Source organism: Nicotiana sylvestris, chromosome 10 (genome assembly GCF_000393655.2).
Source record: "Nicotiana sylvestris chromosome 10, ASM39365v2, whole genome shotgun sequence".
Lineage (NCBI taxonomy): Eukaryota > Viridiplantae > Streptophyta > Magnoliopsida > Solanales > Solanaceae > Nicotiana > Nicotiana sylvestris.
Genome location: NC_091066.1, coordinates 166,305,096 through 166,377,184, shown reverse-complemented (window position 1 = coordinate 166,377,184; position 72,089 = coordinate 166,305,096). Strand labels below are relative to the sequence as shown.

General features: G+C 36.9%; 3 protein-coding genes and 1 pseudogene across 13 annotated transcripts; 3 read left to right on the top strand and 1 right to left on the bottom strand.

Moving 5' to 3' along the window:
- The first annotated feature begins 6,656 nt into the window (after positions 1–6,656).
- Positions 6,657–6,902, top strand: LOC104221272 (large ribosomal subunit protein eL38 pseudogene; annotated as a pseudogene).
- A 19,871-nt stretch (positions 6,903–26,773) lies between these two features.
- On the top strand, positions 26,774–46,340 carry LOC104221271 (uncharacterized). 11 transcript variants are annotated; one of them, XR_011402849.1, is made up of 18 exons: positions 26,774–27,248; positions 28,122–29,293; positions 29,400–29,578; positions 30,093–30,295; positions 30,539–30,607; positions 31,359–31,431; positions 32,414–32,570; positions 32,650–32,941; positions 33,056–33,170; positions 33,313–33,476; positions 33,689–33,763; positions 33,877–34,057; positions 34,202–34,305; positions 34,739–35,204; positions 35,307–35,334; positions 45,156–45,230; positions 45,316–45,678; positions 46,051–46,340. XR_011402849.1 is itself a non-coding variant. In XM_009772297.2 (13 exons), the coding sequence occupies exons 1-13, from the start codon at positions 26,907–26,909 to the stop codon at positions 34,312–34,314; spliced, it is 3,135 nt and encodes a 1,044-aa protein (XP_009770599.1). In that variant the 5' UTR covers positions 26,774–26,906; the 3' UTR covers positions 34,315–34,542. The 11 variants fall into 11 exon arrangements, 2 of the variants coding, with proteins under 2 accessions (XP_009770599.1, XP_009770600.1); XR_011402851.1 differs by lacking the exons at positions 45,156–45,230; positions 45,316–45,678 and having other exon boundaries at positions 34,739–34,803; positions 35,153–35,204; XR_011402848.1 differs by lacking the exon at positions 45,316–45,678.
- Positions 46,341–50,863: 4,523 nt separating this feature from the next.
- Positions 50,864–53,305, top strand: LOC104221270 (uncharacterized). The gene is made up of 5 exons (XM_009772294.2): positions 50,864–51,270; positions 51,523–51,626; positions 51,725–51,896; positions 51,985–52,107; positions 52,287–53,305. The coding sequence occupies exons 1-5, from the start codon at positions 51,085–51,087 to the stop codon at positions 53,112–53,114; spliced, it is 1,413 nt and encodes a 470-aa protein (XP_009770596.1). The 5' UTR covers positions 50,864–51,084; the 3' UTR covers positions 53,115–53,305.
- A 557-nt stretch (positions 53,306–53,862) lies between these two features.
- Positions 53,863–56,100, bottom strand: LOC104221269 (homologous-pairing protein 2 homolog). Its single transcript, XM_009772293.2, has 6 exons — positions 55,984–56,100; positions 55,795–55,820; positions 54,644–54,911; positions 54,440–54,510; positions 54,160–54,348; positions 53,863–54,085 (listed from the first exon to the last, which is right to left on the bottom strand). Exons 1-6 carry the CDS (start codon positions 56,009–56,011, stop codon positions 53,990–53,992), a joined length of 678 nt encoding a protein of 225 aa, XP_009770595.1. The 5' UTR covers positions 56,012–56,100; the 3' UTR covers positions 53,863–53,989.
- Positions 56,101–72,089: the final 15,989 nt, after the last annotated feature.

Genomic DNA, 72,089 nt, shown 5'->3' with positions numbered 1-72,089 from the left:
AATTCAAACGGGTTAAGCAGCCTTCATCTAAAATCGTACCTCCGAGTCCCGTATATTTTTCCTTTTCAGGAAAAAGGACCGAATGAGGAGTAGTCAAGCGCTCGAGATTTCATACTTCAAAGCTCAAACACTTGGGGGGAGGGGGGGACTATACAATATACATAGGACATATGTATAAAGAAGGAAAAGAAGACTGAGAATAGTCAAAGTTCAAGTCAAAGCCCGAAAGTCTACTCATTGAATAAATTAAGTGCAGAGTAAAGTTATGAGCCAATAACACAAAGCCAATCAAAAAAACCCTTATGATACCTAGGTTAAAGGAAATGTATAGAAATGGGTTATTAAAAACACCTTGGATTTTATTTCCTTTTTTACAAATCTATTGTAAAGAAAACAGTTACGAAAAAGTTATAGAAGTTATTTAAATGCATGTAAGATGTTATTTAGACTTGACAAAGTTCAAATAAAAACTTTATCAAAGTTATTTCAAGAAACATGTGTGTTCCTATTTCTTTTATCGTACATTTACACCATTATGAAGTTGAGACGTCTTCTTCATTAAGTGTCGAATATAAAAGGCCTCTCTTTTATAAAATTCATGTTTGATTCAGGCATCCATGAAGTTAATAAAGCATTTTATGAAACAAAAATGCAAAAAGGGTAAAACATAAACCCACGAATTAACTAACAAGTCCTTGAGTATAAAGGCAAGAACGAGCAAAACCGAAGCTCAAGATAAGTAAGTTAAAACATAAAACTTCTTAATATTAAAAAGTTTAGACTAAGTGTGAACCTAGTCATAAACTGTTTGTCATTTATACAAAATGCCCCGAAAAGGTATGGGGACTTGTCATTTCCAAAAACTAAATCCCTAAATGGGACCGGGGGTTAAAACCACATTCCACCAAAAGAGAAAAAAAATTAAGTCACATTTCATAAACTTTTCACTGAGGGGTTGAAGAAGGATCTAAAGCAGTGTCACTAGCAGCAGAAGGTTCTAGTTGGCTTGAAGGAGTTGGAGCATTCACCGTACCCATAACATCTTCAACGTGCTCGGGAGTATCAGCCATGGTAAAAGGAGAGTCTTGGCCTTGCTGAGTCTTTTCAATAGTCTCTTTTATCTTAGCTAACTCAGCATCCAAGTTAAAGCCCTCTTGGCTAGCTTCCACAAGGGTATTGTGGCGTGTGTTCAAAATTTCCCAACTCACTTCAATTGCAGTCTTGTCCTCAAGAATCTCATAATCTTTCTCCCACTGATCAATCTCGTTTTTGAGCTTTTCATTCTCAGCTAAGGCAGAATCATAAAAAGCTTGAAGAGGAGCACATGAACTTTTTAAAAAACAGACCTTATCAGAAGACTCACGGGGATTTTCTTGGGTCTGAGTTAGAGTTTGCACAAGTTCACTGGCATAAACTTCTTTCTCACTTAGCAAATCCCTCAGTTCTCTGATCTCTTCACTGGCCTTGGAGAGTTGCTCAAAAAAAGATGTTTCAAGGAGATTCGTATCTTTGCCAGCTTGGTTTGAGGAAGCCTTTTCAACCGCCAACTCTGAAGCTAAAACCTTCAATTGCTGCTCTAAGGTGCACTTACTCTCATCTAACACATCCATATCACTTTGAAGGCTTTCATATTGTTCTCTCCAGTTGTCCGCTTCAATTTGGTAATCATGCATTAACTGATCCATGTGGGAAACCCTCTTCATCATCTATGTGCCAACAAGATTGATCTAACAAAAAAGAAGGGTAAGAACTTTAATAGAAGAAGGGAGTAATATAGTATGAAAAGGGATAGCTTTAATGATGATTGCACTATGTCATTCATCCAAGTCAAAGAGTTGTGACTCTCAAGCTTGGATTTCTCAACTGGACCAATCAGAGGTTTCAACCACACATCAGCCCGACCTGATTTTCTCAAAAGATTACCATCGGCAGGAACCTCGATGATAACTTGCTTCGTAGCTCCACTTCCACTTGAGGAACCAACCTCGGTATGATGGACAGTTGTAGGAGGAACTATGGAAGGAGTCAAAACAGCTTGGGGCGGAGCAGCAACGACAGCAGTCACAACTGGTAAAGAAGATATCACAGGAACAGGCATGGAAAATGAGGTAAGGGGCACTTCATCAGAAACTAAACTCAAATTGTCTCTATCAAACCCACGAGAAAAAAGTTGATCAACAAAGTCACCAGCGGCCGCAGGAGTATCATCATCAGAGACCACCAAGGTGGCTTCAGCAGGCTCGGTTAAGGGAACAGAACGGGGAGAAGTCACTTCATCATCTGAAAGAATGCGTCTTCTAGCCCGAGGCCTTATAACCAAGGAATTTTCATCATGTTCCTCTTCTTCTCCAGAATCTTGAGTTGCATCAGCTTTCCTTTTCGATGAAGAACCCAAGATTATTTCTTGAGCTCTTTCCAAAGAAACTCTGGAGGCCACAACTACATCAACACTAATATCACGAATGGGAAATCCTAATAAAAAGAAGGATCAAGACAAATTCCAAAGGATTACAAAGTGAATGAAAGTACGAATGATATAAGAGAAAAAACATTTACCATGAGTCTTTACTTTCCAACCAAACCGATGTGAAAGATTTTTCCAAGATCTACCTTAAATCGGAGCAACATTCAATAACATTCCTACCTAACCACGGAAATTGGTAATCTCATCAACAGTCCCATGGTTGCTGAAAAAGAAGAAAAAGTTAAATGGTACCAAGTAAAATAGAGAGAAAAGATAGAAGAAATTATAAAAAAAACTTACGTGCAAAATTCCACTTCTCAGGAAATGGAGCATTTTCTTGACTCACTAGACCAACAGTGGGGGTGGCAACAAACCTGGCATATCAGTCGCGGTCTTTATCATCCTCGGGGCTAACCAACACTCTCTTACTTCTCGCTACTAAAGTGAAAATCCCATAGCGAAAAAGTTTGGGAGAATAAAGGTGAATCAAATGGAAGAAAATAAAAGGCAAACCAGCCATGTTGGCCAAATGCCTTAAGCATGCAACAGCCCTCCACACAATTGGGCCAATCTGTCCTAAACAAACGTCGAAGAAACGACAAAACTCGATAATAATAGGATCAATATGGGGTTTGAAATCCAGTGTAAAAGGGTATATATATAAACGAAAGAAAACTCAGTCAAGTAAGAAGTAATCCTTTGGTTTACATTGGGAATTATAATGGGGAAATCATGACTCCAATGACAATCCCTACGAACAACAGAAATCAAACTTTCAGTGATTTGAGATGGGTAAATATCAGCACGATCTAAAGAAGGAACTTGGTTTTTGATGGATTCTCTATCAGTATAAAAAGATAGTTCAGCAGGAACAATTTCTTCTACCAAAGGCTCACGAAGAGGTTCATTAGAGTCTTTATTTCTAGATGAAGACCTCTGGGAAAGAGAACCTCTAGCTCTAGAAGGTGGAGTAGAACTAGTTGAAGGAAGAGAAGGGCCTCGTGATAATGAAGATCTTAAACTACAAAGTCTTCCTCCTCTCCTACTTCTAATAGGAGCAAGAGAAAGGTTATCAATAATGGGGACTCTTCGAGAGTTAGGGTTTGAAGAAGATATAGTAGTACGAGGAAGAAGAAAACGAGAACTGAATACTCTAAAACTTTTTATGAGAAAGACAAAGACGAAAAGTTATATTTATACTTATAAGCAACCGTCAAAGGAAAAGGCGTAATAATGGAAACGTCATGATGGAAGTTGTCGTTCGTAATTGATGGAGCCGTAAAAAAGCCCTAAAAGGCACTGAAAAGTCGCAGAAACAATCGGGGGATGCCATGTGTCACGAACATTAAATGGAAGTGACATATGAAGCGTGAGTTCCAGAGAAGAAATAATGGGGGCAAATATTCCCTCTTTAATGAGATCCACTTCCCAAATATTCTATTGAAGAATAAATGGCAAGTGGGGGACTATCTATATTGGGAAAAATTAAGTTCATGTACAGAATTAAGTATGAGGTGACATGTCATGATACATGGACTAGTAAAAATAGTGACAGTTGGCAAAGAATAGTTGAAGAGGCACGAGCTTCAACAGGCACGGGCAGAGATCCAAGGAAGTCAGAAAAGATAAGTGCTCGAACCTATTGATATTTGGGAGTCACATCAGAAGAATGAACCTAAATAGCAAAATGGGTACAAATACGTATTATTGGTAATTAATAGACATTAATTGCGAAAAACGTTATGGAATTTGTATTGAATCAGTTATGATTACCAATTATAACGTTACATTAAATGTCATTAATTGTCAAAAGACTCTATTATGAGAGGAGAAAAACGTATTACTTAGAGATAGCTATAAAAGGTGAAGATTGAATATTTGTAAGGACACGAAATACTATTGGAATATACTGATTTACTTTGATTTCTTCTGCTCATTTTGTTATTACTAAAGTCAATTTCTTTTATCTATTCTATATTTGATTATCAGTAACCCGAATTCTTCTAAAATAAAGCTTTAACCGAAATTCTTATTTTTGATTAAACACCATCAGAATCATCAATAATTTGAAGATAAATTCTAAATTATTAATCTACAACTCTAATTTACTTTTCAACAATTTGACAGATGAATCATATCAAAGAATTGGAATATCTTTCTTTTTAAATTTTTAAATTTATATGTTGCTTTGTTTCCAAGTAATTTGAATACTCAAACCTAAAAAAGGATTATTTAATGTAATATCATGATGCTGACATTTTCCCTTGGTGGGACATTGTTGTCTCCTTTCTTTGCAATAGAATCACGCAATTTCTTGGAAAAGCATTTCCAAATTTCCAAACTATAACCTATTCCCTCTTTCCACTTTGGCCAATTAAATCTTTACGCAACTTTCTTGGACCAAAGTATCAAATATTTTATGTAAACACGTCTTTTCCTTTTCTTTCTATAAATAAACAATTAAGATTTTCGTCCCGAAAATGGAGTGCTGAGTGTGATCAGATGGATAAGATCATTGTACCCTTAATTTAAGGTCTTGAATTTGAATCGTGAAAATAAAAATAATTTTCGTAGACAGCAATTCCCTCGTCAATAGGTCCTAGACGCGCGAATCTAAATTAAAGGAAGCATTAATTCTAAATATTGAAGGATTAAAAAGAAAAGTTTGTACTTCCATGGGTGATTCTTGACTTCCTCTAGTCAATATATGAAAACTAACAAACGCACATAGAGAATAATATATACAGTCAAATCTCTCTATAACAATTTTGTTTGTTTCAGATATTTTTGGATGTTATAGCGAATTGATGTTAAAGAAAACATATATTATAACAGAACATCAAATTTAGTTCCGGAAAAACTTGACTTTTATAGTGAAGTATTGTTAATATAACGATGGTGTTATAGATAGGTATGATTGTAGTAGGGGTGGCAATTTAAGCCCAAACTCATTTGATCCACTCAACTCGCTCAAAGTTGGGCTAGTCATTGACTCGCCCATTTATTGAACTCAATCCATTTTAAACCACCTATCTAAAGTTGGCTAATTTTTTAGCCCAAATTGATACATGAATAACTTGCTAAAATAACTTTAAAAAAATGCTTGATATGTTATATATGACTTTAACAAAAGAAAAAAGTATTATTTGATAATTAAATAATTAATAAGAGAACAATACACATTAATTAGAGTTTGGTAAGAAATGGGTGGGTTGGGTCATGACCCAAAATATATCCTAACTTGACACAGTTCATCTCAACACAAGTTTTTTTTGGCTAGTCATTAACCCGTCCATTTATTGAGGTGAAATTCAAAAATAATCATGTTTACAAGTGGTAATTAAAAAATAGCCACAATTTCAAAAGTATATACAAGTGGAAGTTCATATACATGTGTACCAATCTCAAGTATATTATGCTGGAACTTTCCGTGTTGCAGCAAAATAGTGGCTATTTTTCAATGACTTTGCAAACGCTAGCTATTTTCAATTATCAATCCGAAAACTGGCTAACCCGTACTATTTTCACCATTTATTGATTCAACTTATTTTGATCCGTCCAAAATCAGTCTAATCCTCCCATTTGACACACTTTTTCTTTCAATATAAACCAATACTTCCAATCCAATCGAGTGGAAAGTTGTCTAAATAGGTGAGTTTAAAACTTTTCTTTGTGGAAAGTTCCTTAATCATCTTTCTATTTCCGGTAAACTACTCCATGGACTTGTAGAACAATTTTGGTAGGTTCTACACTATCGAAACAAATAAGACCACAACTTTAGGATTAGGGTTGAATTTTCGTGGCCGGTGGAATAAAATTATCTATATTTATGCAACCGGTCGATTTTATATAATTTCAATTCAACTACTTTTGTATTAGTAAAGGAATTTTTACCTCCTATAACAAAGGTTAATACCTTATTTATTTTAAATAAATACCATTTTAAAAAAAATATATTCTATAGATACCTTTTAATGTTTATAGCAAAAAATTTAATTTTGGTTACCTCCTACCCCTAAGCCACTAAATATGTTATTTAGTTACACTATTTTATTTCTCTCTTTACTTTGATACATCCCATTCTCTTCCCCCATCCCATTAAAATTTCCGCTCTCCTCATCCTTCTAACGACATCTTCTATTTGATTCACTTTAATCAATCCTTCAAAATCCAGCGACTAGCAGCACAACAACAACAAACCCTAACTCGAAGACCCAATCATGCCGAAGCAAATCCACGAAATCAAGGATTTCTTTCTCATAGCAAGAAGGAAGGATGCACGATCTGTCAAGATCAAGAAGAATAAGGATATGGTCAAATTCAAGGTTCGCCGCTCCAAGTACCTCTACACGCTCTGTGTGTCCGACTTTGAGAAGGCCGACAAGTTGAAGCAGTCACTTCCTCCAAGTTTGAGCGTGCAAGATCTTTGAAGATGGAAGGACTATTTGGCTACAAGGCGGAAATTAGGGTTTGTTCTTGAGCAAAGACGATGGAGTTTGGGGTTGAGCAACTTGATTTTCTGTTAATATATTTCAATGTATTTTCAACATATCGCGTTGTATTTTCATGTATTTCATTGTATTCATTGCCTTTTTTTCATTGTAATTCAATGTATCTCGATGTATTATGTGTATTTCATTGTATTCACTATTTTTTTCATTGTATTTCAATGTATCCCACTGTATTCTATGTATTCATATATTTTTTTAATTAATACAATTTATATTTAGATGTATTATATAATTTCTCTGAAGATTGCTATGTTTTTGGGGTTTTTTCCAGTTGAGAATCTTTTTTATAACCAGAAATACGAAAATTTGTGTGTTATAATTGAGTTTGTTGAGTTATGTTAGGAGTCTATTATGTTAATTGATACACTTTCTATTTAAAAACAGTGTAATCCCTTGTTTCACGCTGTGAATACAGTCGAATACAATAATTTGTTCAACTGTAATCCCATGTTTCACGCCATGAATACAATCTAATACACTCGAATACAACAACTGATTAGCTGGACTACTGTGATTCACACCTATTTTTGTTACTGTATTCATGAATACAATAGCTTAAATACATCAAATAATATCTATAGATGACTAATTACTATTAAAAGATAGTGTTTTATGAAAATTTCTCATTAGTAAATACTTACACGTGCTCGATAAATACGTGGATATACTTTACAATATAATCCTCTCTATCCAAAAAAAATAATAGAGTATATATGAGGGTTAGCGCATCTAATTTTTCTTATGTGAATGCAAACGTTAAATTTTTAAATTGTTTGAGATGGGCCAGCACTTTTAGTTGAAAAAAGACGAGATATTCAGTAGGCGTTTGGACATAAAAATTGTATTTTTTGAAAAAAAAAGAAGTATTTGGAGTTAAGTTGAAAAATAGTATTTGAAATTTGAAATTATGTTTGGGACATACATTTCACTTGAAAAAATATTGCCGCAGGGAAACAAGTTTTTTTGAAAAACTTCTTTCGAAATATTTTCAAAAAACTTGCAAAATTTCATTGACAAACACATTTTTAAATATAAAAAATCAAAAAAAAAAAATTACGAACAAACGGCTCCAAGTAAACCATTAAAGTCGTTCTTTTGAAGTAAAAAAGAAAATGGATTCAATTGATCCCTTTGTTAGGGAATAAAAAGAAAATACGAAAAAAAAGATTATTTATTCTTAATTTAAATATATTAGGAACCACTCTCATCATACTTTACACATTTAAACACAAGTACACAACTACCTTTCAAGCAAAAAATTTTGATTTTTGGAAATGGATATGGGATAGAGTAAGCAAAGACGGATTCCTAATTTAAATTTATTGCATTTAACGTTTAGCACAAAAATAATTATATGTTGAATTTTTTTCAAAAATTCATGATTTTTTCAAATGCATATCTGTATTTCATATAAAAAAATAGTGATTCGGTTGAATCCGTAGCTATTAAGCTATACTTCTGCCGCTAATTATAAGAATGTTAACGCTTACAAAAAGAAAAAATGATACTACATAACCGTTGTAAAAATAATAGTCAAAAAAATATATAAAATTTGTATATTCCACTAATTAACCTTGTACCCAACAAGAGAAAGTGGGCCAATACTCTTAGACGACTTAGTTATAATTGGAGCATTTGCATCTATACGCGCTTCTTGTGTCATGTTTTAACTTGTGCCCGCTTTGCAAAAAGAAATTGCAAACGTACCCGCTTTTTCGCATAACCTCAGCGTACGGGGATGAAGTAGCAAAGGCAGTCACGCAAAACTTCAGTATTCTAGTAGCTGGGCCTGAAGTTCAGCTCTAGAGCTGAAGTTTTTGTTTGTAAGTTTTTGCTTTTGTAACTGGCGAACTTCAGCTCTAGGGCTGAAGTTTTTGTTTTGTAATTGGCGAACTTCAGCTCTAGAGCTGAAGTTTTTGTTTTGTAACTGGCGAACTTCAGCTCTAGAGCTGAAGTTATTTAGTTAATCTAGATACTAATAACTCCTTTGATTATCCTTCGTGTTGATGAGTACTGTCTTAAGCTCCGTCGTGGACATTCAAGCCTTTCTTTCCAAGGAGAGCAGAAGCACTATTTGTGTACCATCATCGAAAGAGATTATTTTCTTGTTGGAAGACATAGTAATTGATTTCTGGGTCAGTTGATATCACCACTGGTTGTCCAAGTATGCTTGTTTTAAATAATCCTCCGTACCTGACAAGTATCAACAAAGAGTTTAAGTTCATGTTATACTACTCTAATAGAGAAACGGACGATGATGTTCCATTTAGAAGGATATCCAGTTGTAATGGATCCAATATATTTTCTCCTTGGGTAAGATTCTCTTGTATATGATTCGAGAGAGTTGCAAAGAAAGGAGGTGGAGAAAAAGGGCTGAAGTTATTTAAAAAGAGGTTACAAGTTAAAAGGTTTTTTAAAAATGGGTAAGTTAAATGGGGGCGACCAAATAGGGCGCCCCGTGCAATTTTTACGGTAAAAATAGCACGGTATAGCCAGTTTTCGGACTGATCATTCAAAAATAGCCAGCATTTACGAAGTCAATAAAAAATAGCCACTATTTTGCTGCAACAGAGACCGATCCAGCATAATATACTGGAGTTTGATGCACCTGTGTATGAACTCCAACATATTATGCTGGACCGGTATACTTTGCTGACTCCAATATATATTGGAAACTGGAGCACCGGTGCTCCAAACTCCAGCACACTTATCCTGGAACTCCAGTATATTATGCTGGAGTTCTAGTGTACTTATGCTGGAACTCCATTATATTATGCTGGAGTTCCAGCACACTTATCCTGGCACTCCAGTATAATATGCTGGAGTTCAAGCATACTTATGTTGGAGTTCAAGCATACTTATGTTGGAACTCCAATATAATATACTGGCGTATTTTCCGGATTTTGAACAGTGTTTTCGCTCAAATTTATCTTTACATGAAAAGTGGCTAAATTTCGATTACTTTTGAAACTAGACTATTTTTGAACGACCAGTTGTAAATCTGGCTATTTTTGAATTTCTCCCATTTTTACGTTATAATTCCACATTCTGCTTGCTCGGCCCACTAGAAGAACGCTTAGATCAGGCATGGGCTTTGGCAATTTTGTCTTGGGTTTCAGATAATAGCCCAATATAACATGCGCGCTTTCACTTCATTAGAAGTTAGTTAAGAAATATTTAGGGGTATTATCATTTTTAGCCCGCACCATAAATTATTTATATTTAATAACCGAAAAATGTATAAAATTTATATATTTTTTGTATATAACTTATAGAATATGTGTACATACAAAAAATTATATAAATTTCATATTTTTTTTGGCTATTATTTTTGCAACGGCTATATAGTGTCATTCTTCCAATATGTAACGTGAAGAGAACATAGGTTATAGCATACATTGATGATCGACCATTTTACGATCTCCTTGATCAAGATGAGGTTTCTCCCTCCGTGCATATATGTCGATGTGTGCCTAACGGGTTTGGATGACGAGTATAATCCTGTTAATATTTCGCTGCCTAGATAAATCTAGTTGAGTAATCTTACTTGATATCTCTATTCACAAAAGATATAGTATTGTTCCTTCGGAGTCACGTGATCACCTGTGTTACATTGGGCCGTTCAGTACAGTGCAGTTTGATAAGAATTTGACTTATGAAAAAAAGTCTAATTATTTTAGATATGCAGGTTCAGAAGTGTTTATTATGTGTAGAATATATGTTATATGCTACTTCCTCTGTTTCAGTTTATGTGAACCTATTTTTTTTTGGTCCGTTTTAAAAAGAATGAACCCTTTCTAAATTTGGTAACAATTTAGCTTAAAGTTACAACTTTACCCTTAATGAGAAGTTTTTATAACCACACAAATACTCTGGACCCTATTTGGGCTTGTTTAGGAACACAAATTCCAAAAGTTTTCATTTTTTTTTTAAACTCCGTGCCCAATCAAACAGGTTCACATAAATTGGAACGGAGGAAATACTAATTTACTATTATGCATGCTAGATGTTTTATGGTATACACTTTATATTGCCGTCATATGCTTCTTTTCTATAGGAGTAATATTTATTCATTGCGTATCTTTACTTTACATTACGAGTTATTCGTATGCCTTATACCATTATCTCGCTTGCCATGCTTCTTATCTACTATTTATTATACGCGGAGTTAGAATTTATATTTTATCGATTCGCGATTAAATTTTTTTTAATACAATACAGAATTTGAACAAAAGTTATTGGGTCCTGCCAAATCCACATACTCCACCCCCTCTCTCTATATATATGCCCTTGTTAAGTTGTGCCTTGCTTCTTACGTACGCTCATAACTCTACGTTCAACTTAGAAGAAAGTTACTTATAAAAATTAATAGAACTTAGAAGAAACGGTGAAATAATTTTAAAAAATATTACCACCAAGACATGACTTGTTAGAAACAATTTCACTTCCTTTATGTTGTACTCGGGTTCTCCAATATATATATATAGAGAATTGCATTATATATCTAAAACACAAACTCTTGACATAATAAATTACAGTATAATTAATTTTATGTTATAATCTAATCATGAATAAATTTGTCAATGTACTCAAGCGTTCTAATGACCCAATAATATTCTTTGACGGCTCAAATCCAGAATTTGCATTTTGAAAATTCAAATTTAGAGTTCTACACATCCAATACCAAATTTTAAATCTTTTATTTGTACTTCATAAGTTTTTCAATACACATATACAAAGTTAAGCTAAAGATTATTGGATTCAAATTAACTCATAAGTTATACACTAAGAGGTCGTTTGGTAGAGTGTGTTAGAAAAAATAATGCATGCATTAGCTTTGTGTATTAGTAATGCTTTGTTTGGTACACTTTTTTAACCTATGTATAACTAATACAAGCATTAGTTATACACTCTATTTGGTATTATCCGATGTATAGCTAATGCATAGAAAACCATGACATTAGCTATACAAAGGCTATTAATGCATGCATTAACATGGTTAAAGACAAAATTATCTTTAAAGTCCCTTAAGTTAAAAAATTGGAGGGCATTTTTGTAAACAATTAAATTTCTTAAAAATCATGCAATGCATTTTAATTTTTAATACAACACACCAAATAATGCATAAAAAAATAATCTCTGTATAACTAATGCTTGCATTACTAACCCATGCATTACTAATGCACCTTATTTAGCATTATTCTTATACGCCCTACCAAACGACCACTAAGTAGGATGCATTAGAGAAAATAATGCATTGATTAACTTTTGGTATTACTAATCCCTTGTTTGGTATACTTTTTCAACCTATGTATTACTAACGCAAGTATTAGTCATACAATCTATTTGGTATTATCCTAATTCCTATGTATAACTAATACATAGCAAACCATGGTATTAGCAATACCAAGGCTTTTAATGCATGTATTAGTGTATTGGGAAAATCAAGTTAACATTTGAAATTAATTATGTGCTGACATGTCAAGACACGCGGATCAATGAAAGAATGACAGATAGCAAAGAGTATTCAAAAAGACATCAACCTTAATAGGCACGGGCAAAGATTTGAGAAAACAAGAAGGAGCGGTTGCTCGGATCTCTTGGTAATTTGAAGAGACATCTGAGGAATGAACCTAGATAGCAAAAAGTACAGATACATATTATCTGTAATTAATGAGCATCAATGATGGAAAATATTATAGAATCTTCACGAAACAGTTACGATTGCCAATTATAACGTTCATTAATGTCATTAATTGCTCATAATGGCTATATTATGAGAGGAAAGAAACGTAGTACTTAGAAATAGCTATAAAAGGAGAAGAATAATATTTGTAAAGGACACAGAATATTATTGGATACACTGATTTACTTTGCTTTGCTTACTTTGCTACCTTTCGATTTAATTCTTCCTTTTCATTACTTAGTCATTTCCTTATTTGATTATCAGTAACTCGAGTTTTTCTAAAATTAAGCTTTGACCGAAATTCTTATTTTCTGGTTAAATAAATTGGTTCCATTACCGAGAATCCAATAATCTTTTGCTTTTTAAATTGGTTCATTTGTCAAAACAATCATGTTGAATGTCAACAGCAACAACCAACAAAATTTACAACACCAAGAAAATCAGCAACATCAGCTGAACCAACAAGGCGAAAGAACTCCAGCTCCCTCACCACAACATTCTCCTCGACAATCACGAGAGGGGACTCCTAACGGATCTGAATCAAATAAAAATGAGCGGCATGCAAATGATCAAGCTATCCATGAAGCTTTGAAAAAATTAATCGCTCAGCGGGTCAGCAATGCTTTTCAAGATTTTACTAACCAGTTACCAGTTGTACCGCCAACACCAACTCCAAACGATAACACCTAGAAAATCCTCGCTCGGGACTCGTTAACTCAGGCAGTGGAGGAACTCCCAGCAAATCTCGAGATGGAGGGTCAGGTAACCCAGTTAATTCCGATTTACAAAATTTAGTACTAACTTTGCAGAAACAGCTCAAGGAGCAGAGCGACCGCATAGAACAAATACATGGAGTGTCGCCCATCATCAAGGGAATAAATATAGACAAATACTCACAAAAACCTTGGAAGCCAAGTGTTGCTCCTCTACCAATTCCAAAGAAATTCAAGATGCCCAATATTTCGAAATATGATGGAACAACTGATCCACGGGATCACGTAACTACATTCACAACCAATATAAAGGGCAATGACTTGACCAAGCAAGAAATTGAATCAGTATTGGTGAAAAAATTCGGAGAAACGCTCACGAAGGGAGCGTTAACATGGTACTCTCTTTTACTTGAAAATTTTATAGATTTTTTTGCTGAGCTTGCAAATTCATCTATCAAAGCACATTTGAGAGATCAAAAAGTTGAAAAACTAATGGAAGACATTTTCAAAATAAAACAAGGAGATACGAAACTGCTCAGAGAATTTTTAGGCAGATTCCAGCACGAGAGGATGATGTTGCCATGTCTGCCTGATAACTAGGCGGCTATGGCCTTTGCGAGTAATCTAATTGAAAAAAGATCAGAAGCCACGAGAAAACTCAAGGAAAGTTTACTAGAGTTTCCAGCAACAACTTAGAATGATGTCTATAACAGATACAACACGAAGTTGCGAATAGATGAAGATACTATCATTCTGTCTCGGAAAGATGAAAGGGTGAGTTCAATGCGAGCTGAAACTGAAAAAAGGTCCGGTAAAAACAGGTACGAGCCTTACATGGGACCAGCAGGAAGGGACTCGCGTTCAAAACAGGAAAACGCAAGGCATGATCATAGATCAAGAGATAGAGAGTCAGGTTCATCAACAAGGTTCAGAAAAGAACGAAACATGCGAGATACGCGAGATGACGACAGAAACTCGAAAGCAAAAATCGACAGTTATAGTTTTAATGTTAGCACATCTGAGTTGGTGGTTATTGTAAGAAGCATGAGAGACAATGTACGGTGGCCAAAGGAAATGAGATCAAACACAAATAGGCCAAATCCTAATTTTTAGTGCGAGTTTCACAACGATCACGGTCACAAAATGGCGAGCTGCAGATTGCTACAAGGTGAAGTAGAACATTTATTAAAACAAGGGTATCTAACTGAATTGTTTAGTGAAAAAGGAAAGCAAGCATATGTGAAGAATAGGCAGGAACCGCCAAAACCTCCTTCACTAAAAAGGACGGTCAATGTCATAAGTGGAGAGGAAGAGATCAATGGTGTGACATGTACAGCAACGAAGAAGGTGTCAAAAATTACAATTACCCGCGGGAAACGAGTTCGACAGGTTTTGGAAGAAGATAGTATTACATTTGATGATGCAGATGCAGATGGCATACTGATCCTGCATAATGATGCACTGGTAATTTCTTTACTTGTACATGACACTAACGCAAAGCGAGTTTAGATTGAACCGGGTAGTTTTGTGAATATCATCCTGTTGAGAGTGGTAAACGAGATGCAAGCCGATGATAAGCTGATACTCAAGGCACACACCTTGTCTGAATTTGACAACTCGAGCATCGTAACAAAAGGCGAGATAACACTCACCACATTCGTAGAAGGAGTAGTCAAAGACACCAAATTTCAGGTAGTAGAAATGAATATGGCTTACAACATGATTCTCGGTAGACCATGGATTCACAAAATGGATGTCGTTCTATCTACTTTACATCAAGTCATCAAGTTTCTATCACAATGGGAAATACGACAAATCCGTGGTGACCAACAAGCTTCTCGCAACATTAACTCCGTGGTAGATTCAAACACCAAAAGTGACGAAAAATAGCAATCACTAGAATTCAGTTGAGGACGCGGCAACATGAGCCTCAACTACAAATGGGCAAACAGATGTAGACTCGAGGTCCGATACTATTCAAGAACCAAAAGAAAATGAAAATATCAAAATAACGATCGACGAACTGCAAGCTATTGTGTTGTTTGTACATTGGACAGACAGAAAAGTTTACATTGGAACCAACCTCAGCTCAGAGATGAAACGTAAGTTGATTGAATTTTTAAAGGCTAGCGCAAATTGTTTTGCTTGGTCCCATTTAGATATGACAGGTATACCACCAGAGGTAATGGACCACAAATTAAATAAAGATCCATCATACCCACCTGTCAAACAAAAGAAAAGGAAGCAAGGCTCCTTCAAGAATCAAGTGATTCAAGATAGGGTGCAAAAACTTTTAAAAATCGGGTCTATCCGCGAGGTAAAGTATCCAGATTGGTTGGCTAATACTGTAGTAGTACCCAAAAAGAATGGTAAGGGGCGAGTTTGTGTAGACTATACTGATCTAAATAAAGCTTGCCCTAAAGATTCTTTTCCATTACCACACATAGATCAACTAATTGATGTTACTGTAGGACATGAATTATTAAGTTTTTCGATGTTTATTCAGGATATAATCAGATTAAAATGGATCCTCTAGATGAAGAAAAAACTTCATTTATCACAGACATGGGGACTTAATGTTAGAAAGTTATGTCGTTCGGTTTAAAGAACGTTGGAGCCACATACCAAAGGCTAGTGACCAATATGTTCCAAGAACACCTAGGAAAAACCATGAAAGTGTATATAGATGATATGCTGGTCAAATTACAACAAACAGGGGATCATATTCAACACTTGACTGATACATTTCAAATTCTTCGCAAATTTAACATGAAGTTAAATCCCGAGAAATGTGCATTTGGTGTGTCATCAGGTAAGTTCTTGGGATTCCTTGTTTCTAATCGTGACATTGAAGTAAATCCTGCGCAGATTAAAGCTATTAAAGAAATTCTGGATATACTCACGAGCAAAAAGGAAGTACAAAGGCTGACAGGAAGAATAGCAGCCTTAGGAAGGTTTATTTCCAAGTCATCAGAAAAGTGCTTCAAATTCTTTTCAGCTTTAAAAAAAACAAAATCAATTTGAATGGTTTGAAGAATGTCAAAAAGCGCTTAAAAATTTAAAGGCGTACCTGTCAAATCCACCATTGCTAGCCAAACCAAAAGATGAGGAGAAATTGTTTATCTACCTTGCAGTTTCAGAACTAACAGTAAGTGCCGTATTAGTTCAAGAAGACCAAGGTAAACAATCTCCAATTTATTATGTTAGCAAATCTTTGCTAGATGCTGAGACTCAATATCCTCATTTATAGAAACTTGCATTAGCCTTAATTATGGCATCTAGAAAATTAGGACCTTATTTTCAATGTCATCCTATCTCTGTGATCACCGCCTACCCCTTACATAATATATTGCATAAACAAGAGTTATCGGGTAGATTAGCCAAGTGGGCTATAGAACTAAGCGAATATGACATTATATATCAACCTAGAACTGCAATAAAGTCACAAGTAGCAGATTTTGTGGCAGATTTTAGCCAAGGGATACAATTGGAAGCAAAAAAAGAACTACAGGTATTTAACGGGTCTAATCCAGGTACTTGGACCTTATTTACTAGCGGTTCATCAAATGTAAAAGGAGCAGGTCTAGGTATTATCTTAGTACCACCTGCAGGTGAAACCATACGACAAGCAATAAAATGTCATCCTATCACCAACAATGAAGCGGAATATGAAGTTGTGATTGCAAGTTTGGCACGAGAGCTCGAAATAGAGCAGGTCATAATCAAAAGCGATTCGCAGCTCGTAGTTAACCAAATGTAGGGGACTTATACAACTAGAGAAGCAAGGATGCAACAATACCTGGAAAAGTTCACGAGATTTGGTCAGGCAATTTCAAACTTGGAAAGTCATGCAGATACCAAGGGAAGAAAATGCCGAGGCAGACGCTCTAGCTAACCTTGCATCCGCTGCGGAAGTAACAAATGAAGAAAATGCTTTTGTAATACATTTGTTTCATTCAGTGCTCGACCAAGACAAAAACGAGGTAAATTACAATATAACTTGGGATTGGAGAAACGAGATTATCAATTTTTTGCAGTATGGAATACTATCTGAAGACAAGAAAAAGGCTCAAGCACTTCGCCAAAAAACTGCTCGTTACTGTTTAAATCAAGTCAATCTATATCGAAAAATGTTGTGGGCCTCTAGCAAGATGTCTCGGGCCTTCTCAAATAGAATATGTGATGAAAGAAATGCACGAGGGACATTGTGGAAATCACGCTGGAGGGAGATCTTTAGTAAAACCATAATTAGAGTTGGCTATTACTGGCCAAAAATGGAAGAAGAGGCGGAACATTTTGTGGCTAAACGTGACAAGTTCCAAAGATATGGCAACAACATGCATCGACCAGCTGAATTATTACATCCGGTTATGGCGTCATGTCCTTTTATGAAGTGGGGGATGGATATCGTAGGTCCACTACACAAGCCAAAGGCAAGGTAATTTTTTTGTTAGTGCTCACTGACTATTTTACTAAGTGGGTAGAAGCGGGAGTTTTCAAATAGGTACGAGAAAATAAGGTCAGAGACTTCATCTGGCAAAACATCATATGCCGGTTTGGGGTGCCAAATGAGATCGTATGTGATAACGGCCCGCAATTTATAGGTGCACAAATCACAGAATTCTTCCAAAGTTGGCAAATTAAAAGGATTACCTTGACACCTTACCATTCGGCGGGCAATGAACAAGCTGAATCAACAAATAAAGTCATTATCAACAACTTGAAAAAAATACTGGAAAAATCAAAGGGCAATTGGCCAGAGGTACTACCTCGAGTCTTGTGGGCTTACCGAACAACAGAAAAAACAAGTACGGGAGAAACACCATTTTCACTTGTATACGGAGCTGAAGCCTTAATTCCAGTCGAGATAGGGGAACCAAGTACAAGATATACTCAAGCTACCGAAGAGTCGAACAAATAAGAGATGCAGGTAAACCTGGATTTACTTGAAGAAAGGAGGGAAACTGCATTAATAAGGATGGCACTGCAAAAATAAATTATTGAGCGGTATTACAATCGGAAAGCTCGTCTCAGATACTTCAAGATTGGGGACCACGTACTTAAGAAAATTTTCCAATCCACGAGGGCAGCCAACGTAGGAAAGTTAAGTTCAAATTGGGAAAGGCCTTACAAGATTCATGATATCGCACAAAAAGGTGCATACGAGCTTGAAACAGTGGATGACAAGATTCTACCTTCAAATTGGAATGTTGTTCATCTGAAGAAATACTACTTCCAAGGGAAGCAAATACCAACAGTCAGGTATCCCATTCACGATTTTTATTTTTGAATTGTTAAAATTTTACTAACGATTTTAGATGATAGGCAAAAAGCTAGCCCACACTAAATGATGAATTATGACCTGAAAGACACGTGGAAAGAGCATAATTCCCGGCCTAGGGTTACAACTTTTCTGATAGAAATATAAAGGGTTAAGCAGTCTTCATCTAAAATTATACCTCTGAGTCCCGTACATTTTTCCTTTTCAGGAAAAAGACCGTATGGAAGGAATAATCAAGTGCTCAAGATTTCATACTTCAAAGCTCAAACACTTGGGGGACTATATAATATGCATATGATTTATGCATAAGGAAGGCAGAAAAGGCAGAAAATGCAGAAATAATTAAATTTCAAGTCAGTCCGAAAGTCTATCAAACATCAAGTTTAGAGCAAATTCACGAGCCAAAAAATGCAAGCCTGATCCAAAAACTATGATGAATACACTCGTGGATACAAATTTCAAACTCCTACGAATGTTTATGTTAAATGCAATATTTGGCCATGGGTCATAAAGAAACCCTAGGATTTCTTTTACAAATTTGATGTAAAGAAAATAGTTACGGAAGAGTTATAAAAGATATTTAAATACATGTAAGATGTTATGTAAGCTCGACAAAGCTCGAATGAAAACTTTATCAAAGTTATTCCAAGAAACCTGTGTATTCCTATTTCTCCTTTCGTATGTTTACACCATTATGAAGTTGATACGTCTTCTTCATTAAGTGTCGTATATAAAAGGGTCCTCTTTTATAATTCATATTTGATTCAAAAATCCATGAAATGAACTAAGCATTTCTAAAAATGCAAAAAGTTAAAAGGGTAAAACAAAAACCCGCACATTGAAATTAAATAGAAGCAATACCCTGAACTTATAAAGAAAAAAAGCAAGGGCAAATCATTAAAAGAGTATAACAGAAACTCAATGCTAATGTGTTATAAGTTGAAACAAAAAACTTTATAATATTTAGTTAAAACTAAGTATACACTTAGTTCTAACTTAATTGTCATTACAAAATCTCCGAAAAGACCTGGGGATATGTTGTTACCAAAAACATTACCCCTAAATGGACCAGGGATAAAACCACCAAACATTCCACCAACATAAAAGAAAAAGATAGAAGTTAAACTTCACAAACAAACTTTCACTATGGAGCAGGATTCACGATGGCATCATCAGCAGCAGAAAGCTCAATTTGATCAGAAGGAGCTGGGACATCCACCGCACCAGGATCGACTTCAACATTTTCAAGAGTATCAGCCATAGGTGAAGAAAAGATTTGGCTTTGTTGAGTTTTTTCTATTGTTTCCTTAATCTTTGCTAACTCAGCATCTAAGTTAAAACCTTCATGGCTTACCTCCATAAGAGTATCATGGCGCATGTTCAAAATTGCCCAACTTACTTCAACAGCAGCCTTGTCCTCAAGAGTCTCGTAGTCTCTTTCCCAATGGTCAATTTCACTTTCGAGCTCCTCCTTATCATCCAAAGCAGCATCGCAAGAAGATTGTAAAGGGGAAAGTGAACTCTCTAAAAACTTGACATTGTCAGAAGAAACTCCAAGATCTTCTTAGGTCTGGGTGAGTGTTTGAACAAGCTCACCGGCATAAACCTCTTTCTCATTCAGTAAAGCCTTAAGGCCTTTGATCTCTTCAGTAGCTTTGGAGAGTTGTTCAACAAAAGATGACTCGATGAGGTTTTTATCCTTGCCCGCCTGGTTAGAAGAAGTTTTCTCAACTACTAGCTCTGATGCCATGACTTTTAGCTACTGCTTTAAGGTGCATTTGTTTTCTTCTAAAACTTCCATCTCAAGCTGAAGACTTTCATACTGCTCTTTCAAATTGTCTGTCTCAATCTGGTAGTCATGCATCAATTGCTCTGTATGGGAAACCCTTTTCATCATCTCCGTACCAATGAGATTGATCTACAAAAAAAGAGGGTAAAAATCTTAGCAAAAGGAAAAATGGGATAGAACATGAAAAGAAATCAATACCTTCAATGATGATTGTACGATGTCATTTATCCAAGTCAAAGAACTATGGCTTTTTAGCTTGGACTTTTCAACTGGACCAATCAAGGGTTTCAACCATACGTCAGCTTGGCCTGACTTCTTTAGAAGATTACCATCGTCAGGAACTTCAATGGTAATTTGCTTCATCACTCTACTTCCACTTGAAGAACCGACTTCAGTTCGAGAAATATTAGTAGCAGGGACTGTAGAGGAAGTCATAATGACTTGAGGCGGAGCAGAAACAACAACAGTAAGAACATGGAAAGGGCATTCCATTGGGATAGATACGGGTAAAGAGGCAAGAGGTACTTCCTCACAAACCAAATCAAAACCTTCATTATCAAACCCACGCGAAAAAAGTTGTTCATTAGAGTCACGAGCTGCCATGAGAGTCTCTTCATCAGAACTCACTAAAGTGGCTTCAACAAGCTTGGTCACGGGAGCAGAACGAGGAGGAGTAACTTCGTCATCCGAAATGACGCGTCTTCTAGCCCGCGGCCTTCTAACTAAAGAACTTCCATCTTGTTCCTCCTCTTCCTCGGAATCTTAGGGTTTGTCAGCTTTCCTTTTCGATGAAGAACTCAAAATTATCTCCTAAGCTCTTGCCAAAGAAAGTCTAAAAGCTGCGATTGACTCAGCGCTTACACCACGAATAGGAAACCCTGATAAAAAGAAAGGTAAAATAGATTCTACAGAAAGAATGAATAAAAATAGAAGGAAATGAATAAAGTTTTTACCGTGAGTCTTAACCTTCCAACCAAACCTGTTTGAAAGGTATTTCTACTTCCATCGGAGCAATTGTCAACAATTTCTCTACCCGACTACGGAAATTGGGAATCTCTTCAACAATTCCCATGGTTGCTGAAAAAAGAAAAGTGAAACAGTCACGAGAAGTACAACCCCTTTCTAAAAAGGAAAAAAGAGAAGAAAGAAAGTTGTAAAGAAAACTTACGTGCAAAATTCCACTTTTCAGTGAATGATATATTTTCTTCACCTACTAACCCTACCGTAGGGGCAACAACAAATTTGGCATACCAGCCACGATCCTTATTATCCTCAGGGCTGACTAAAACCCTCTTACTCCTCGCCACCAAAGTAAAAATCCCATACCGGAATAACTTAGGGGAGTAGAGATGGATCGGATTAAAAAAGATGAAAGGCAATTGAGCCAAATTGGCCAAATACCTTAAACATGCAACGACCCTTCATACAATAGGGCCGATTTGTCCTAAACACACATTGAAGAAGAGGCAGAGTTCAATAATGACTAGATCAGTAAGGGGTATAAAGCCCAAGATAAAAGGGTACGTATACACAAAGGAAAAACCAACTTTGAAAGAAGTAATCCGTTGATTTGCATTAGGGATCAGAATTGGGAAATCGAAACTCCAATGGCAATATTTACGAATAACAGAAATTAAGCCATCAGTAATATGTGAAGGGAAAACATCAGCACGCTCATGAGAGGACATAGAGGAAACCTGGTTCCTAATTGATTCTCTATCAGTATAAAAAGAAAGTTCAGAAGGGATAATCTAATCTACTGTAGGTTCACGGATTGACTCATTGGAATCCCTACTTCTGGCAAAAGACCTATGTGTCAGAGAAGCCTTAGTTCTAGAAGATGAAGAAGGAGTGGAACTAGGTAGAGAAGAAGAAGGACCTCTAATAGCAACCGAACATAGAATCTTCCCCCTCTCCTGCTTCTAGTAGGAGCAAGGGGAAGTTCATCAATGTAAGCACGTGATTTTTGACCCTCCCCGGGAATTTTTACATTTTTAGCTTAAATATCTAATTTAGGACTAATATAGCCATTTTTAACTATTTTTTACTTTATTTCGGTGCAAAAAGAAAATTTCAAAAAATATATATATAAATTTTAGTTTATGTATTTCTCATAAACTTGAAAAATACAAAAATTGTACTTTGTTTTGGTACTTTATATAAATTCGAAAATTACAAAAAAATATAATTCTATTAATGTTTTGTAGTCGTTTTAATCTTGGAAAAATACAAAAAAAAATATTACTTTATATTTTTGTCTTTATTAAAAACGAAAATTACAAAAAAATAGTTTTATTAATATTCTATAGTCATTTTAACTTTGAAAAATACAAAAAATATTGCTTCATATTTTATCTTAATATTTAAAAAACGAAAATTACAAAAATAGTTTTATTAATATTTTGTAGCTATTTTAAATCTTGAAAAAATATTTAAAAAGATATAGTTTTGTTTGAATACTAGTCTTATTTTTGGTAGTTATTTTGCTTACATAGGACTAGTTAAGCAACGTGTTCCTATTTCTCGGGTCCGGGCAAAAGAATAATATTCGGGTTCAAACTACCCGGTTTTAGGCCTAATTTTCGGACCTAGCCCATAATAAACCGTGTCCAGGACACGTGGGGAACCCCACCACGCGTGGGGGACATATGCCTTGAACCCCACCACGCGTGGGCTCATTTTTCTGGGCAAACCCATGCTAAATACACGGATGAAACAAAGGAACGGGGGACTTTTTTTGAAAATTTTGGGGTTTGGACACTGTTCACGCTCCTTCTTCTTTAGAAGAAGAAGCAGAAAACCCTACCCTGAAAAAGGACTCCATTTCCGGACTTCCCCCCAGCACCGGACCAACACCCCTACTGCCCAAAACCACCATGAACGACCACTAAGCTCCTTCATCCCTTCCGGCACCCCCACGCACCAGCCCCCTCGCCGGATCATCACCAAACGTAAGCTCCAAACCCTCCCGTAGAACCACCCACGAAAACCAGTGAAACCACCAGCCCCATCGCCTTCTTCCTCACCACAAAACCCTAGCAAAAACCTAGGAGCCCTCCTCGTCAACCAAACAACCCGTCAGCCACCTTCCTCGTCGGAACTCCATCGTCGACCACGTCCAAACACCAAGCAAAACCCAGCAGCCATCGTCGACCACTATACACGACGACCTCCGTTGTCACTGTCACCCCAGCACCACGACCAACATCAACAACCCACCAGCTCGTCGTCCACCACTAGCTCCCCTACCCACGACCACATGCTACCCAGCATCGTCCAAAACCCCCGTCGTCAACGAACACCCAAAGCTAAGCCCGTCAGCAGCCCCCCCTGGCGTCGACCTTACTACTGTCGGCATTGTCGAGCAGCTGTTGGTTGCCTCGATTCGACTTTGGTCCGAGCTTTCGGTTTTTCCGGTGAGTTTGCTTTTGCTCGTCGAGGTGTGCTGTCCGAGGTTCCGTCGTTGTTCTTCGTTCAGAGAGGTCCGGCTTGAGTTCTGTCGGAATCGTGTTTGTCGTTCTGAGTTTGTCGAGGTGCAAAGGTTAGTAAACCTCGATGTATTAGATAAATAAACTTTACGTTGAATGTTTGAGATGCAATATAAAAATTGGTATGGAAATTTTCTGCCTATGTTTCATTGTCTGCATTTTGGTTCATTTTCATGTTATGTTATTCTTGTTTATTTGATGTCGTTTAATTAAGTTGGACTAGTCGTTCTATGACACAAGTTTGACGTTAATCTGTTCGTCCTTTCCTTCGGTTAGGTCATTCGAAAAAATAGTATTAGTGCATGCTGTTACTACTACCGAAACACTCATTCACTAAACCCCTTTTATTAAACTTCTAACAAGTCATGGGATTTTAGTTGTAAAGAGGCCGTAAGTTTTAGTATTGTTAAAGACATAAAAATGGCATCCTTTAAAAAAAAAAAAATAATAATAATAATAATAATAATAATAATAAAGAATAAAATGAGACGAGCCTCGCCGAATAAAAGGGACAAATTGCGGGGCCCTCACAAAATATATGTATTAAATACTTAGATTCCGGGATGGGCCGTTTAACAAATTTCACGGCCCTCCCCAAAAATAATAATGCGCTAGTTGCTTTAGGCGCGCCTTTAATAATGTTATCTCCCTAAACTCGGGTGCACATTTATGTGACCCAAGTCCAAATCTCAACGGAGTCGAAATGTGTCTCTAGTCACGGGCGCATTGATTGTGGCGTGGCCCGAGATGCATTTCCATGACGTTGCAAATTCCTTTAAAAAATAAGAATGAGATGAGCCTCGCCGAATAAAAATACAAATTGCGGGGCCCTCAGTAAATACTTGTTTTAAATTACTTAGAATTCAGGAGGGCCGCTTAGTGAATTTCGTGGCCTTCCCAAAATAATAACGCGATAGTCTCTTTAGGCGCGTGTTTAATAATTTACTTTCTTAAGCTCGGGTGTGCATTTCATGCGACCCAAATCCAAATCTCAAAACATCAAATAAAATGCGTTCCGGATTGTGGGTGCATTTCATGTGACGCAGTCCAAAGACGTGTTTTAAGCGATGTTCACATTCTTGTAAAAACAATAATAATAAAGCGGTTAAAAGTCAAAATTTGCACATAAGTTCATACTTGTATAAAATCAGATAATCAAGCCGAATATAACAATTGAGCGACCGTGCTAGAACCACGGAACTCGGGAATGCCTAACACCTTCTCCCGGGTTAACAGAATTCCTTATCCGGATTTCTGGTACGCAGACTATAATATAGAGTCATTATTTTCCTCGATTCGGGATTAAAATTGGTGACTTGGGACACCCTAAATCTCCCAAGTGGCGACTCTGAAATAATTAAACCAATCCCGTTTCGATTGTCCTTTAATTGGAAAAAACTCCCCCTGCGTCCTCCCGGGCGCGGAAAAAGGAGGTGTGACAGCTCTGGCGACTTTTTTGAGGATTAGGGTTCGAAGAAGACATAGTTGTACCAGGAAGAAGGGAATATTGAATACTCAAAGATGGACAACTTTTATGAGAAAGAAAAGACAAATGGTATATTTATACTCAGAAGCAACCGTCAAACAAAAAGGTAATGATGGGAACGTCGTAATGAAAACTGTCACTTCGTGATTGATGTAAGCCGTAGAAGAGCCTTAAAAGGCGCTGAAGGGTTGCAGAATCAATCAAAAGTCACCACGTGTCAAATGCATTAAATGGAAGTGACATGCGAAGCGTCAATTCTGGAGAAGGTATAATGATATGTAGAATGGCGGCAAAAAATCCCGCTTTAATGAGATCCACTTTCCAAATATTCAATTGATGAATAAATGGTAAGTGGAGGGAACTATATATTGGGAAAAATCAAGTTAACATTTGGAATTAATTATGTGTTGATATGTCAAGACACATGGATCAATGAAAGAATGACAGCTAGCAAAGAGTATTCAAAAATACACGAGCCTTAATAGGCACGGGCAAAGATTCGAGAAAACAAAAAGGAGCGGTTACTCGGATCTCTTGGTAATTTGAATAGACATCGGGGGAATGAACCTAGATAGCAAAAAGTACAGATACATATTATCTGTAATTAATGAGCATCAACGATGGAAAACGTTATAGAATCTTCACGAAACAGTTACGATTGCCAATTATAACGTTACATTAATGTCATTAATTGCTCATAATGGCTCTATTATGAGAGGAAAGAAACATAGTACTTAGAAATAGCTATAAAAGGAGAAGAATAACATTTGTAACGGACACATGATATTATTGGAATACACTAATTTACTTTGCTTTGCTTACTTTGCTACCTTTCGATTTAATTCTTCCTTTTCATTACTTAGTCATTTCCTTATTTGATTATCAGTAACCTGAGTTCTTCTAAAATTAAGCTTTGACCGAAATTCTTATTTTCTGGTTAAACAATTAGCATGGTTAAACACAAAATTATCCTTAAAATCTCTTAAAGCTAAAGAATATGGATATCATTTGTGTAAACAACTAATTTTCTTAAAGATTATGCAATGCATTTTAATTTTTAATAAATCATACCAAACAGTAGATAAGAAAAAGTCTCTACAATACTAATTCATGCATTACTAATACACATTATTCAATACTATTCTTATACACCCTACCAAACAATCCCTAAGTCTGCCCCTGCTTAACGTGGGTTCGCTATGGCGAAAAGAATCTACTCTCCCCCATCTGTTCAAATTTCAGAAAAATCAACAAACTTTAGGGGTCTATGTATAATTTACTAAACTTCAGTGACCAATTAGTATTCTTTCCCTTATTTCCAAATTACTCCCTTCGCTCCCCTCTCTCTATAACTCTATCAACATCATCAATCATCAAATCTCAATCGGATCTTTCACGACCCGAATAATTTCAACTCTCGTTCGAACAAAAACCTAACCCTAATTCATTAATATTCCAATTGAAAAATCATTCCTTTCACCATCCGCCATGGCCAGCGATTCCAATGAACCTTCATGTCGCAAGCACCGTCGATCTTCTCCCTCTGATGAAGACGGCACAGAAGAACCAATCAAACGCCGTAAGCACCGCCACCACCGTCACCACCGCCACCACCGCCACCACAGCAAAAAACACGAAGAGAAATCCGATTCGAAACCCGATAAGGTAACGGGTAAACCGAATGATGAAATAGAGGAAGTACCTCAACAAGTTGGCACTGTTATTGGCGTTTCTACTTTAGGGCTCGATTATGATATGGAGGAAGGTGAAATTATTGAGGACGATGTGGCTGCTGCTGCTGCAGTTGGTGATGGTGATGAATTGGACATGGTCTGTTCAGATTTCATTCAGCTCTTATTTCTCTTATATATTTCGTGTTTAGCTTTTTTTCTTCCAGGGCCTGTTTGATTGCTGTTATGATTGACAGTGCAATTTATTTTAGTTTCAAAAAAATTACTAAAATTGTTTTCGGTTTGGTTTAAGTTATATACACCGACAATGCAGTTAATTTTTACAGCACCAATTTAACTTCACATGTACATGTTATAACAGATTACTTATCAATTATTGTACACTACCAATTACTGTTATATTAAATAGAGTTACCTGCAATTGTTTTAAGTTTTAAGTTATTTGATTGCTTAAAATTTTTAAGCTGTCACAATCAGCCACTTGAAAGGTAGCTGCAGGTAACTCTCTTTAATACTAGCATTGATTTGTAACCTATAATAAATGGTAAGTAACCTGCTATAACAGGTTACATTGATGGTGTTAAGAAATCATCACACTGTCGTGTATATAACTTACATCCTTTTTCTTGTAAGTAGGGAAGAACTAATGTTTTTAAATGCACTATTTCTATTTGAACTATAAGCAACCAAAAAGAAAGAGGTCCCGTGCTTGGATTTTTACGATTTTCAGAGTCAAAGATGTGCTAAATTTAATATTTGTTTCAACTGTTTGATTAATAAGTATGTTGCACAAATAGACATGAGAATTATGTATTCCATACAGAGCTTTGAACTTCACCATTACTTTGTTGGGGGCAAAGTTACTCTATGCATTTCCTGATGACCGAGGGCTTTCTTTTTATTAGTAAGAAACTTTCTAGTGATTGTTAAAAGTTTATTCTTTTTTTTTTTTAATGGTAAAATGTTGTAAACCGTATTTTATCATTTAATTCTGCCCACATTTCTTGTTTAGGAATTGCATGAAGCTCAACGACAGGGACCTGCAGTGGAAAAAGTTGACCGGAATTCCACTGCTTCAGGACGGCATGATGAGCAAAGGAAAAGTAAAAAGGCTGATAATTCTAGAGAAAGAAAGTCTAGTGACAAGCATTTTGTGAATGGTAGTTGCATAGATGAATTTCATAAATTGGACTCTAAACCACAAAAGGAAGATATTTATGCTGGTGAAGAAGGTAGAAAACAAAAGAGCTACGATGATGATGAGAGCCATTTACAGGATGAAAGAAAATCTTTGACTCCTGAAAGTTCTGGAAAGAGGCATAGATCTGTTGGGGTATCATCTTCTCATGATGAGCACCTTGAAGACAGACATGTTACGAAGTTATCCAAGTCACCTGATAGGTTTAGAGGAAGATCGCGATCCAAAAGCGTATTGGAGGAGTCTTTCCTCGTACCGAAGTCCCGCGAGAAAGATGATGCATATGAGAAGGAAAGCAGATATAGAAGTAACTTCGATGATGAAAAAAATGGACGCAACAAGGACTATCGACATGGGAGCCGAGAGTCTTCAAGGGATGTGGAGAAGGAGCATAATTCTAGTTGCAACAGACACTCTAGGGACAGGTATTATAGCAGGGATAGTGTAGACAGGTATCGGGAGAGTAGCATCGAGAATGAAAGGGATAGATTGAGAGAGAAAGACAGGGAGCGCGAGTTGGCTAGAGAAAGGGACAGAGAAAGGGGAAGGGAAAGAGATAAGGAGATGGAGAAGGAAAGGGAGAGGGAGAGGGACAGAGAGAGGGAAAGAGAGAAAGCTCGAGATAGGGAAAGGGAGAGGGATAGAGAACGGGAATATGAGAGGGGAAGGGAAAGGGAGAGGGAGAGGGAGAGGGAGAGGGAGAGAGATAGAGATAGAGATAGAGATAATTTCAGAGAGAGGGAGGAGAGAGAAAGGAGGAACAGGGATAGGGAAAGCAGAGGACGAAGTAGGGAGGCAGATAGAGATAAATATAGTGATAAGTCTAGCAGGCACCGGAGATATGATGACCTTGATGATGGTTTTGCCTATAATAGACGTAATAGACATAATGAGATTGACAATCAGAGAGAAAGGAGGAGCGATCACGCAAAAAATGAAAATGCAAAGCAAAAAGCTGTAGAGGCAGACAGTGAGAAATCAAAAAGGTATTGTTAATTTTTAACTAGGTACTTTTGGTATTCAGAAACTCATCAGCGGAGTTGATTTCCTTAATGCATGGTTTTTATTTTTCTCATTTTTGCTGTATTGCAGAGATGAAGTTGAACAGGAGGACTATCAGGAAAAAATTGCTTTCCAGCTTGCTGAACAGGAAGACGAAGAAGAACTTGAAAGAATTAAGGAGGAGAGCAGAAGGCGCAGGCAAGCTATTCTTGATAAATATAAGAATCAGCAGTCCCAGAAGGAGCCAATTACTCAATCTGGGGACGTAGGTATAACTTCTTCGAGTTAAGATCTCCTCGTATATTTGTGACCATTCTCAAAAAAAAAAAAAGAAGCATCTCCTGATATTGTGTTCTATTATGTTTTACTGTATTTCATGTTTCAACCTTGGCCTGATCTAGAGCTCTACGGAACAACTAAGGTCTTTGGTTGATTCCTTTTTTTTGACTTTGTTTTTACCTTCAGGTTTACTGTCTGTTATGCATGCATATGAGCTTTGAATGTCTAATTTTGCTAATTAATTGCCCTTTTTGCTGAGTTTAAGTGCCAAGTTACTGCTTCTTTAATGAGTTTAATTTTGGATTTGAACTCTTAATATGCATGTTATGGAACTTAGGATGTTTAGTTGGATTCTGTCGCAACTCATGTTTTATGAAGCTTCGCATTGCACCTCAGGCCATCCTGATCTATATGCTGAGATTTTATATGTTGACTCTCTGCAAGTTTCTCTTTGCTGGATTGAATTTCTGGTCTTAATTATGTTTTCTTATTTGTTGACATTAGCTGAGCTTCTTATGGATCAGTCTACTCAGAAGCCTGCAGCTGGAGATAATGCCATAACAGTGTCATTTGATGGTCAAACCAATGGTACAGATGTCCATGTTGATGAGCCAGCGTTTTCTGTTGGGAAATCACCTCTACAAGCTGGTCATATTGCTGACGAGCAGGCTTCTGGAGCTGGTGGATTGGGACAGGGTACACCAAAGGTGTGTTCACAAGAAATTGAGATTTAAATTGGGTTTTCCTTTTTTGTGGTACTCATTCTCCTTATTTCTCTTTCAACACTATTTTGTCGGAGCTCTTAAGTCATGTTGCTTTTGTGTTAGGGTTTTGCTTTAGAATTAGTCGACGAAGTATTTTGCCTTCTGGTTTTGCTTTTTGCTCCTTTAGTCCATTTCTTAAATGCTGGCTTTATCTGATAATTGACTTCCGCTTACTATACTTTGCAGAGTGAGAGGTCAGCAGACATGTTTTGTGACGATATATTTGGAGAATCACCTGCTGGCATCAGGAAAATGGTCAGTCTGTCTTTGAAACATTTTGTTTTAGAAACATGTCTGATTTTGGGTTGCTCATTCTTGGATCTTTAGCTTGTGTTGACTTTTAATGTCTAGAGATTCTAGGCACTAGAAGTATTCATACTGTTGTGAAATCCAAAGTAGCACTTGTTATCTTGGCCATCTCACTGATTTCTTGTGCCTCTTGATTGTATTCATGGGATTATGTGCTGGTATTGTTCTCTCTTTGTCTGTTAGGATATATTGTTGGGGTTCTCTATTAGAGGAATGGTGTTTAGTTTTTCGAATTCGAACAAACGGTGAGGTGTGAGCATCCCTTTCTTTCCTGCTGACCCCAAAGTGACAAAATGGGGAACCATTTTGGAAATGATGACTACGAAATAGCTTTCACTTTATTATGTTTCTAGCTGAGACTTGAGAGTTGCTCCTTCTGTCCATACTGTGGGGGAGTGTATGTGTTTATTTTAGCTGTGGAAGACTTTGTAATACATTCAGTTTAAAGTGTGATGTCTAATAATAGTCTATTGTTTGTACTCTGGATTCTATAAGTTTCTCTACTTGCTCCATGCTGCCCAAACAATTACAGAACTGCGGCCAACAAGAGAGTGGAAAAGAGGATTGTTTTCTTTCTTTGTTACTCGTACTGAAACTGTGGGAAACTTGTGTACTGTGCTTATGTGAAGTCCTTTCCTTGTCTATGTAAGAAGTACATGGATTTCATGTTTCTCTGGTTTTGTCTGTCGTCTTTCAGGGCAAAGGAGATGGCGTGGCAGTTCAGCGCAGTGGCCTTCATGATAACTGGGATGATCCGGAAGGGTATTATAGTAAGTATCTCATCTCACTTGTTACCTGGATCCTTGATATTTTAGCTTTTACTTCAGAGCATGCTGGCGCTACTACATTGATACGTGCCACCATATTCCTTGATATTTGATCATGATAGTCTCCTTCTACATGTTAATTGTTATTTGAAGATGCTTGATAAATTTTGAGTAACGTCTGATCAATTCTCTGTTTACTTCTGTTGATTAATCATAATACTGCGTTTATTCAGGTCCACAGACACAAAGTACTTACGGAAAAAATGTCCTCTCCTGTTTTATATTTCAAGTTGAGATTTTTTTTTCTAGTTGATATTATGCCTCCCATCATCCGCGGAGTTCCCTATTTTCTATGTGACTTAGTATTCTGATAGTCATGGCATGAAGGGACAGAATTTAAGTTTGTAGATGGATGTAGATAATATGGGAATTTTGTCACTGTGCTTTAATTTCTTCACTTTTTTGTTTAAGGATGGTGACCAAACTAAATGGTCTCCTCTTTATTGGGACTAAGAACCATGCAACACTGACCAAAATAAGATGTTATTAGGGTCTAAGGGGATTGGGTTTCAACCAACAATTTCTCGGAAGTATATTTTAAAAAATTAATTAAAATATCATAATTGGGAAAAGAATGTGTAAAGAATAGAGTAGATAGTACGAGAGTATTTATACTTTAAATTAATTTTAAAAATAATAAAATAAATAATTTTACACAAAAATAGTAATGATAAATTTAAACAATGAAAGAATTCTGTGCAAATAGATTAAAGTATAGTTTGAGGCGATAAAAATATTTTGAGTTTGAGTTGATCCAGATAATGTCTTCGACATAATCTTTTGGGGCTTATACTTGTGTATTCGAGAAATAGGTGATTGAAACCCGATCCACTTAGATTCTAATAACATCTTATTTTGATATTTTTCTTGGTGGCTGAAAACTGTTGTCTTAGTTGATGTCTCATGTCTTCTTGTTTGCTTGCAGGTTATCGGTTCGGAGAAATTCTTGATGACCGTTATGAGATTGTTGCTGCTCATGGTAAAGGAGTCTTTTCTACTGTTGTTCGTGCTAAAGATCTCAAGGCTAGGCCTGGTGACCCTGAGGAAGTAGCAATAAAAATGATACGCAATAATGAAACAATGTAAGCTTTTTTATTTCCCCATTTCGTGCTATCCTTGCTTGTTCTGGTGGCCTAATCGTGCTGTTTTCGTCCTTGTTAGGTATAAAGCTGGTATGGAAGAGTTGATCATTTTGAAGAAGCTAGTTGGTGCAGATCCTGAAGACAAGCGCCATTGTGTTCGTTTTATTTCTACCTTCAAGTACCGGAATCATCTCTGTTTAGTTTTTGAGTCTCTACATATGAATCTCCGTGAGGTTCTGAAGAAGTTTGGGCGTAACATTGGACTCCATCTCACTGCTGTTAGGGCGTTTTCGAAGCAACTCTTCATTGCTTTGAAGCATCTAAAAAATTGTGGCGTGCTTCACTGTGACATTAAACCCGACAACATGTTGGTAAGTGGGATGGTTTGAGTATTCTTCATCTCACATCTGCTGAGAGTAGCTTTATTTACCTTGCTTCCCTTTATCTGTATATATATTTTGACTTTTCTGTATTTACTTGTTTAGGTAAATGAATCAAAAAAAGTGTTGAAGCTTTGTGACTTTGGTAATGCTATGTTTGCTGGCAAAAACGAAATTACTCCATACCTCGTGAGCCGTTTTTATCGTGCCCCAGAGATCAGTAAGCATCAATTCTCATGATTTGCTTTTCTTTTGGGACTTCCCTTTCACTTTGTTTTTTGTTCAAAGCTCGAACGTGATCCTATGTAGTTCTGTGAATTGTGGTTTTGTTTGATTAAGTTCTGTATTATGTTTTGTTGCAGTTCTTGGCTTGTCGTACGATCATCCAATGGATATATGGTCAGTTGGATGCTGTTTGTTTGAGCTTTATGCTGGGAAAGTCTTATTTCCAGGCGCAACTAATAATGACATGCTTCGTCTTCATATGGAATTGAAAGGTCCATTTCCGAAGAAGATGCTTAGAAAGGTTTGTCTTAGACATTCTCTATATTACCCTAATCTAGTTAGAAATTTTTATGATTTGAAGTTATAAGCCTGGTTATTAGTTGCTGTGGACAATTCTGCTAAGGTGATTGCATTAGGTGCTGCTTTTTTTTTAGTTTTTGCACCTTTCTGAATAATTGACATGATATAGTCAATAGAGAAACATTAATTCTCTTTGTTCTTCGTTTATTTCAGGGTGCATTTACAGATCAACATTTTGACCAAGATCTCAATTTTCTTGCCACCGAAGAGGATCCTGTTACAAAGAAGGTTATTTCTTGTAGGCTTTGGCCTGTCTTGTCATTCCTCGATAAACTAACCATTGATAGTCATTAATGATAACTTGCTGTATATTAATTTGGTTGCAATTGTATGCTTCACAGGCTATAAGGAAGCTGATTGTCAACATCAAGCCAAAAGATATCAGTTCAATAATTTCAGGTTCTCCGGGTGAAGACCCGAAGATGTTAGCTCAGTTTAAGGATCTTATGGAGAGAATCTTCGTATTAGACCCAGACAAGAGAATAACTGTTTCCCAGGCATTGAGCCACCCATTCATCACGGGCAAGTGAATGAAAACGATGATTTTCTGCTAGCGACATACGGTTGCACTAGATGCTACTGCATTATGATCATATGATCTTAAGTTTATATTCAGTTCTCTAATCAATGGGCCTTATCTGTTTTTATCTACTATCTTGAGTTAAGTGCATTGGAGCTTGGCATGGTTGAAGTTGCAGAGAAGATTGTTGACCGTGGATGATCTATATCTTGGCAGTTCATTCTTTCAGTGGAATGTTTTCTTTTCTATCGTAAGATAACTTGCCAAAGGCGTTTTTCCCTTCTGTACTAATTCTTGATGGTGACATTATAAAGATCTTCATAGATTTTTTAAAAGTTATCATGTCTCAAGTTGTACTTTGGGCTCGAGTCCTGAGAGCGGAGAGTAACGTGCGCCAAATTAGATATTGACAGAAGCATGGTTATTCATATGTCTCTGTAAATAAACCTTTTAAATATCTGTTTACCCTGAATTGTTGATGGCGGTCTATCTTTTCTCTTTTTGTCCCTTTCTGTACTTTTAGTTTTCTTGACCTCTTGTCTTCCAATCTGATTTAACTGTTTATTTTGTGGAACTTTACATAGTTTTCAGGCCTTCATCTTAATTGAATATCTTGTCTCTTCATTTTACATACTGTTCAGAATCCTTGGGTCCTGGAAAGTCTAATTTACTTTTTCCTTCAGGATATCTACCAGGGCTTTGAGGCAAGATTCAGTGATTTAGATGCTTAAAAGGCACCCTGGCGAAGGTACCTTGGTTTGTTTGTTAGGAATTACTGTGACACGCTTAAAATGTTATGGCTGTTCTCAATTCCTCTAACATCAGCCATAATTTTTGTTTCTCCTTTGTGTTACTTTTTAATTTTCTTTTGACAAGTTCTGTTTCCTGAACTTTGATTTGGTCTTTCCTGAAAAACTGCATGCCTGAGGGTGGCTTGTTAATGAGCCTCCTTAGGCTAGAATAGTGATTCTATCAAGAGCTAGAGTATTTCTTCTATTTGGAGTCATTGTTGTTTCTTCTATTTTTCATTTCTTTGTACAAAAACACTTTCTAATGAAGTTGCATTGCATCTGATTCATGGTATGGTCATCCTGGAGCATTGTATGACTGGAGATGATCAGATGCAGCCTTGAAGTGAGAGTTGTTTCAGTGAGTTGTCAATTTTAATTTCTTGCTGTTTGCTCGTTAAGAATAATATATTCTAGACCTCATTGAGATGTGTGGTATTGATATGGCTTTTTGTCTTGCTAGGGTGTGGTTGCATGCATCTGCAATTCTAGTAAGTATCCTTGAATTTTATTACATCTCTGGTGTAATATTTGGGTATCTTTTGAAAACCTGATACTTTTTTTCTTCAATGTTTTGCATTCGAAGTTTGCTAGTCATCAATGGAAATGATGACCTACATGGAGCACTCTGATTCAAATTCTTTATTGGTTTTGCTAATAAAATTGGCCATTTTGGATGAAATCTATCTCAAATTTCAATTGTCCCTTTTCCAAACACTTTAATTCCCGAGCCAGATTTTTTGTTATGAAAACAGACATCTGTCTAGCTTGCATTGGAATTTGATATTGTTGTAGCTTACAGTGTAATTCTTAGTGTCATGTTTGGTTATGCGAATGTATTTACACACTTATTTTTATTTTAAAATAAGAGTTAATTATCAAAATGGTACACAAATATTTTTCTTATGAACACATAAATAAGTTTTAATGTATGACTAGTATATGTATACAAGAACTATTAGATATTATTTATTCAAAATAAATATTCATTTTTATAACAATATATTAAAATAATTATAATTTGTAACTTATATCTTAAATAATAATCGATATCTTCCAAACTAATAGTACTTTAACTTGAATGAATTAATAAAATTTGAATAGCGGGTTTATACGTTTTACCAACTTATGTGAATATAATAATGAAATTCATGATATGATGTAGTTTTCAAATTCAAAATTATATAGATATGAGTTTAGAAAGTATTTTTCTATAATAAACATATATAGTAATTGATGGAAAACAAAACTAGTAATTAGATGAAATATGAAGATTATCTTTACACGTCTAGTTGGAAGATATATAAAAAATTTAGTTTAGACCTTTTGATAAAGCATAATATTTATTAATAAAAAGTTAAAAGAATAATAAATAATAATTAGTAAGTAATAAATAAATCTCCCAAAAGTGAAAAATCTTGTTTGACTAGTCTTAAAGTTAGTTTAATTTAGGGGTGGGCATAAAATCCGAAAAATCGAATTCCAAACCGGACCGAATTAATTCGGTATTTCGGTTTCGGTTTTTTCGGTATTTCGGTCTACTTCGGTATTTCGGTACGGTCCTCGGTATTAAAATTTTAAAATTTCGATATACCGAATTTTTTAAGTTATTTTTTTACTGCCCAGCCCCAGCGCCCAAGCCCAAACATTTTTTGATTTAATTCCTAGCCCAACTGCCCAAGCCCAAACATTTCGTTCTTCAACATTTTCATCTTCGCCGACATTCGAAGATGAAGTTTAACATTGCAAATCCAACAACTGGTTGCCAGAAGAAGCTTGCAGAGAATGTTGCTAATGTTCTCATCTGATTGAGCTCCGACAGTTTTAACTCCATGTCGTGTTCGCCTTTTAACTCATTTCAATTTTATAATTAAAAAATTAAAAAAGATATAAATTAAAGTAGGAATTTTGCGGACAAATAATCCAATCCGGGTAGATATAAGGAAATGCCAGAATCTGATACTTTGGTCATAAGTTTATTTAGCGATTATTAAACCGAAACCGTACCGAAACCATACCGAACCAAAATAAAAAATACCGAACCGTATCGAAATAATTTGGTACGGTATTTGGTATACACAATTGATAAATCGAATACCGAACCGAAATTGTTAAATACCGAACCGAAATACCGAATGCCCACCCCTAGTTTAATTTATGTCACCAAATGCATAATTATATCACGTTTCGAACTCAAACATGATCCCAATGTGTAAAAGGTAAAGGCATATTCCACGCGGCTATGTTTTATAGGAAGTTAAACTTAAAAAAGAAAAAGAAATAAGTGGCATGGAGTTAGCAGCTACATTCACATTTTTTGAGATAGAAATGTGAGGGGGAAAGAAATGGAAGAGAAAGAGTCGTCCTTTTTTAGTCTTTTTGAAAGAGAAGTGATAATAATTTAAAATATCATATACCACCATTCTCCCCTTGAGAATTAGAGAGTGTAATTACTCTCTCAATGACTTTGTTCGACAAACATGCAAAATGTGTAATTACACCGTATTACACCCAAATCCAATTGCAAGATGACTTTCCAAGCCCTAGGTGATCTTTTTTCCATCTGTAGAAGCTTTGGTGGACAGAGTTGCCCCCGACCTTGCTAGTGGAAGGTAGGATTTATTCGGTGGAATAGCAGAACTACGCACAAGCTGGGCTAGTTACCACCGTCATAAAAAAGTAGGGAGAAGTGTTATCACTGTTTATTTTGTTGGATGTCCTGTAAACTAACTTCTGTAGCAAGTTACCCTTCATATTTTTGGTAGGTAGCTCGTTCATCTTTCTCCATTGGAAGTAACGACACCTCAAACAAGTGTAAATGATGAAAAACATGTCTACCCACACGTGGAGAAAATAGAGCGAGCGAGGGAGTGGAGAAGAGGGTTGGTGCACGTGTTTTAGGTGGCCATAAGGATATGACCGCGGAAAATATTTGATTTCTCGATAAGATTAAGAATCTTCTCCGGTATGCATTGCATTTTTCTTCAATCTACAACAAGGACCATTTGACAAGCTTCCCATGTTCTTTTCCACCTTCTTCAAGTAACAATTGACAAGCTTTACATGTTGTTCTTTATCCATCTTTCAAACCAATGTCTTGCTCCCTGGCCAAGCCTTTTCGGCTCTCTCTATCCATTTTGGTAACGATTTGACTTGATTATTCACAATGTTGTCAAAGGCCCTGAAGCGAGGCTCAAAACATGTTGAGCGCTTCGCCCCTCTTTGTGGGCGCTTTAGTGTCGCATCAAGGCTCTAAGGCATACTTTTCCTTGCCAATGAGTGTAATCCTGAAAATGCGACATTAAATAATTGATATTTCGCTTTATCGTAAAAAAAAATCAATTTCTTTGTCCATATATTTGTTTTTAATGCTTATAATTATTAGTCTTGGACTACATATCCATATTAATACTTTTTCTCCAACTGCACCTTTTTTCATTAAAACCCACGCTTTAGTTGCGCTTTGCGCTTAAAGCCCCAACGGACCTTAGAGCTTTTTTGCGCTCTTCGCCTTTGATTACACTGATTATTCATGAAAAGCTCTAACTCGTGCAATTTTTTATTTATTGGATCTATCCATCTCTCTCGAAAATGAGACGAATATGTGATGCATAGCCAAGAGTCTTAACCTCTCAACGTTGACTACTATTCGACCAATCTTTGTCTCTCATGCTAGAAAATTCAGCATTCACGTTCAATATCATTGTCTTTAACCTATCAGCGGTTGACTACTATTTGACTAGCAATCTCTGTGTCTCATGCTAGCAAATTCAGCGTCCAAGTTCAGTATCATATTTTTAAGTTTATGGTATATTCACTTTGTCACTGGCGATCGCTCTCGTTATTTGTCAATATTGCATGTTGTGGGTTTCTATTTTTGTAGTTTTATTATTGCAAAGAAATTTTGCAATTCGAAGCATTCTATCTTTTCTAATCATTTTCCTATGTTTCTCGCCAAGTTGCTCTAACATGTCATTTAGGTGTCGTACCCATGTCGACACGACGCTGGTATGGGTGTGCGTATGGATCTGTGTCGGATCTGGTCAAACAATTTTGGGTACTTTGACCACGAATGGAAAAATTCGAGATGAAATACAATTTGATTCTCTAAATCACAACCAAAACTTGGTTAGATTTGAAGAATTATCTAGGAAATCGATCTTTTACTTATCTACAACTTGAAAATAAAAAAGAAATTCACACTTTACAAGCTATACATAAGTACTGCACAAAATTTCTCATAATTTAGAGATATTTTTATATTTTTGAATTATTTGTAGCCGGATCCCCGCACCCATATCCTTACTAGGATCCTTATCCCCAAATCTAAAATTTACATTTAGAAGGATCGGACATCTAGATTTGCACCTGTGTCAGACACTCGCACCCGTGTTCGAGCAATTTATGTTTCTCGTAACTACAAATTCTTTTATTTATTTTTTATTAGGTGTTTTATGTTTGTCGTTGGATCTAGTGCGGTGTTGGAGTATTTGTTGTGCGGGACAAGAGGCATTAAATTGTTTATTTGGGTTAAGACTAAAATATAAGGTGTCTTTCAAATTGTTTTGAATATTAAAAAATTGTGAACAAATATAATTATCCCTCATTTGTTGTGTAAGGGTTTCCAATGGAGTTTATAATGCCCTAGCCACTCTCCCCATAGTCTTAAGTTTCGGGTTGGATGCTTCGTATCCTAGTGGTTCTCTAAGGTTTCCTAGAAGAGTTTATAATATCCAGAGTTTATAAGGTTTCCCACTCATTACTTAAAGGTTTTGGGTTGCATACTCAGATTGGTATCAACCTGTTTCCCCAATTTTGTTTCTATGCTATCCATTTGCCATGGGCTTCGCTCGTTTTCTCAATTCATCTCATTGTGCCAGTATTTTGCTGTAAGATTACAATGTAGTTTGTTGAGCATGCTCACTCTTGAGTTTATCGAGTCTACTCTCTCGTTAACTTTTAGTGCATTCTCGCATGCTCTCTACCACGTCCATTCTATAGTCTCCTAAAAATATAGATCAAAACAAAAAGAAAACAAAAAGTGAAACATATTTAAATATTCACGTTTGAACTTTAGAATTGGATAACACATACGTAAGGGTCTTAAGGTATGCTTGTCCCTTATTGGTTGTGTAAGTCTTACCAAAGATGTCTACAATGTCTTGGGTAATTCCACCTGTTGCCCTTGGTCTTGGGTTTGGATGCTCATTTTCTTTCACTAGGTTTGAAAACTAAACTTTGGTATGTCTGTTGTCACAACTGCAATTTTGTAATATTCATTCGCTTTTGGCTTCTCTTTTAGTTTTACCTTATTGAGCCATTAGCTTTGCTGCAACCCATCTTAATTCTTTGTTTACCCAATGTTGGGACTCTATGTTGTCTGCGTCCCACATGTATAGTACCGAGCGTATGAAGAGGAGGAGTTGTTAAGTATCCCACATAGCAATGAGTTGTCTCTTTATATGGTCTCAGATAATTTTCACGGTAGCCGTTATCTTTTTGGGTTGAGTTAGGTCTAAGGCACATTTTCTTTACACGTTATTAGAACCAAACTTTGGTAAGTTTGGTTTTACAACCACAATTTTCTACTATCCGTTTGTTTTGGGCTTCTCTCTTGTTCTCAGTCTAGCCGATTGAGCCACTATCTTTGCTCTAAGCTCATTCTGTTGAGCATACTGTTTCCCCCAACTTCAAGCCCGTTCTTTAGTCTGCTGTTTCTTCCTCTTAGCTACATTTTTCAGTCTTCTAAAAAGGGTGCAAACAGGAAAAAAAGAAAAAAGAAAAAAAAGAGATCGTTAGAAATCCATGTGTAAACGATAAACCCCCGGTGTTGAAGGATATGCTTTCCTTATTGGTTGTGTGAGGGTTTCCAAAAGTTGTTTATAATGTTTTGGCCACTCCACCCGTAGGTTTAAGATTTTGGTTTTAATGTGCAAATTCCTTAACAAAAATAATGCAATTAAATATTTTATGGCATCCCTATGATGTTACTTCTTCAATGGCGAGTCACTTGAACTTGATTTGACTATTGAACCAATGATCCTTGATCAACTCCCCAGTTTGAATTTTTAAGAGAATGCTCTACTTTTCTACTCAAAGTATGGGTTGTGGAATGTTCTAGGAAAAAATTTAATGAGCTTTCTAACACCTAGATTTCATGATCAAAGAAAGGCACTAATGTAGAAACTTTAAATAAATATGTAATGCAAAAAAAAAGTTTTTTTTAATGCAACGACATACCCAGTGTAATTCTACAAGTGGAGTTAAGGAGGGTAGAAAGTACGCAACCTTACCCCTACTTGTGTAGGTAGAGAGATTGTTTTCAGTAAGACCATCGGCTCAAAGCAAGCATGCATTATCACAACAGTATAAAGAAAAGATATGCAGTAGTGAAAAAGTCAAAAGACACAATAATGACGACATGATAATAGTAAAATCGAAACTCAACATCGTCAGATAATAACAGAAATCTAACAATATGTAAATATGAGAATAACACTACCACTACTGGGGTGAAAGGAAAGAGGCTAGACTCCCTACTGCCCTTCTACCCTGATTCTTGACCTCCACTCACCTATCAAGGGTCATGTCCTCGGTAAGCTGAAGATGCGTCATGTCTTGCCTAATCACCTTTCCCGGTACTTTTTCGTCCTACCTTTGCCTCTCTCCAGGCCCACTACAGTCAATCTCACATCTCCTCGCTGGGGCACCCAGACATCTCCCCTTCACATGTCCCAATCATCTCAACCTCGCTTCCCGCATCTTGTCCACCACGGAAGCGACACCTATCTTGCCCCGAATAACTTTATTTCTAACCATATCCCTTTTAGTATGTGCACACATCCATCTTAGCATCGTCGTCTCTGCCTCTTTCATCTTCTGGACATGCGAGTTCTTGATAGGCCAACAATCTGCCCCATACAACATAGTCGGTTTAACTCCCACTCCGTAGAACTTACATTTAAGTCTCGGTGGAACGTTCTTATCATACAAGACACCAGATGTTAGCCTCCATTTAATCCACCACGCACCAATTCGATGTGTTACATCCTTGTCGATCTCCCCGTTACCTTGTATTATTGATCCAAGGCACTTGAAATTTCTTCTCTTGGACTGATTTGTGAATTCAACCTCACTTCCATGCCAACCTTCTGAATCACGTCGCTGAACTTGCACTCCAAATATTCTATTTTATTCCTACTCAACCTGAAGCCTTTAGACTCTAGAGTCAGCCTCCAAACCTCCAGGCTAGCTCTTGTGTTTACTCTAGCTCTAGTGTTTACTCTATTTCACATCTCGTTAATCGGTATTATGTCATTTGCAAACAACATGTACCATGGAACCTTCCTTTGAAATTAAAATGTCAATCGAGTTCAAAAACTGTTCTGGTTCATTTAGATGTGCATATATAGTTTTAAGTGGCTAATTTTGTCTTATTAAGTTTCTATTTCTTATTCCTAATCAGTAAAAAGCTTATTTTATAACGTCTTTTAAGAATAATAAAACATTTTAAAAACTAAATTTGTTGTCATGATGTCCCCAAAGAGAGCCCATGAACGATCAGACATATGCCTTAGCACTTTGGTGCTTACATTGGAGTGCTGCCTAAAAGTGAAGTGCTCAACTTAGGTTTCAACTATATTTAGGGTCAAGTATGCCTCAAGCAAGCCTTCAATGATAAGTTGCTCTTGCATGTGCTCAACTGCTCATTCACCTCCCTTCCTAAATAATGAAACTATTTTAAAGCATAGTTAGATCTCAATTTTCATCGGATATGTGTGCGCATTGTTAATCGTGTCAATCACCCTTTGAGGAAAAAGGAAAAAAAGTGACATTTGCATTGGTTGGATGTCACTGATTGGTCTACATTGCTTAGTTGTTGTATTGAAGGTAAAATAAAAGAGATTTACGTTCTCTGGCTAGTTATTTGAGGAACCAAAAGATTGATGTGGTTGTGAAGGTGTACATTGTCCTCTCTAAGTGGAAGAAAAAAAAAATCCTTCCTCTTTGATTTTACACCCTTTTACTCCATACAAGAGTAAAGACCTGTCGCTCGTAGTGTTTGCTTTATACACATTAAGCAAATTAAGCTTGGAAATTACTAGTATGCTGATTGTTGTGTTGGGGTTTGGTATCTAGAGTGTACTCTTTACACCGTAACACCTAGTATCCTTTTTGTCAGTTTTCATTCAGAAAACACAAGAAGCTGGCCCGTAGGTTTGAGGTAGCATCCATAAAACATAAAATTGGGGATATTGTGGTAATTCAGTTATTTTCATCGAAGTTATAACACAAGTTTTGGCATTTTCGATTTTAAAAAAAAGTGTGCCCCATTTAGGTGGACCATTAACTCCAAATGCATAACTTGACTTGATTTTAGCCAACTTTTTTGAGCTTACTTTAGATGCCAGGAGGAATCACTTAAAATGACTCGCTTGGAACACTCCCTTGGTTGAATGACCCCCATTTTAGTGGGTTGCTTCTCTCATTATCATCTTTGACGAACCACTAACATACCTGTTTCTCTGTCTTAGCTGAGCTACTCGAATTGGTTTGTTGAACTGCTAGCATTCCCTTTATGGCCTCTCAATCTCTGTTTGTTTTCCTTCTACTTTTTCTTATCTGTCTCTAGCTTGGTTAGGAGTTGAAATTTGAGTACTTTGTTTCTGGTGAATTTTCAATTGGTTTTATGTTTCTTTGTTGTTCTTCAAAATTCTTTTCATCATTTTAAAAATAAATTCAGAATCCATTGAAACCTGTGGATGTAGTGTCCATTAAATCCAGATTTTAATCCGTAAGTTCCATTTCTTTGGACTCAACCAATGTGGATTTAATATAGCATTCCTAATATATATTAAAATCAAACTTAAAAATGTGTGATAGTTGACATTACAAATCACTTTTATTGTATTTGGAAGACCAGCCTCTAGAGCGAGGGTTGGTGGTGTTTTGAGTTTTATTTCTGTGTGTGTGTGTGGGGGGGGGGGGGTGAAGAGAGGAACATTTAACACGTTAATATTGTCAATGATGATCTGAACTAATAAGCTAAGAAACTGAAATCTTTTCAGAAAAGGCTCAGAAATATGTCGTGAAATGTACTAGAGTTTGGGCCTTCATTGAAATCCATTTAATTGTTGCCCTGCTGAATGTGCACAAGGATGCATAGGCCGAAAACATATAGGCAAGCCCTTATGGTCCTTTTTTTTAATAGAGATGAAGCCCTTATGGTGTTTCAATTCATGGATTAGGGCTCAGATGCATGTTTGAATTGCTGCCTTGTGTTTTGAAGGGAAGAATTTGCTGATTCTCTCATCTTTTTTTTTTTTTTTTTTTGTTGTTGTTGTGAAGTAAAGTGTTTCTTTCAAGTATTTTGGGATTTTTATTATTTTGCTTTGCTCTATCCGCTTTTGTTGTTTAATATTCGTCAGCACCATTCGCTGTACCAATCAGTCTTAGGAAACTTTTGATCGCTTGTCTTCTGTGTGTTTTCATCTTGTTGTATGTGCGCTAATTAGTCCAGCTAGGATCTATATTTTGTTTCTTAATCACTCTGATAATTTTGTACTAGTGTCTTGTTGGCTAGAGCATTCATTCTTGTCAGTAATACACATTTCATTTCGTTTGTGTTGTCGGGTTATGGCGGTTTAGTATTGGGATGATCGTCTCGTTGTGGAACTTGTTAACCGACGTTGTAGATTGTCGAATGATTGCATTGTGACTTGATTCCTTGCACAAACCGTGGATTCAGTTCATATGCTAGTTATGGTCCTTATGAATAATAATGCTTCATGATTTAGCTATCTTAAGTTCCTTTGGAGTTGGAGAAAGTAGTCTGTATTGGTTTGCTTGAACTGGTGCTCCAGTTGCATGCTGCTCTAATGCTGAAGTATTCCTGCGTTTACCTTCGGAGTGTTGGCTCTAACGTTTGCCGGGCCTTTGTCGTGCAATTATCAGTTAAGCAAGCTTTATCTTTAGGGCTGTGACTCTGTCTACTTCGATTCTTCTAGTGACTTATGTTGATGTTCGCACTTAATATATATCAGTTAAACAGATTTATTCACAAAAACGTTTTCATGTATCCCTTTCTCTGATAATGTGAGTTCACGTTTCTCTTAGTTGGAAATTGCAGAATCTCATTGGACATTCAGATTAAAAGAATTAAATCCTACATCAATACAAAGGGGGTTACATTAATTATTTTCGCATATTTGTACCTCTAGTAGGAGATCGATAACATATACATCGTGTACTTATCTTTTTGTTTTGCAATTCTTGGATTATTACATTATAATTTTGAAATTTTAACATATAGGAAAGATATAGCAGAAGAAGATGCACAAGAAATAACATTTGCTATGCCAATGACGCCAATGATATTGAATGAATGGTATCGAATAACTCAATCCATTTTTAACGCACTTAGACTTGCATCAATTTTGACACTTAAAAATATATATTGCTCTATTGGCAAGGCTTGGCATTTGCCAATATATCGAGAAGATGAGGTGAGGTATCAGTAGCATCAATAGCAAAGAGGTTGGATATTAGTTATTCGAGTGGAATTATTAAACTGAACTTAGTCAGTCATGAATTGTAACGCACTGTCATGAGTTGCAAACCAATACCTGTCCAACTCTGGCTAGGAACACATAAATATATAATGGTGGCTGCAACGTCAAATGTAGTCAAGATTTGAAGGCTATGGATTAGAAATTTTAGTTTTTTCAAAATTGGGTTTTATATTAATACTTTATATATTTTTAACAGATTTCTTGTGACTAATACATTATTGCCGAACCCGTAACTGTAGCTCCATCCGTGGCTGCGACTAACTGGTATATCTCAAGATATTCTATCAACGATGAAAAGTATAATTAAGAGATATTAGGAAGCTAAATATCATTATAGAGAAAGCATTGTAGGCTTCAATTTCTTTGAATGAGGGGAACTCCACTGGCTGCCTCTTCTTTTTTCTTCCCTCTTCTTTTTTCTTCCCTTTTTAATTCCTCTTACTGATCCACGAAGAGTAGTTTGGAGAATCTTTAAACTTGCCCTCTGGAATTTATTATTCCTCTCATGAAAAAGCTTTTTATTATTTCTCTCATGAAAAAGCTTTTTTTGTAATATTAATCTAGGATTACCTAATTGATATTCCATGAATGTCTGAACCTTCTGTGGTAACCTTTGGTTTAATTTCATATTTTTAGGTACAATTCTTAGTCAACTTGCTCAACGGTCCCACAATGGACTACTTGGTTAATGTTGAGAGTTACAGGATGTTTAATTATTAGACTTATAAGAAGGTAAGAAGTTTCCAGGAAATGTAGTATTCCAAACTAATAAAAGATCTTCTGTATATCATCATGTTTGGTAACATGTTCACGTCCAAATAGGACTCAAATCCCTTAGTATTGCTAGTTGTTTGCGCACTCATACATAATCTTTGAGACTTTGTATTCAAGTGTTTGACATAATGGTTAATGGAGTAGATTAAGAACGGAGCGGATTCAGGATTTGAAGTTTTATAGGCTTTGAATCTGCCATCAAACTTATAATTCGTTTTAGTTACTAGATTCAAACTTAAATATTTATACATATTTAATGAATTTTCTAAGACAAATAGAGAGTTTAAGCAAAATTTATTGAGTTCATTCGAACGCATAACGAATATTGTGGCTTCGTGCATGGCTAAGAACCATGAGGTCTCAGATTTAAATTTCAAGTGGAGGAGAAATGGTAGATAGAATCGTGTTTGAACGATTAATCATGTCTTCGGTATGTTAGAGAACAATCTCCCCAGCAAAAAGTCCAATGATAATGAAAAAGAATTCTTTTATGGAAGTATCAAGAAGATATGAAATTTTTTAGAAAAGCAAAAGAGCCTGAAGTTTATGCAAGGACCAGAAGTTGGAATTCTAAGATCAATGAAAGGGTAAGGTCAAGAATCTATAAATGCAATAACGTAAAGAGAATGTTATTCATTAGAATTTTGCTCAACCAAAATCAAATTAAATTTAAGAAGTTTTGACAAAACTTTCTGGTTTGATTTTTGGATCCAAAGCATTTCTTATGCTTTTAGAAGTCAAATAAAGAATTGTGAAAAATTGTACTCTTCACGTTATTTGTTTTGGAATATACCTGAATTTTTTTTTGAAACGCTTGTACACTTATAATATATACAAAAGATTTAGTATCTTATATATACGGACATTATAACAAGTTTTTACAGCATTTAGAGGAATTTTACTTGCCATAGCAGGTTAGTTTCTTCATTTTTCATGTTATAAATTTTACATATAATAATGGATTACTTGTAACTATTTTTTAAGTGGTGTGATAGTGTTAAAAAATTTAAACACTATTAGTGTACAGTTAAAAATACTTTAAAAGATTTAAGAAGAAATGATATTGTATAGCCACTGTAAAAATAATAGCAGAAAATGTATAAATTTATATATTTTTGTATATATATACATTTTGTATGTTGTATACAAAAATTATACAAGTTTTATATACTTTTTTGGCTACCATATGCAAATAGTTTTTGGTGCGGGCTAAATGTGATAATACCCCAAGATTTAATCCGTTGAACCTTGCACCTAGACGAAATTAGATAAAAATAAATTGAGCAATAATACCATTACTCTATTTTGTATTTTTTTTGGTGGGGGTGGGGGAGGGGGGGGGGTTGATTGGTTGACGTTAAGAGGTCTAAATTTCTAATACTTGACTGCCCTTTTAGTCTGATTGACCGTTTGTCCTTACAGAGACCAAAAACTAATAGTAATAAGGAAAAAACAGTAATCTTGGGTTTGTACATTTAGATATTTGCATGGTTAGGTCCTTCATTATGATATATTGGTGAGAAATTAAAGAAGAAGAAAATGTATAAATATAAATAATTACATTTTGAATAGAAGAAAATAATCACGTTAAAGAAGGAAGAGTTTTAATTTATTTTATTTTGATGGGACGTATGCAATTTGGATTGCTCTGAATCTTTTAGTTTTTATATTTTGGTTGTTTCAATCATGAATAGAAAGGACCGGCAAAAAATGAACCTTAAAAGAGGGGTGTTCAAACCAAACCAAAAATGAATATTTTTTTTTTAATTCTATGTTTGTCAATTTTTTTTCCATATTTATTAAATATATATTCACTTATCAAAGCTTTATCTATAATTTTAACAAAGTAAGATTGAAATAATATTCATGTAACAAAAAACCCGAGACCCCAAAAAACCCGACAAAATCGAACAAATTCAAACCGATGTAGTTGATTTGGTTTAGTTTTGATAAAAACCGAACCAACACAGTCCATGTACACCCCTATTGACAAATATTGCAAAGAAGTTAAAGAGTTTAGTGTCCTAATGTCTCTTCATATCAAAATTATGGTGCAAATTTTCTGTACATTTTTTTTATTTGTTTATGCCCAAAAATCAGTCTATCTAATCTAATTCGACAGAACCCACCATCATTGTTCCTATTTTGATTTTAGATTTAGTATTCATTTTTCTTCAATCACTGAACTATAAAATTGTTAAAAAAATATTAGGTTCTTATATATATATATAGGGGTGGATCTACTGTTGAAGTGACGGGTTCCGCAGAACTTAGTCGCTTTAGCCCGAACTTTGTATTTGTGCTAAGAATTCACTTAATATGTATATAATTAATTGATCAAGAACCGACAAAGTAAAATATATTGGAATTCTAGAACTCATAAACGTAAAATTTTGAATCCGTCTCTATAGGTAGGGTCACAACATTTATTAAGATAGTAAGCTAGTAAAATTTTTCATTTACTGATTATGAAAAATTGCTGATAGCAATGGCTGTAAGTGAAGGTAGTTAGCACTTTCTTCCATTTCTTATTTCAAGCAGGCATGAAATTAACTGGTGGCGTTCTAAAATGTCTTATGTCTACGTTATTTTGCTTTGATGTTCGAACTAACATTACAATATTTCTTTTTCAAGCCACAATTATGTATTATTTATTTCCCTTTCCTACATCATTATTGAATATGACAATTTTTCTGCGTAATATGAAATTCATTACGTTTATAGAAAATGGTCTCTATCCATTTCAAGTAGGCGGAAAATTTATGGGAATTTTTTAAATTATATATTTATAGTATATTCTCCTCTAACCCTTAGGATCTCTCTTTTAATGGGGGTTTTTCCACTTTGGACCCTACGGTTTGGACTAAACAAGTCTTGAATTTCATTGCTCGTAAATTTAGGGGTGTTCCATCCGAATCGGAAAATCATACCAAACCGAAAAGTCAAATTAAATCGATTAAAAAACCCGATTAAGTTTAGTTTGATTTGGTTTGGTATTGAGTAAAACAATCCGAACCAACCCGACATATAAATATATAATTTTTAAATATACTTTTAAGATTTTATATAGAATTTCTTTAGAAAATGTCTAGAAATCTGGGATTCTCTCATGGAATGTAGCATTTAATAGAACTATAAAGTGCATCCATATTTATTTACGTTAAATAGTGAGTTGTATCATCATTTTCTTATCAAGTGTTATTGAAATACGTCAATCTCCTTTTCATATTCATATGTCAAAATTTGTTATGTTCTTATACCTTTTTAGAATTCGAAATGATATATCGATAATTTTAAAATTAAATAGGACATATCATTATTTAGGTTTCATATTGATTTTATGCTTAATTATTAAATTCGATTAACCTTCAAATCGTAAATCAACGAAAAATTATTGTTAGACGATTAAGAAAATAATTATCATATGTTACTAATAATAATATTTTAATAGATCATATGTTTTTCAGTTTTTTTCAATTTTTACTAAACATATATTCACTTATCAAAATTTTATTTATAACTTTAATGAAGTAAGATTGAAATAATATATATGTAACAAAACCCAAAAAACCAGAAAAAAACCGACAAAATCGAACCAATCCAAACCGATATAGTTGGTTTGGTTCGGTTTTGATAAAAATCGAACCAACCAATATAGCAACGTAAAAAAGAATTTTTTTTTTTTTTTTTTTTGTATGTATTGGTAGTCCTTTGTTTTCTTTTTGGTACTGGTACTTTAGGACATAATAACAATAAATTGTTTGGGAACTTAGTTTCAATTAATAAGTTTCCTAATGATGTGCAAAGTAGTTTTAATTTTTGAGGTTCTAGAAACCTAGTGATTAGCATCTCCATTTAGTTGCTAATCAGGAGTTTTCAACAAGATTTGAATAAGCTGGTGACCTAACACAACCATTCAAGGACTATTTCACTAGCTTTTGTGGCAATTTTATGTGATCTTTGGTATAAATAGGGTTTCATTTTCAGATAACTCTCTAATTTGCCTTCTCTCCATTTATTAAACTTAATGATTTTTTCTAAATTTTATGTAAATGCATAGTCATCTTACACAAGTCTTTTGTAGAGTCAAATATACTCTTATTTAAACTATACGTACACAATCAGATTATTAAAAATCAAATATATCTAAATGTTTACAAGTAGTACTAAATATGAGTTAGTTCCTATTGCAGTAAGCTTTCGTGCGAAACAAAAGAAATATAGATTTCTAATTTCTTATTTGATCCAACTAATTCAGGTCGTACAAAAAGCCAAAACACATACTCACGTAATTAAATTTCTTTTCTATCTTTGCTCATTATCTCCAGCAATTGTCCACTCTCAAAGAAGTGTAAAGGAAAAAACTTTTTCCACTTTTTAAATTTTTCCAAACTTTGTTATTCATTAAATTATTTTTTTCGCTTTTTTTATTTTTGTTCTGTCTTTCTTTTTGTGTTGTGTTAGTGGGAACAAAACGAAATTAATAAAAAAACATAATTGGACCGTTTCAAAGCCGCAAAAATCACTCAATTTCTAGGATATACACCCCTTAACCGCGTTTAAAATTCTTATATTTCCATTTTCTATTAGACTTCCTTCATAAGAAAAATCCCCACACGCTACTTTAAGGTTATTTTATATTTCCACAAAATACATTTTCCCCAACATTTACTTTAAAATTCATAGTATCTTCCCCACATTCTATAACTTTCATACTTCGTCATCATAAAAGGTGCAAATGAGCCTGGGCTCGTTTGTTCCTATCTTATAGTCTCTCCCAACAACCATTAAAGAAAGGCAAATTCTTGTGTTCAAATTTGCAAGAGTTTCTCTTTCTTTTACTTACTACTCACTTCTTATTGAGAGACTGAGGAAAGAAGTGAAAGGGAAGTAGCTATGGGAAAAAAACTCGATGCCTTACTAGGAAGAAACTTCAAGACTGCTAGATTTAAAGCAACTGCCAATCTTGCCATTTCTAGGCTTGCTGTACTCAAGAACCAGCGTCAGGCACGGTGCTCGATCGCGCGGTCCGATGTGGTTCAGCTCTTAAACCTTGGACACCATGAAAGAGCTCTTCTGAGGGTATCATTCTTACTATGATTTTGATCATTTTGTTAGACTCGTTATCTTGTTCGACTGAATATGTTACTTCCCTTTTGTTAGTTTTGTTGATATTGATTGTAAGGTTTTTCGAAAACAACCTCTCTACCCCATCCTGGGTACGATTTGCGTACACACTACCCTCCCCAGACTGTGAGATCCAACTGGGTTTTGTTGTTGTCTTTTGTTAGTTTTATTATTGCGTTTTGTTTTATATTATTCGTGTGTTTGTAGGTTGAGCAAGTGATCAAGGAACAGAACATGTTGGATGTGTTTGTCATGGTAGAAGGCTATTGTCTTCTGTTAGTAGAAAGGATCAACCTTCTGGAACATGAAAAGTACTATGCGTTTTTACTTTGCTTCTCGTTCAACATTTGATCTATTGTTTTGTGTACAGTACTTCAGTTACTGAGATTTTCATGTTTTTTTTCTGTAGAGTTTGTCCTGAGGAATTGAAGGAGGCAATATCGAGCTTGATTTATGCAGCTTCAAGGTGTGGCGAGTTCCCAGAACTTCAAGAGCTTCGTGTTATTTTCACGTCAAGGTTTGGGAAAGAATTCACAGCTCGTGCTGTTGAATTAAGAAACAATTGTGGAGTAAATCCTAAGGTAATATTATTAGAACACCTGATTTGGTACTAACTACATCTACTAAAATAAACAGCATGCTAATGTCTTGAAGTTTCATGCAATGTAGATGATTCAAAAGCTGTCAACGAGGATGCCTAGCTTAGAACATAGAACCAAAGTACTGAAGGAAATTGCTTCAGAGAATAACATTGTCTTGCAAATTGAGGAAGCAGTTTTGGAAACTACAGAGGTATGTTCCAGAAATTTCAGGTCCACGAAATTCTCGCTCGTGTGACCATCTCATCCCATAAAGTTTAAGAGGCTTGAGAGGCATAATATTTTTTGCTTAATTTATGTCTTTGACAATTCTCAAACTCACTCAAGAATTAATACACAGAAGTTGATTATTTTTCTTACTGTTGATAATAGGAGAAGAAGGATACTGTGAAAAGGCAGGACCAGCCTGAGGGAGATCTATCAAGTAAGTCAGGAGAATATCGGTATGAAGGTCGCATACCAGTTTTACCTCAAGATGGAGACCATGAAGTTGGGAGAAAATATAAAGATGTAGCAGATGCAGCTCAAGCAGCTTTTGAATCTGCTGCTTATGCAGCAGCAGCTGCAAGAGCAGCTGTGGAACTCTCTCGGTCTGAATCGCGTGATCCGGATGACCCAAATAGTCCAAGTCAGAAGCCAAGGGCTGTATCAGATTATCGTGAGGATTTAAAATCCAAGTTTCGTGCAGGAGAGGAGAAGAACAATAAGGAGATGAATGTTGGGGATGTAGTTGAGAAAATCCAGCCTACTCAGAACTATGGTTTTCATTCTGAAGCCAACCAACTCCCTGATGGAGATGAGGAGGAAGAACTCAAAGAGAGGAAGTTTAAAGAGCAGTTCAAAAGATCAGTCTCTGCTTCAAGTTCTGATTCAGCAGATGACATTCTTGATGATGAGGTTATACGTCCAGGACATGGTGTAATCTTCGATGAAATCGATGATGTTGGAAAGAAAAGCAGAATCCCGTCGTTGAAAAGTCCCAAGAGTGAAGTTTTTGGTTCTGAGAAATCAAACAGCAAGGATGTTTCTATCGAAGGGGCCGGCAGAAACTCTTGGTACTTCACTGATAATGAAATTTCTCCAGGGTACCAAGCAGGAAATGAAAAGGAAGTTGAAGGATTCACAAAGCAAGGTGCAGAAAACCTAGACATAAATAAGACGCCAATATCAGTGAGAACTAGAAGGAACTATCACTGGTGACTAAGGGCCAATAAAAGTTTGCAGAGATTATGCGAGTTGGAGTATATATTGTGTGCTTTGTTAATATATTATAGCTTCATATTTTCTTTATTTTTGATGGGATTTTGTAAGTTTGAGCATATATTTTGTGCTTGGACAATATAATGTAGCTTCCTTCTTTGGTTATTTAGTTATGAGCTCTGGACAAATTATATGATGTCTTATCTAAACTTTGTTGATTCTTGAGGGTTAAAATTTTGATGCTATGAGCTGTTATTGCTATGAAAGAAGGTAGAGCTTGTAATTCAGTCCATCACACCATCTAGCTTTCAGCAAATGTATGAGCTGGTGCATCAGAAAGCTCCTAGATAAATTGAAGACCACGAAAAGCACATAGGGAAGATTTTTCAATCGCCACTTTAAATAATAGATGAGCTGTAATAACAACACACAATAAAATATGAACAAATAAAAAAAAAATGAGAATTACTGCAAGTTAAAATTGCAAACAAATATGAGTTTCTTTTGTTTAAGGCTAAACAGATATAGTTTACCCCAGCAATGTGGCAGCTCAATGGCAATCTTGAAGATGTAAAGTACCCGAGAATTGCTGTATATATTAAGTACATTTTAATAGTTTCTTCAGTCTGTCCTGTATTGTCAAACTTCCGATCCCATTTCAGTTGTGTTTTGAACCTAAGATCACTTACAGTTCAAGTCAAATAATGTATATAATGGAAGGTAGTGAATGACAGTAAAGCCGACAGAAATCTCAGAAAGGAAGATTAACAACTACGAAAATACCAAGACTACACAATTTCAAAGTCTACAAATATATACTCATAGAACATTTGATCAAGCATATTCCTATAAAGCGTAACATGTAAATATAGTCACTAGCCTCTAGCACGCTTCTTGCCATTTTGCATCAGGTCAGCAAAAGACTGAAAATCCACACCAACATCATCATCATTCTCAATTCCAAGTTCCTCCTGAAATGCACATGAAAATTAGGAGTATACTTGACAATGAACAAGCACCAATACAAAGACAAACTGATTAATACCTTAAACTCTTTAGGATTTTTGGGAGAGTTCTCAGTTATGGCATCCCATACATCTCTGAACATCCTTTTTCGCCTTCTCCACTGATTTAAGGCTTCAGAATACAACCCCTCAATGGCTTTTCTTTCTTCTGGACTTACCAGGGTTACACCTCCCCGCAATTTAATTAGTTTCTTTTCCATCTCATCAACCTGAAACGATAAAGAAGTTAGTTTATTTTTCAAGTTATGCTGGAGACCAGATCCATATGCTAGAGAGTTTCTCAGATTCTTCATATCCTACCTCTTTTCTCAGTTTGGCTTCTTTAGCATGTATCTCTTCAAGGGTCAAATTTGACTGCAGAGACTTAATTTCTGCAAAGCACCATCATAGTTTACAAGTGAAGACACTCAATCATCAAAGTTGAAGATATCAAATTCAATAACTTCACACAAATTCGTCTTAATAACTCATAGACAACAGCAAAAGAGTACCAATTAAGAATACCTGCTTCAACCTCACTGGTGGCTTTCTTCTGTTCATCCAACTTTTCTTGTAGATTGGCATTTTCTTCCTTCATTTTGTTAAGCTCTTCACTGTCCGGGATGTCAAATTGATCTTGCCGAGCCAAATAGATTTTCTGCTTGCCATACTCTTTAAATGATATCTTACCACTGTCACAGAGATTATCCAGAACTTTTTGTATTGGAGCCTTTTTAAGGTTAAACTTTTGCAGTGAATCTGCCACATTTTGGACATTCAATGGTCTATTTTGCTACATTAAACACCATGAAGGAAAAAAGGAAAATCAGAGACTGTATAACTCAAAATACAAAAAACTTGCAGGGATGTTTCTATGCAATAACAAGATTTAGGAATGATAGCACAAATGACAGCTATCCTGAAAAACAAACAAGAAAGAGAACAACATCACAGATATTGATGAGCTGTACCCTCTGTCAAGACAATCTTTTAGGTAAAAAAAGGGAAATATATTGTGCACACACCCATAGCAACAACAATTTAAGCTCCAAGTGAAGCTATAATTCATCTATATCTTCCACTTGCATTCTCTAAAGTTTTGAAAGAAATTTTTACAGAGAATGCAAATATACTTCTCCCTCTGTTCCACTTTATGTTGCAGACTTTCCTTTTTAGTCTATCCCATAAAGAATGACATATTTCTATATTTAAAATTAATTTAACTGTAAATTTTTCATTTTATCTTAGTGAGATGATTTACAGCCACAAAATGTCTACATGTTTTGTACCACAAGTTTCATAAGTCTTCATTTTTCACTAAAACTCAGTACGCATCAAACATGGCCACATAAAATGGGAAAGAAAAGCTAATTAGTTCGACTAACAACAGCTCTCACTCCTTTATCCAAACATTAACATTATTTTATAGTTTTCCTGATAATTTTTATTACATAACTCTGCTAATTTTAAGCGCAATATTCCAATTAACGTTTCCAATTGAATACCTATACCGCTGAAGCACACTACGATTAGCTAATTTCAGTATAAACGACAAATAATCTAAATCTTAGGCTTTTTTTTCTAACTACTTTTATTTACACATTGCAGGTGAAGAGCCGCATATAAAAATAAATTAAAAAGGACAAATGGAAGCAAAACGGAATAGTTTGTGTTACCTCGTTTACGAATTTGAGCACGATACCTGTAAATTTTCAAACACGAAAAATCGATAAATTTAGGATCTGTAAATAGAGATTTTTCAAATACGAATATATTCAATTCGATTTTCAGCTAAAAATTCAACGGCGATAAAAGCTAATAGTGAAGAGGAACCTAAAGGAGAGGAAAATGGATAGGATTTTTACCTTCGGTGTTATCTGCTTTAGGAGCCATGGTTGATTAGGGAAATTCTCAGAGCTCCTTCGCGCGGGAAAAAGCTTCTAGCAGAATTTTCTCTATTTCGAATTCCAGGTAAAATCATAGAGCCATCTAAGGGGATACGAATGGTGTGGGAATTACCCCTTATTATAATAACCATTAATTACGAAAAGAGGATTCTTACCTCGCAAGCCAGAATCACCAGGCTTAGAAAAGCGGGTAAGTGCACGTTTGACCACTAATAACACATGTATTTACTTTTAAGTCATCGTTTAAAATGTCTTTAGTCTTTAGCCACTGCTTTAATAAACTTTAAGTGCCCGGACGAAAATAGACTTCAGGACTACATGTCCTTAACTTTTGAACTTGGAACTCTAAGTTCAGGACTTCAAGGCTACATGTCCTTAACTTTTGAACTTGGAACTCAAACTTCAAGACCAAGCGTCCTTAACTTTTGAACTTGTAAGTCAAAGTTAAGGACCTATTGTCCTTAACTTTTGAACTTGTAACTGTAAGTTAAGGACTGCTTGTCCTTAACTTTTGAACGTGTAACTATAAGTTAAGGACTATCTGTCCTTAACTTTTGAACTTGGAAATCAAAATTAAGGATCTATTGTCCTTAACTTTTGAACTTGTAACTGTAAGTTAATGACTGTTTGTCCTTAACTTTAGAACTTGTAACTGTAAGTTAAGGACTGTCTGTCCTTAACTTTAGAACTTGTGTCCTTAACTATTGAACTTAACTTTAGGACTTCAAGACTACATTTCCTTAACTTTTGAACTTTAAACTCTAAGTTCAGGACCATGTCTTTAACTTTTGAATTTAACTTTAGGACTTCAGGACTACATGTCCTTAACTTCTGGGAAGGAATTGCATTTCCTGTTTACTCATCACTCTTTTTCTTATTTTCACAACGTTATATCTTAATCTTTTTTTAAAATCTGGAACCTCTCCCCATTCTCCCTTTGCTTTTGTAATCGTTCCCTTATGTTCTTCATACTTGTTTAGCTTATCAACAAGAACTATAACCAAAGGCATTTAACATTCAGTAGCATTAATAGAAGTTCGTACCATTTAGTGCTCTCGTTGACCTTCATTATCAATTGGTGAAGGTGAGGTTCCGAATACACGATTGCGCACCTTAGATGCGGAAATGAAACAGTATAAATACACTGCATTTTCGTTTGGGAAAAGAGATAGAAGAAAGGGTAACTCAGTCTTTTCATATTAATTTTAATAAACTAGTGGCTACTATTGCTAAGCATTAACAATGCTGGATAAAAAGTAAATACCAGCTTAAACAGTGGCTACCCCACGCCATTTCTACTAGAAAAGAAGGGAAATGAATAGCCCATGTACCTTGTCGCTGTGGACCAGCCCAACCTCTCAGAGGGAGAAATTCAAAAATAGTCAGATTTACAACTGGTTGTTCAAAAATAGTCCAGTTTCAAAAGTAATCAAAATTTAGCCACTTTTCATGTAAAGATAAATCTGAGCAAAAACACTGTTCAAAACCCGGAAAATATGCCAGTATATTATGCTGGAGTTCCAGCATAAGTATAATTGAACTCCAGCATATTATACTGGAGTTCCAGGATAAGTATGCTGGAACTCCAACATAATATGATGAAGTTCCAACATAAGTACACTAGAACTCCAGTATAATATACTATAGTTCCAGCAAGTATACCGGTCCAGCATAATATACTGGAGTTTGGAGTACCGATGCTCCAGTCTCCAGTATATTATACTAGAGCCAGCAAAGTATCCCGGTCCAGCATAATATGCTGGAGTTCATACACAGGTGCACCGAACTCCAGTATATTATGCTGGACCGATCTCTGTTGCAGCAAAATAATGACTATTTTTTATTGAGTTGGTAAACGCTGACTATTTTTGAATGACCAGTTGTCACACCTCCTTTTTGCGCGCCCGCCCCGAAGGGTAAATGCAGGAGGGAGTTTTTCCAATTTAAGTGACAATATTCGAAATGGGATTATTTCTTTAATTCAGAGTCGTCACTTGGGAAAGGTTTGTCTTTTGGTGTCCCAAGTCACCGGTTTTATCTTGAATCCCAAATCGAGGAAATTTTCGACTTTCCAAATGAAGTCTGCGAACCAGAAATTCTAAGTAAGGAATTCTGTTGACCCGAGGGAATGTGTTAGGCACCCCCGAATCTCGTGGTTCTAGCACGGTCGCTTAAATTGTTATAATGGCTAAATATCTGATTTTTAATACATGTTATAGATTGTGTGCTTTTATTAGGTTTAAACCGCTTTATTGTTATTATTTATTTTTTATGGAATTGCAACATCGTGAAAATGCATTTCGAACCACGTCACAATCAATGCGCCCGTGGTTGTTAATACATTCCAACTCCGTTGAGATTTGGATTTGGGTCACATAAATGCGCACCTGAATTTAAGAAGGTACTTTAATTAAATCGCGCCTAAAGAGTCTAACGCGTTATTATCTTTGGGGAAGGCAGTGAAATTCACTAAACAGTCCATCCCAAGAAATCTAAATATTTATTATGACCAATTATTAAGGGCCCCGCAATTTGCATTTGTATTTGGCGAGGCTCGTCTCATTTTTTATTTTTGAAAGGATAAACCTACAACGATTACATTTTTCTATTATGTTCGTCTCTATAATGAAATAACAAGAGTTCTAACTCATTTGCATGCTCACGAGCTATTATAGTTGAATTCCGAAAGTCAGTCGTTAAATCTGAAAGACGATACAATAAGAGCAGTTGATTAACAATTATGGGCTCAGGTCCGATGTATGAGAGGTAAAGCTGGGCCTGTGCCATCCTCATTTAGATTTCGGGCTTGGCTGAATGACTCTACACATGTTCGACCTTTAAAAATCCGAAATGAAAGTCGTAGCTAAATGAAACCCATTTTTTATGGATTCAGATAGACAAATTGTTAATTAAAATAGTTTGAACTATTAAGTAATCGCATAAAGCCTGATACATATTTGGAACATGCTGTTTAATCGACCAAATTGAACTAGAAGGATGTTACAATTAACTATCAGTCCATTTAAGCTAAAAACCTACGGGGAAATAGTTTACAACTTGAACTGCTATAGGATAAAGCCCATGTTATACATAAACGACCACCAACTGATTCTAGTTCATGCAACTAGCCAACATACATACAAATGAGATTTAATGTGTAGACAGAGTTTACATAGGCAGTGTATAGAATGTTTAAATGCAGACAATACAAACTACACTAAACTATAACTTCAAATCTTTCCCATTTCTTGCATTTGTGTTTCGAGTAGCTTACAAGATGTACCAGTGTATTCAGTTTTGTGTACCTGGTATTTGGAAAAGCAAAAAGAGGAGATGAAGATCAGTGGAAGCAGCAGTAGATGTTCAGCAGACAACTATAGTCAACAGCAGCAGTAGCACCAAGGCAGGATAAACTCCAGTGAACAAATAGAAATAAACCAATGAAAACAATACCAATATCCAAACCAAAAGACTCCGGAGGCTTAGTTGAAAACAGGCAGAAATAGGTGGATCCGCAATAACAGTGGAAAAAGTTTCTGATTTTCAGACACTCAAGGAAAGAAACCTAAGTTTTAATAGAATAAAGCAGTTAATGCTGATTTCAAACAGAAAAGGTGAAGAAAAACAGAATTTTCAGCTTCTTTTTGTTCTAAACTCTCTTTCAATCTATCAGTCCCTCCCTCTTTTTGTTCTCTTTCTCTCTCTTTCTATTTTTTAGTTCCCTTCCTCTTGGGTTCTGCCTTTTTCCTCTGGTTTTTGACCTCTTGGTCTCTGACTATGCTTTCTCCTTCCTCCCTCCCTTTTTGGGTTCTGACCTCATCTTCATTAGAAGAGAAGAACTCTCTTTTATAGGCAGGCTGCCCATGGCTTAACATAAATCCTAAAGGCTGTCATTTCCACTTAGGATTGTCTAGGCATGGAGTTTCTCCTCTATTTTAATCTTCTGAAATTCAAAAATGCAGTGGATATCCTACTGTACAGCAGGTTCCACTACTATTCTCATGTGCATTTTCAGCTTTTTATTATTAAACTCATCCTACACCTGACTTCTCATCTGTAAAGATGTCATCCAGGGTGTATTTGCACTATAGATTACTCTAATGGTTCAACCCATACTCAACTGGCAGTCCACTTTCTTAACTCTTAAAATCTCCATTAAGAATTGCAGCTATAACTAATCCTTAGATGATTTTTGATTCAACTAACAAACTACAAATAGTTATAATCAATTCTCAGCTGATTCAACAATGCCTCAGTAAACAAAATTAAACAGCATGAGTTAGATTACTACATTCCAAACTGAAACTAATTGACGACATATATCGAATCGACTACGCGAATTACAACACATACAATCAATAGCAAATGATCAGAATCGAACAGTATTAACAAGTGATTCAAGTTGTACTGTCAAAAACAAAGAATTGCCCTGGAAACTAATTAATCGATCAAACTCATTCCAATCGATTATATAGTTTAAACACATACACTCATCAATGAATAGACGAAAATTTCGACCAAATAAAAGGTCCGGGCGAGGTGGACAGAATAGTCGAACTAAAATGAAAACAACTCAAACTAACATTTAAACACATAAATAGACATCGACAGACAACAACATGGAACTGACAAGGAAAATAAATTACCTTAAGAAATTGAAGGTTAGACGACCCCGTCTTGGACTCTGAATCGGACTTCTTATGGGGTTGAACGGACTTTAATCGAAGTGTTCTCAACTGAGAACACCTCGATTAAGGTCTATTAAAACCCCAATCCTTCGTTTAATTGGACAAAACCCCAGGTTCTGGATTTCTAGGGTTCTTAGGGCTCAGATTAGGTGTCCGAGCTTTTCTGGTTAGATTCGAACCAAACCAGGCTTGGTTTGGTCACGAGGGAGGTCAGGGGAGTAACTGGTGTGCATTTAGGGTCGGTTGGTATAAGTTGAAGATTCGAGACGATGTAAGTTGATTCGAACCAAAAGGTTTGCAGATCCGTGTCCAGGGGGTCGAGGTGCACTAGGGGTGTTAATTTGGTGGTCACCGGCATCGTTGCCGCCGAGTTTGTGGTGAGGGGGTGGAGAGGCGACGCTTAGGGTTCTGAGGGGTGTTTGGTTCAATCTCTGAATTGAGAGAGATGAGGATGAGGGAGGGGGTCTGGCTTAGGGGGCGTGGGGGTAAGGGATTGGGTTTATATAGTTAGGGGGAAATTTGATCTGGGCCGTTAGATCATTCAAAATCAATGGCCTGGATTGATCAACTTAATGGAAACGACGCCGTATGGGTTAAGTGAGACCGGTGGGTCTCTGGGTGAGACGGGTCGGGTTAAAGCGTGGGTATGGAGACGTGATCTTGGCCGTTGATCATCAACGGCCCAGATCAAGCATGATCAAAACGACGCAGTTTGGACGTTCTCTGAGGTTGGCTGATCTAGACCGGGCAACAGTGCTTTGGGCCTGATTTTGGGTCCAATTCAAATGGCCCAATTCGATTTCGTCCAATTTTAAACTCATTTCTTTTCTTTTTCTATTTCTAATTAAAATCCGAGTTTACAAAAAATCCTAAAAATAAATTATAAAAAATATAAAATTAAAATTATATCACAAGACATTAATTGATTTTTTAGTAATAATTAATACACAATATCATATATTAATTAAACAAAAATCAACCTTTAAACGATAAAATGACAAAATTACCAAAGATAATATTTTTGTGATTTTTTATTCATTCAAAATCAAATACAATTTAATTAATTCCTAATAGTAGAACAAGATCCTAAATTTACACGCGACATATATTTTTGTATTTTTAATTGATAAAACTAAACAATCACCGACAAAAACTACAAATAACTACCAAAAAATGCCACGCAAAATCTAAAAATTGTACACAAAGACGCTTTGTTCTATTTTTCGATTTCTTTTGGAGTAATTGTCGTGTAAACAAAAATCACGTGCTCACAGCTGCCCCTCTTTGTTCGAAAACACGAAGAGTTTTCGTGCAAAGATAAAGTGAGCGGATATGAGCGATTTTTGCCCGTTGGAATACTCCGTGTGAAGCACATTTTTGAAAGATTTGACCGAATCTTTGCTTCAAAGATTTCCTACATATCCTGGGCTAAACAGGAATCAGGTCAATGTAGTTCGAGAAGTTTTGGTAGCTGGGACTATCATGGGATTGCTATGCTTGCTGTTACTGTTGTTGTTGTTGCCGCTACTACTTTACCGACCTCCTTATTACAACTAAAGAAAATTGAAACTGAACTAACTACTTATGCCTGCCAACCACTAGTTACAAGATTCTTATCTATAATTCCTTTGCAACTTGATCTTGGGTCTTAGCTGATTCTGCTTGTAGACTTCGATCCGAATCTTGATGCTCGCAAGTTGTAGGCGCTTGTTTATTTCTGCAGCATTGAGTGAGACGGGATTGGCGGAGCTCGGGATTTTAATCAAATTTTGAGCAACCCACACTTTGTTTGCTCCGATATTTGGGAACATCTTCTTTTTGTTCTTTTCTTCCTTTCTTTATTCTGGATTGAGACTCACTCCATAGGTCATCTCGATCCATGCGCCTCGAGGTCAGACCTGCTGAGACAACAAAACAAACGAACAAAATTTTCTTCCCCAGTTTCACTAGGAAAATTTCGTGAGTTAATTGCCATAAAATCTACATAATTGATGAGGGGATTGGAAACCTCAAGTCTAAAAGGCGCAACTCAGGGATTTGAGCCCTAATGTTTGCAAAAGGTAAGAAAAACGCTCAATTCAGGGGTTGGAGCCCTAATATTGGCTAAAAGGGAAAACCGCTCGACTCAGGGATTGGAGCCCTAATATCGGCTAACAGAAAATTGCTCAACTCAGGGATTGGAGCCCTAATGTCGGCTAAAGGAAAATCGCTCAACTCAGGGATTGGAGCCCTAATGTCGGCTAAAAGAAGAATCGCTCAACTCAGGGATTGGAGCCCTAATGTCGGCTAAAAGAAGAATCGCTCAACTCAGGGATTGGAGCCCTAATGTCGGCTAAAAGGAGAATCGCTCAACTCAGGGATTGGATCCCTAATGTCGTCTAAAAGAAGAATCGCTCAACTCAGGGATTGGAGCCCTAATGTCAGCTAAAGAAAACTGCTCAACTCAGGGATTGGAGCCCTAATGTCGGCTAAAGGAAAATTGCTCAACTCAGGGATTGGAGCCCTAATGTCGGCTAAAAGGAAATCGCTCAACTCAGGGATTGGAGCCCTAATGTTGGCTAAAAGAAAATCGCTCAACTCAGGGATTGGAGCCCTAATGTCGGCTAAAAGAAAATTGCTCAACTCAGGGATTGGAGCCCTAATGTCGGCTAAAGGAAAAACGCTCAACTCAGGGAATGGAGCCCTAATGTCGGCAACAGGTGAATGATTGATTTTGGGGTTTCTAAACTAAACCCCTTTTTTTGAATTTTTTTCTTACTTCTCTTTTCATTTTTTTTTGTTTATTTTTTGTTTTTTTTAATTATTATTTATTGTTTTTTTCATTTTTGTTTAGTAAAAATGCAGGAGAGAATTTGGGGAAACTTACCTTTTGGGTTGATTCCTTGTTGCAAAGTTGTTTCTTGCACTCGCGCATTTCTTTTCCTTTTGGGTGGCACCTGCTTCTTGCACAGCTGCTTTGGATTGCACCTGTTTCAATTTTCCAAACAAGAACAATTGTCAGTTTGAAAACGATGGTTGGTTCGGTGGCCTTGATCGTTCCAATTGCTTGGTCTCGGCCTTATTTCTGTTGAGAAAACTCCGCCATTGATTGGATTCATAGGCGACCCCCCTTTCAAACTGATCAGACTTGCATTTCCGGATTTTGTGATGATTCGCCCGTGTAAGGCTTTGGTTCTTCCATCCCATTCCGCTTGGGGATTTTTACTGAGGCAGACTCAGTGAGGATTTTTACTGGGGCAGACTCGTTGGGGATTTTTACTGGGGAAGACTCGTTGGGGATTTTTTTTGTGTGTGTGTCTTTACTTTGAAGGCAATCCACATCATGATCAGTCGGGATTGGACTGACGCACCACTGAAGCGGGGTATTTTCTTCACTTCTTGCTAAATGGAGCTCTGTGAAACCCGTCCTGTCACCTTTCTTTCCAACATATTTTGGAATTTAGGGTTAAAACGAAAGGGATTCAAGGAAAGGTAAGCAAAGAACGGAGAAACGAATTTAAAAGAGAAGCGTCCCTTTCAGGAAAAGAAAGACTTATCTGAGGCACATGCTGACTTTAAATTGACATGACATGCTTTTTGGACTGGATGCCCGACCCTCATGAACTTGCATTTCCCCATGAACCAAAACAGATCTATGTTTCCAAACCAAGGAACCTTGCCAGAACTTTCTGAGGTGGAATCATCTTTTCGGCCGACAGCGCCCTTTGCGGGTTTTCGCTAGTCGACCTCTCTCATTTCTCTTCTCACTGTCGCCTGATAACACTCTTTGCGAGTTTTCACTAAACAAGCTCTCTCATTTTCGATTTCTCTACTCCCGTCTCCTCATGGTGCCCGAAGGTTTTCACCGACAAGACTCTCTCATTTTATTTCTCTTAATTTTAGAATGCATCAGCTTCCAATCATGATATTTCTTGGTTTCCCCCGCCTTTGGCAATTGATCCGAAGGACTTGTACTTGGTTTTTGGTAAAAAGAATTGTGGATGGAATTACAACTTCGAAACCATTTGGTGGGCCCCAGTTTCAACTTCAGGGAAAATTGGATTTTATTTTTTGGTGTGACTGAACCCCAGAGAGAGGCTGCCTACGTATCCTTTCGGAATCAAGTCAGACGTAGTTCAGGCAAATCATTTGTTTGTTTGTTTTTTTTTTTTTTGACGGATGCTTTTGGATTCCATAGAGGGTAGCCAAGGAAATGTAACTAGCTCAAAAGGGTTTGTAGAGATAGTGTTTGGATAGTGGGAACAAAAGCCTTCATCATCTCAAATGTGCCAAGACATCACCGAAGTAAACTCAGACATAGTACCTTTTGACTGCATCCGCATTCGCTGCTGTTTCAGGATCATTTCCTTCAATATCACCCAGATACAACGCTCCTCTTGGCAATATCTTCCTGATGATGTATGGGCCTTTCCAATTAGCAGCAAATTTTCCTTTCGCTTCCTGGTGATGTGGCAGAATGCGCCTTAATACCAGTTGACCTACTTCGAAATTCCTGGGTCGCACTTTTTTGTTGTAAGCACGGGCCATCCTTTGTTGGTACAATTGTCCGTGACAAACCGCCGCCATTCGTTTTTCATCAATCAAAGTCAACTGCTCCAATAGAGTCTTAACCCACTCGCTATCTTCAATTTCTGCTTCAACGATGGTTCGAAGCGAAGGAATTTCTACCTCTGCCGGTATCACAGCCTCGGTCCCATAAACCAACAAGTATGGGGTTTCCCCTACTGATGTGCGTACTGTAGTGCGATATCCCAGCAAGGCAAAAGGCAACTGTTCATGCCATTGTCTGAAACTCTGGATCGTCTTCCTCAAAATCTTCTTGATGTTTTTGTTTGCTGCTTCAACAGCGCCATTGGCCTTGGGCCGATAAGGAGTGGAGTTCCTATGCGTTATTTTGAACTGTTCGCATACATCCTCCATCAAGTGACTATTCAGGTTTGCCGCGTTATCTGTGATGATAGTTGCAGGAATACCGAAACGACAGATAAGATTTGAATGTATCTTAGTGACCGATTTGAGAGTGACAGCTTCGACCCATTTTGTGAAGTAGTCGATAGCGACTAATATGAATCTGTGCCCATTTGAGGCTTTCGGCTCAATCGGACCAATGACGTCCATACCCCAAACGACAAAAGGCCACGGTGCCGACATAGGATGTAGTTCTGTGGGGGGTGCATGAATCAAATCATCGTGCACCTGACACTGATGACACTTTCGAACGAAACTAAAATAATCCTTTTCCATGGTTATCCAGTAATAACCCGCTCGAAGGATTTTCTTTGCTAAAACATACCCGTTTATATGGGGCCCGCATACTCCCGCATGTACCTCATGCATGATTCTTCCTGCTTCGTCGGCGTCAACACATCTTAACAAGTTGAGATCCGGGGTTCTTTTATACAATACCTCGCCGCTCAAAAAGAAACCACCCGCATGCCGCCTAATAGTTCTCTTTTGATCTCCAGTAGTATGTTCGGGGTATTCTTGTGTCTTCAAGAACCTCTTAACATCATGGTACCATGGCTGGGTACATGATCCTGCCTCGATTACATTACAGTAACTGTGTCTTTCCCTGATTTGGATTTCCAAGGGATTGATGTGGGCATTGCCTGGGTAAGGTAATATTGAAGCTAAGGTGGCAAGTGCATCAGCTAGTTCATTGTAACACCGCGGGATATACCTGAACTCTATTGATTTGAATCGCTTGCTGAGATCCTCCACGTGTTGTCGGTAAGGAATAAGCTTGACATCTTGAGTTTTCCATTCACCTTGGGCTTGCCGGATAATCAGGTCAGAATCCCCCATAATCAACAAATCTTTAACATCCTGATCGATCGCCATATTCATGCCCATGATGCAGGCTTCATATTCAGCTATATTGTTCGTGCAAAAGAAACGAAGCCTAGCTGTAGCCGGATAGTGCTGACCAGTGGGTGAGATCAAGATTGCCCCGATTCCTACACCTTTGGCGTTTACGGCCCCATCAAAGAACATCTTCCAAACATGAGCGTTTTCCGAGACTACTTCTATGGTGTTTATTTCTTCATCTGGAAAATAAGTACTCAATGGTGGTATTCCTCATCAACCGGGTTCTTAGCCAAATGATCCGCTAACGCCTGGGCTTTCATTGCCGTGCGAGTGACATAGACTATATCGAATTCAGTAAGCAAGATTTGCCACTTGGCTAGTCTGCTAGTAGGCATTAGTTTCTGGAATATGTACTTCAACGAATCCAACCTGGTTATGAGGTAAGTAGTATGAGCTTGGAGATAATGTCTCAATTTTTGAGCGACCCACATCAAAGCACAACATGTTCTTTCCAACAAAGTGTACTTGGCCTCATAGCTGGTGAATTTCTTGCTTAAGTAATAGATCGCCTGCTCTTTCTTTCCGGTTATGTCATGTTGCCCGAGGACACAACCGAAAGAATTTTCCAAGACCGTCAGATACAAGAACATGGGTCTCTCTGGCTCTGGCGGGACCAAAACTAGAGGATTTGAAAGATATTCTCTTATCTTGTCAAAAGCCTCTTGACACTCAACCGTCCATTTGATTGTTGCATCCTTCCTCAATAGCTTGAATATGGGCTCACATGTGCTAGTTAGCTGGGCAATGAATCGACTGATATAGTTTAACCTGCCCAATAGACTCATCACGTATTTCTTCATTCTTGGAGGAGGTAGATCTCGGATAGATTTTATCGTTGTTGGATCCAACTCGATACCTCTCCTTCTTACTATGAAACCCAAAAGCTTGCCCGATGGGACTCCGAAGGTGCATTTAGCCGGATTCAACTTCAGGTCGTACTTTCTCAGCCTCTCGAAGAATTTCCTCAAGTCTTGGACATGATCTTCATGAGTCCTGGACTTGACTATCACGTCGTCTACATACACCTCTATCTCTTGATGCATCATATCATGAAAAATGGCAGTCATGGCTCTCATGTAAGTTGCCCCGGCATTCTTTAAACCGAATGGCATAACCCGATAACAGTAAGTAACCCAAGGTGTAGTGAAGGCAGTTTTTTCGGCATCTTCTTCATCCATAAACACCTGATGATATTCAGCGTAACAATCTACGAAAGACTGTATCTCATGTTTGGCACAATTATCAACAAGGATGTGGATGTTGGGCAACGGGAAATTGTCTTTGGGACTCGCCCTATTCAAATCTCGATAATCCACACATACCCGAGTCTTCCCATCTTTCTTCGGTACCGGAACTACATTAGCCAACCACGTAGTATACTGGACTACCCGGATTACTCCTGTTTTCAACTGCTTTGTGATTTCTTCTTTAATCTTATTGCTGACATCAGTCTTGAACTTTCTCTGCTTCTGTTGAACTGGAAGACAATCAGGGTAAATTGGCAATTTATGCACCACTAGATCAACACCTAATCTTGGCATGTCATCGTATGACCAAGCAAACACATCTCTAAATTCAAAAAGGAGTTGAATTATTGCATCTTGCATTTTCTTATCTGTGTGAATGCTTATTTTGGTCTCTCGGATTTCTTCAGGAGTTCCCAAATTAACTGGTTCAGTGTCGTTCAAATTCGGCTTAGGTTTATTCTCAAAGTGTTCCAATTCTCGATTTATTTCCCTAAAAGTCTCTTCTTCGTCATATTCCGGTTCTTGGTTCATTATTTCACAATTAAACAGCTCGTTGGATCTGGGCGTGAAGTCCGCAAGCATGTCATATTATTTAAAGCCGCATTATTATAACTGAAAGGAAAAGATAAAGGAAAAATAGCAAAAAATCAGAGAGAATAAAGGAAAAAAATGATGAAATACTGATGTTATTCCTTGGAATTGGGAAGATAACAAGGTTTATAATCCAGGAATTTAAAACAGGAAACTAAAGAAAAACATCCGAGTTACACCCTGGGATAACTCGTGATGCAGGAAAGGTGGCAGGACAGGTCTACTCGGACTCCTGCCTAGTTGGGAATGGTGTGGCCTCCCAATTCTGAAGCTTAACATTTGGCCCCACATATAGCACCTCAGTGGTGCTTGTGCCTTCCCCCGGTTGAACCATGTGAGTTTCGTAAAGCATTTCTCTCATTGCCCCACATATTTCTTCAATCTCTTCGGCTGTAAAGGCCTCGTCGTCTTTTTCCTCAATGTATTTTGTTCCGACGAAAGTCTCGTATAAATGTGGCAATGGTCGAGGCAACTTCCAACCCTCATTTTTCCTCTTCTTTGCCCAATTTTTATCTTTTGGTGTGGGTTGGAAACCTATCCCAAAGAGTTTCTTAGTGGAAGGCAAGGTGATGGGCTCAGTTATTCCTTGCAGCGTTCGTCCAAGCCCTTTCCTTGGTTTAAATCCCCGTCGAATCATTTCTTTAGCAACCATGATTGAGGCGTTGGACAAGAAAGGTTGGGGGCAAGGTTTTCCTTCTTCATACTGCTCTGCTAGCACCACTTCGAAAGCCTGATAAACTGTGTGCTCACTCCCTTCCCTTGCTTCAAGATATGGGATGGATGGGTCCCGATAAATAGATTGTTCTTCTTCTCCGTGGACCACAATTTCCCGATCTTCATATTCAAACTTCACCATTTGGTGGAGAGTGGAAGGTACAACCCCTGCCGCATGAATCCAAGGTCTTCCGAGGAGAAAATTGTAAGACGTGTTCATATCCAGTACCTGGAAGGTTACTTCGAACCCCACTGGCCCGATAGTCAATACCAGATCTACTTCCCCGAGGGTATCCCTCTTGATGCCATCAAAAGCTTTTACACAGACATTATTGGGGCGAATCCTTCCGGCCCTAATTTCCATTCTCTGCAGCATGGAGAGCGGACAAATGTCGACACCAGAACCTCCATCCAACATTACCCGCTTGACGTAGTAGTCTTCGCACTTGACTGTTAGATGTAAAGCCTTGTTGTGAGCTGCTCCCTCCGGAGGTAAATCGTTCTTGCTAAAAGAAACTTGATTAACCGCGAAGAACCTTTCCGTCATTCTTTCCAGTTGTTCAACTAAAGTCTCAGCCGGTATATACGCTTCGTTCAGGGTTTTGAGCAAGATTTTCTGATGTTCGGCAGACCTTATTAGCAAAGATAGCATAGAAACTTGCTCAGGGCACTTGCATAACTGATCCATCACTTCGTAGTCGGGCATTTTCATCTTTTGGAAGAAAGCCTCTGCTTCTTCAGCGCTTATAGGCTTCTTGGGTGGGAAGCGCTTCCGTGTGGCGTTGTTTACTTCTTGAGTGTCTGAATATTTTCCAACGGAAGTATTCTCTGGAAGTTCCCCCGTGACTTCTTTGCCTTGGTATGTAACCAATGTTCTTTGATAGTTCCACGGTACTGTGGACGGGTCTGTCATTGGCTTCTGTGGTACGCGTCCGATAACCACTGGCTCATTCAGCCGAGGCGGTTTAATCATTCCCCGGACCACATAGGCCCCTTTTGACACGTACATTGGTATTGCCCTTTTGACTTCGAATCTCTGTGGCTTCTCTGATCGACCTCGTGGAATATAGAGAACTTCATTCTTCGTGGGCACCATTGTCTCTGTCTTTGTCTCAGCCTTCTCTTCGAGCTCAGCCTTGACAGTACTAGTCTTCTTTTCCTCTTTCTCTTGCTTCGGGGCTGCTTTAGGCTTTTTCCCTGCATCGACAATGGCGATTATAGCTTTCAGGGCAGGATCAAACTCCTTGTCCTCACAGATCATCCCAATAAACGGCCCATTATTGTGAGCGGGTAACGGATTATTGGTCACATTTGGGACCTACTCGTCCCTTAATACTATCTTTCCCTATTCTATTAAGTTCTCTACCACCCTTCTTAAAGTCCAACAATCATTGGTATCATGCCCTTCTGCTCCCGAATGATAAGCACACCTGACACCGGCTTTGTAGGCAGGTGATGCCGGATTGTGCCTTGTCTGAGGGACTGGTTGCAGGAAACCCATCTGGACTAGCTTTGGGAATAGGGTAGAATACGGTTCACCAATGGGTGTGAAAGTCCGTCTTCTGGGTGGTTCTTGAGGACGGAAGTTATTTTGAGGTAGTTGTGGATTATAATGGTTTTAGTAAGGAAGCTGATTTCTGGGAGGTGGAGCTTGACCCTGATTGGCTTGTTGCGGTGGCTGGACATAAGGCTGAGTATTCATGACCATGTAGGGTTGAGGAGCATAGGTCACATTTTGGTGGGGGTAGTAATGTTGTGGGGTTTTTTTCTGGAAAACGGGGCCTGAGATTACGATATTCTCTTGCTTCTGATGCCGCCATGGACGTTTCTTCCTTTTTCTTCCCTCTTGCCATTCCTCCGGACCCGCTTTGGACGGCTTGGGAGGTTGCCCTTATGGCTGCCTGACTCAAGATTCTACCCGTTTTCAAACCATTCTCGACCATTTCCCCGATCTTAATCACTTCCGCGAAAGGCTTTCCCATGACTGACATCATATTTTGGAAGTAATCTGATTCTTGAGCCTGGAGGAAAGTAGTGACCATTTCTATTTCATCCATGGGAGGTTTTACCCTCGATGCTTGCTCGTGCCATTTAATAGCATATTCTCTGAAACTTTCCGAGGGTTTCTTCTTCAAGTTTGACAAAGAATTCCTGTCCGGCGCGATGTCGATATTATACTGAAACTGTCTTACAAAATCTCTGGCGAGATCGTCCCAAATATGCCATCGAGATATGTCTTGATCCATATACCATTCTGAGGCTATTCCTACCAAGCTTTCTCCAAAGTACGCCATCAACAATTCTTCTTTGCCGCCAGCTCCACACAATTGGTTGCAATACTTTTTGAGGTGAGAAATGGGATCGCCATGCCCATCATATTTCTCAAACTTCGGTGTTTTGAACCCCACGGGCAGGTGCACGTGAGGGAACATACACAGATCAGTATAGGAAACACTCTTCTGCCCGCTTAAGCCTTGCATATTTTTCAAACTCTGCTCGAGGCTCCTCATTCTTTTTGCCATTTCATCTTGTTCAAAAGCTTTGGGATTTTGGTCTTGCCCAGGCGTAAACTTGTATTGAGGCTGTTGAGGGTGAGTGCTGGTGGTAAACCGAGTTGGTTCCAGTGAGAAGGATGGTGCTTGAAATGTGAATGAGGAAGAGTCAAAATTAGGCCTGTATGTAGTGGGTTGTGCCACGATTGGACAGGGCGGTGCGGTGAATATGTTTGTAGCCACATCTGTCGTTGACATTCGGGGATAAGAATCGTAGGGTGATCCAGCGGAGTGGGCTGAAATGGTCGGGTACCCGAATGGGGTAGTTGGATAAGTTATGCGGATGTTGGAAGTCCCACTTGTCATAGAGAACAACTTGGGGAATCCAGGGATTACACTCGGCGGCTCTTTTCCGTTGTTCCAGTCATCCAACATTTCCAACATGCGCAACCACAAGATTCTAT

Coding starts and splice junctions, on each gene's coding strand:
- LOC104221271 (XM_009772297.2), top strand. CDS start 26,907: ATGGCCAGCGATTCCAATGAACCTTCATGTCGCAAGCACCGTCGATCT. Junction 32,942..33,055: donor TTAAACCCGACAACATGTTG/GTAAGTGGGATG, acceptor TTACTTGTTTAG/GTAAATGAATCAAAAAAAGT. Junction 33,764..33,876: donor AGGATCCTGTTACAAAGAAG/GTTATTTCTTGT, acceptor TATGCTTCACAG/GCTATAAGGAAGCTGATTGT.
- LOC104221270 (XM_009772294.2), top strand. CDS start 51,085: ATGGGAAAAAAACTCGATGCCTTACTAGGAAGAAACTTCAAGACTGCT. Junction 51,627..51,724: donor AACCTTCTGGAACATGAAAA/GTACTATGCGTT, acceptor TTTTTTCTGTAG/AGTTTGTCCTGAGGAATTGA. Junction 51,897..51,984: donor ATTGTGGAGTAAATCCTAAG/GTAATATTATTA, acceptor CATGCAATGTAG/ATGATTCAAAAGCTGTCAAC.
- LOC104221269 (XM_009772293.2), bottom strand. CDS start 56,011: ATGGCTCCTAAAGCAGATAACACCGAAG. Junction 55,821..55,983: donor TAAAGCAGATAACACCGAAG/GTAAAAATCCTA, acceptor GAAAATTTACAG/GTATCGTGCTCAAATTCGTA. Junction 54,912..55,794: donor TGCTCAAATTCGTAAACGAG/GTAACACAAACT, acceptor TGTTTAATGTAG/CAAAATAGACCATTGAATGT.